The sequence below is a fragment of the Pleurodeles waltl genome, chromosome 3_1 (assembly GCF_031143425.1).
Source record: "Pleurodeles waltl isolate 20211129_DDA chromosome 3_1, aPleWal1.hap1.20221129, whole genome shotgun sequence".
NCBI lineage: Eukaryota > Metazoa > Chordata > Amphibia > Caudata > Salamandridae > Pleurodeles > Pleurodeles waltl.
In genome coordinates, this window is record NC_090440.1 from 581,551,207 (window position 1) to 581,623,295 (window position 72,089).

Sequence of the window (72,089 nt, forward strand, 5' to 3'; positions counted from 1 at the left end):
AAACCCCCTTATACAACTTTTTATGGGGATAAGGTGGTGTTGAGGACCAAGGCTGCTTTCCTCCCGAAGGTTGTTTCACCCTTCCATTTGGCTCAGGCAATTACTTTGTCCACGTTCTATCCTCCGCCTCATCCTTCCAAAGAGGAAGAAAGACTGCACCGTCTGGACCCAAAGAGAGCGTTGAGCTTCTTTATCGATAGAACAAAGGATTTCAGGCTGGAGGATCAGCTGTTTATTGGATACGTGGGCAAGAGGAGAGGAAAGGCAGTCCACAAGAGAACACTATCCAGGTGGGTTGTTCTTTGCATTAAAATATGTTACTCTTTGGCAAAGAAGGATCCTCCTGAGGGCATTAGAGCTCATTCCACCAGAGCTAAGTCGGCCACTTCGGCCTTAGCCAGAGGTGTTCCTGTGGTCGACATCTGCAAGGCCGCAACTTGGTCGTCCCTTCACACTTTTGCAAAACATTACTGTTTAGATTCTGAGGTTAGAAGGGACGGCCATTTTGCACGGTCAGTGCTGCAGGATTTCTTGGTTTGACCATTTAGGCACCCACCGCCGGGCGTGGTACTGCTTTGGGACTCTATTCATGAGGTGAGGAATCCACAGGTAGTTGTATCCATCAGAAGAACGAGTTACTTACCTTCGGTAACGACTTTTCTGGTGGATACATTAGCTACCTGTGGATTCCTCACGGTCCCACCCGCCTCCCCGTTGCCTTTATGGTCTTGCCAAGTAATCCTTGAGTGTGCTCCTCTTGGTCTTTGAGGGTGCAATAGATGTATATATATAATATATTTATATATATGTAGGTATATGTCTATATATCTTTTATGTATATACTTGGTGTGTGTATATATTTTAAAAGAGAGAGAGTTTTATATATATATATATATATATATGTACATAAAAAGATTTACAGTTATTCATACAATGTGGTGTATTTTTACATTATAATGGATGTTGCTTTGTTCTTTCATTGCATTGCCTGGTTGTTCTCATGCACGTAAAAAATGATTGGTACTGACGTCCGCACGTCGTCGAGGACCTCTTATTGCCTGTATGACGTCAGACGGCGTCGCGTGCGAGACAGTGACGTCCTCGTCGACGTGCAGAGACTAGTAAGAAGATTTCCGTAGAATGCTGGCGCCATGGGAGTATTCATGAGGTGAGGAATACTTCATGAGGTGAGGAATCCACAGGTAGCTAATGTATCCACCAGAAAAGTCGTTACCGAAGGTAAGTAACTCGTTCGTCTGGTCCCTCAGACACACTGCTGATCTGCACTTAGGCAGTCAGGTGTGAGTAGAGAAGTTTGACATCATACAAAAGCAGAGTCCCAGTTTCATTTTCTGTAGGACTTGAGAAAGATAGTTCCAATACACCATGTCAAATTCTTTCTCAAAGCTTATTAACAACAACGCAGTGGGAGTGTCAAGAGGTGTCAGCGGGCCAATGTGTCATGAAGTTGCCGGAGGCAGAGCCTCATGCCATTAGCTGGCATAAAGCCACATTGATCCGGTTGTATGAGGGTCTGAAAATTCATTTTCAGAAGTGTGGCCAATATTGTGGTAAATAAATGTCCACATGCCTACTTAAAGTGAAACAAGAAGAATCTCAGCCCGAACAAGCTCAGGTGATTGGGAGGCCTCCCCCTGGGTCACTTGCTGGAGTTAGTTCCTCTTTCTCATCCTAAAAAGCTTCTGGCACTTCCCCTGATTGTGGCTTTGCAGGCTGCCCACACAGTATCAGCGGACTTAGCCGGCCCTTGATTATCCGGGAAATATGCTTGGAGCTCGTCCGCTAGGGCTTGGGAATATGTCTTGTCATTAAAGTTTAATGCATTAAACCTACATAAATGTCAGAGAGTGGTCAGCCTGGTCCCCAAGCAAAGAAGGACAGGGGTGTGATCAGAGATTCCTCTAGGGAGGATCTGTACCTCGGAGCAGTTGGGGGCTGGCATAAGTATGAGATCTATGTATGTGTGGGACTAGTGGACTGTAGACGCATGAGCATGATGTCACTGTTTAGGACTTCACAGTCGCCAAGAGTCACAGTGGCCCAGGGCGTTTAACCAATTGGAGAGCTATTGGGCTCTTGTGCATCTGTCTGTGGAGGGGACACCTGTTGAGCTCACATCTGGATCTATAACTGTATTAAAGTCCTCCCACCCCCCTCCACCACTGTGGCACCCACGAGGAGCACCAGAAGCACGTTCATAAGAGAATGCAGAAAGGAATCAAAGGCTGAAGGGGGGCATATACACATAACAGGTTCAAACTGTGACCCTCTAACTCACCCTCCACAAGAAGATATCAGCCCTGTGGGTCAGGGGAAACATGAATAATCATCATGGGGAAGGAGCGATGGAAAAGGACTGTTACTCCTCTGGAACCTCTGACATATCCAGCATGGAGGGCTCTACTGTTCCCTTTTTAGGTCGAGCATAGCAGTGTGCATGCGCTACTTTTCCGACGTGTTTGTATGTATCTGGACTTTTAACTATGCCCACCGCAGGCCCATCACTATCACTCATTCGTGGGCCTGCCTTTTAAAAAAAATCCATTGTTTCTTTTAGTAAATGCTTCACATTTGTCCCTCCTTGGGGCGGTTTTGTTACTGCCTTGGCTATTGCCCCTATTACATGGATAATTGCATGTTTGCCGATAACTTTTACTGCGAGCAAACTTCTTTTTCCTTTTGTCTCTCTCTTCGCGCAAACGGCGGCGCTTTGAATCGGCTCACCTATGTCAACTGTCTTACTTTTTATTTTCAGTCTGTTTGGCAAGTAAGTTCCAGTTAGAAATGTACAACTATAATAGCTCTAACTCGAGCAATCGCTTGTCATTATCGTTTTTGTGCTGTAATACGAACAAGCAGACATCTGATAAAATCTGCTTCAATAACTGCTGCTGCCGGCCCCACATACCACTGCTCACAGTCGCTCTTCAGCTTTCACCATTTACTTGTTTGTTCGACTTTTATGGCTGGATGGCACAGTGTGTAGCAAGTGAGAACAGACTTTGCTTTTATCTGTTACTTGAAAATGTACATTTCACTTTGTAGGCAAAAAATTGCTACTAGATTTTTTCCTCAATGCAGATCAGTGTGTAAAATGTAATTCCTTTAGATCTTTTATAGTTGCCACTATTTTTTGTAAATCTTCGTGTTCAAGTAAGAGTCATTGTTGATTTGTCACCATTTACCAAGGCGTTATTCATAGGAAATAGAGATGTTTGTCTTGCTTTAACAAGATATAATTGTGTAGCCAATTAGGCTGTGGAGTTATCATCCCAGCATATGCTTATTTTTATTCTGCTATTTTAAGTACTGAGCTTCAAAACAAGACTATCACACAAATAACCATTATTTTGTGCCCTCTTCTATGGAACAGGGGTGTCTCTGGTTGCAGCTAGTGTTACTAGTGATGTGATAGGGAGACAATGTATGCGATTTACGTGGTAGATGGGCTGAGGTATTAGGGTGTATATTTGGTCATGTTTTAATTTTTATTGGGCACCATGTCTGTTCATGTTCAGCAGTAAGTATGTTAATATACTTTGTTCCTACATTAACAATTAGCCTCAAAACTTAATTTGAGGGGTATTATGAAAAAACACAAAATATTAATATAAAAAATGTAATAAATACTGGTAATATTTCCATTTTTTGCTGCAGATAGAAGAAGAAAGTAAATTGAAGTGCTTTTATTTTAAATGCAAGGCCACTGGAATTATGTGGCAGGGAGGCCCACATTATGCAACATGATTGACTAATTTATGTGGCAAGAAAAGTCCAGTTATGCTTTTACAACACCAATAGCTCTAACTCAAGGAAATGCAAGACCTACTTCATTGCAAATGCTCGTTTAACTCTAATGGTAGGAAAACAGCTTTTCCTTTCAGTGTGTGAACTAATTTATTTGACTGAAATTTTCCAGACCTTGGTTGAATTCTAACAATGGTCTGAAAAGGATTAACTGTTTAAATTAAAATTATTTCATATAAATTAAATTGCTGTAGTTCAGATGGTATTGTATATATTTCCAAATTGTTAGGCATTCCATGTGAAGGCATGTAGTTATGGTCTAATTTTCCAAAACAATAATTGCAGAAGATATGGCATTCATAGACATTGTATCTATCCTCCAAAAATAGAAAGATAGTAAAATTTCTCTATGCCACATTAAGTTAATTTTATGTTTTTTCAAGGAGACCAATCACTTTAACGTGCTTTGCATAATGTGTTCTTCGCCAGCTAATGCAAATTTGATTAAGCATTTCTGAAATACTTTCTTCAAAATCAACAATATTCTTTTTGTAAATGGCCAAGTCCATTAATACTGTAGATTTTTAGTTTCATTTTGAGTGCAGACAACCTCTGAACTATTTATGTTGTCAGAGAGTGCATCAAACTATTTATTGGATGTACTCCATAATATTGTGGACTTCTGCTGGATTAGAATGAAGTAAAACATACTTTAGTTGTTCCAATTTCAGTGACAGTGTTTTCACAAAGCAAAATTCCAGCACACGGTTTTCTTATAGTAAAATGATGTGTGAAGACCATTTATATATGATGAAATGTGGTATCAGACATGTCATTTCTAAAGCAACCAATAGAATGTCCTTGGAGGTTAGTAATGGGCCCGAAACATGCAGACATCCAAGTTTTGTAGTAGTTTGATTTTTGTGTTGATAACCTTTGAAATGTTTTTAGAAATGTCCTTAGCTTCTGAATGGATGTATCTCTAACTTCACAAACAAAAGTGCAATTCCATTCATATACATGATTTTTTTTAGTTCCTGCAAATCGTCAGGAGATGTATTTTCTTTCACCATTTTTTTCTTTCATTTCCTACTACATTTTTATGTAAGACTTCATAACAACAACCCTCACAGTTCACTAAAACCACACAATTATTGTGTTGATGGTATCTCTCTTTATGAAACTATGGTTCAGTACTTGACGTATGTCTCCACATTCCCTGCAATATGTTGCAGACGTTAAGCCTTGTTAGTTGTTTCTTCTGTTGTTTTATATATTTTGTAGGTTTAAATTAAGTGGTCCAGGGATTTCACGCAATTCATAATGAAATTTTTTTTAAAAAATCCTTTTCACCCGAAATGCTTTCACAATGGTGAACATACTGTTTGTGAGTTGTTCCTTTTTTCCTTCTGAAAGGAAGTTTTAAAGCAGATTGTTTAGGACACAAGTTTTGTAATGCTTTGCAGTTATGTTCCTAATCTTGTCTCTTCTTGTCAAGTGTATGTTTTTGCAGAACACTTTTGTTTTTTCCAATGGCTAACTGTTAATTCTACTGTATTTTGCAATTGTTTCGTATTAACATTTCGACTACTAAGTTTAGGACATGTAGAATCCTTAGAAACATTTTGATTTGTCTTACCATAAAAATCAACAGAAGGGAGTAAGAAGCAAAAGAAGTAAAGGGTTCACTCAGCTTCCTGTTATACCATAGAAACTATCAATAGGACTGAGACCATATAATTTTCAAGGCTGGAGTCTCTTGAAAAATTATATTGGGACCCTCATCAGCTATTTTCCATCGGTGGTATATTGTTCCCACTGCTGTACTAGTAGACAATAGCAACCTCATCGGGTCCTCCCTCCTCCAGGCGGGCAAGTCTCCAGATAGAGAGACATGGTGGGATCTGTGAAACTGTGCAGTGAGTCAAACTTACATCTTTTTCCTAATTGATACTGTTTATTAAAACTGGAATGAGGGAAAGGTTAAAAACAGTGAGATGTGAATTGGGATAAATTATATACCATACGCATTAAACAATACGATCAACGTTTTTCAGCCTACTTGCACCCAAAAGGGTGACTAGCTTTCTCAGGACCTCAAAATGCCACATCCCGATAGTGCCAGGTGGGGCAATACCCACAGGAACTCACAGGTAAGTGCAATGACACACCGTATCTGGGAAGAGGAAGGCCTTTCCCTTGTTAAGGGGTCTATTGTACCACATAGTATGCACGGAGGAGGTGGTAAAAGAGAATCCTTTTCTGGGCTGTCACCCATGCTCAAATGGAGGTCTCAACCGTGCCTGCAAGCGTCTTCACAGCACACATTTTTGTTGGAGATGTAGTCCTTCTCTCTGTTCATTTTGTCTCCTCTCTGTAGTACATTTTAAATTTCCGCTTCTCTAGGTATTGCTTTGTAGGCATTATCTTCAATGTGGGTAAACCTGTTGTAAGAAAGACATAGGGGGTTATTCTAACTTTGGAGGAGGTGTTAATCCGTCCCAAAAGTGACGGAAAAGTGACGGATTTACCACCAGCCGTTTTACAAGTCCATTATATCCTATGGAACTCGTAATACGGCTGGTGGTATATCCGTCACTTTACCGTCACTTTTGGGACGGATTAACACTCCTCCAAAGTTAGAATAACCCCCATAATGAACAATTGGTTAATACAGTTATTTTCCTAATGGTACATGTAATTGTTTAAATTAATCTGCTTGTATTATTTTTCAAACAGTAATCCATAAAGCATATACCTTTTTTATGTCCAAATGCATAGATGGAGGCGGTGAAGTATAATTTTCAAGTTCTCTGTATTATCTTTGTAAAATAAATAGAGCTCTACTGTTTTATTTGTATGTGTACCTATCTATTAGTTTTCAGTGACATATAACCAGCAGTGTGTGTTTCAATTGCCTATTAGTTGTGAAACTGCATTGCGGCAGACTAGTTTATTTTTGTACTCCATTTTGTTTTTGGTAGCATTGTGCTACATTAGTAGCCAACCATTGTCCTCCTTTTATAATGAAGGTGTTCATAAACTGTAGTTTCCTAATGACCAATCATCAAACTCTGTCTATAGGTCTTTGTCTGGCTGCGTGTTCCTCATTGCTGTATAGCATTGCATGTGCAAGATGGTTCGTCTGTGGCTAATTGAGAACAGTTTCCTTTTGTGGGGCAGACAGCATGCCAAGAAAGCAGTTTTAGAATCAGATTAAGTTTGAAAGGTAATAGAATTAACATGGATTGGTGAAAGAGGTGGAACCAGCTACTCCCTCTACTTCCCTCTATTAGTGGATTGGATGTGATCATCCCCATTTTGTGGTTATCCCCTGTGGTGGCAATGTTATTGGTCACTTCACTGGAGTGAAAATGGAAATTTAGATGAACCAGACATTTTCAATCTTAATGTCTATTTTCCAATTACACATTTTGTGCTATCCAACATTTGTCAGAGACAAAAATGGAAATGGTTTAGTGAAAATGCTGCAAAGTTTGAAAAGGCTAGATGACACATGAACAAAACTGTGTCAGCATTCCTTGGAGATCATGGAATGCCTTTCATTTTCCATTTGGATTTCAAATGCAACCATCTATCGTCCTGATGGTGTTCATTTTACAGCATATGGAAAGCTTTGTTCTTTTATAAACATCAAAACTTGGCTTCACTACAATATTTAAATATGTTTACTTAGTAAAACAAGCACAGGCTCTTTAAAGAGCCACCCTATTTTGGTTGTCATTTGTTTTATTTTATAATATTTATTATAAAATTATGTTGGTACCGCAGTCCTTTCTACATACTTTTGCAAAATACTGCAGTATTCCGTAAAGGTTTTTAAAAATATATAAAGCTATAAAACTATATTTCTCTATCTTTACAGATTGTATTAAACTGTGTCAATCCTTCCATGTGAAATAGCCCTTTAGTAACAGATATTTAAGAAGTAAACTCAAAACACAGGCAAACTATGGTCAAAAAATATGGCTGCCTTTTCAGTTTGCAAAGGCGTTGAATTAATTAATAATTTTGTGTTTGGTCATTGGCATCTACTGGGATAGCACCATAGTATTATTGTGGTATGCCGCAGACTAAGATATCATTACGATTTCTGTCTTTTAACCACACAACTACTGATTTCATAAAAATCTGATTACCTATTTTGCTGCTGCGTCCCTATAAAAAGTAAATAGTAGGGGTGTGGCCAACCAACAAGGCCGACTGGGTGTGATCTCCTGAGACTCTGCTCGAGCCCATCACAGAGACATCGGTGGGCATGAAACGCTGAGCTTGGCCGCTGCGTGTTCGGTAGCAGCCCAAAGCACAGATCAAGGTACAACACCAGAGGTAAGTTGCCGGGACCCTTGGGCCGCCGAGATCCCCGATAAGGGAGCGGGACGCCTAGAGATAGTCCCAGCGAAGCTACTGACTGGGCTAGACCGAGGCAGGCCCAGAATCTGAAGCGGTCATGGTATGGAGATGAAGAGAGGTGGCCAGTAATACGCCAGGTGAGCACTGGGGAGAAGTGAGTTGAGCAATCCAACCTGCCTGAACAGCAATGCGACCTGAAGCTTAGCGGCGTCCCCGGGAGAGAAATTATAGAGGCCGGCAGCCCCGATTGCCTGACCCTAAAATGGCACCCACCCAACAAAGTGCAGAGCGAAGCAAAAAATGAATGAAGTGGCTGGCCGAAACACAACATAACACCCATGCCAGATAGGTGCCAAAGATCACAAAACAGTGCAGAGAGGCAAAGAGCACGACTGGAATGGGCACCCTACCAACACTGAGGACTGACAAGCGACTATAAAGCAAGGTGCCCCAGGCCAACCACTTGTGACACAAAGAAGCAAATAAGGGGAACGGCCAAAGGTGGCGGTAGCAGGGTTGCTGATTGGGGAGCAGCATTTATGTCATGAAGGAAGCTGAAATCCAACAGGGTCTCTTAATACTTTGGGCCTGCCGTGCACAGGTTGGACGGACACAAGCAAGCAGAAAACATGGCACTGACAAAGGGAGACCTCCTGACAAGGCTCCATGACTTAAAATCGGAACTACACAAAGAACTGACAGCAGATTTAAAATCCACGCTTGAATAATTCAAATTGGACATTAAATCTCGTCTGACCTCTCTTCAATCCCACGTGGACTCAGTGGGGAGCCATGCCCTGGACCTTAAGACAAACGTACAAGAGATGGAATAATAAATAGCTCCTCTAGAAAGCAATCTCACCCAACGGAAGTTACAACTGGCTTTAACGTTCCTTAAATGTGTAGATTTAGAAAACCACTCATGAAAAGACAACATCCGAGTGAAGAGGCTGGAAGAAGGAAGCAAAGGCCAAGATCTCAAAGCATTTGTGGTGGGCCTCTTCTCTACCATCCTAGGCGACAAACACCCAGCGGTCCAACTGGAGAGAGTGCACAGGGTAGGGGTCTGCAACGAGAATGAAGAGAGGAGACTCAGAGACATCCTGGCAAAGGTGATCTCCTTCAAGCTGAAGGAGCTGATTCTCCTGCAGGCGAGAAATCGAGACACCTTCTACTTTCAAGGTGTAGAATGCGCATTGTAGCAGGATGTGGCACCAGCAGCGTTATCCCGCAGGCTGCAATTTTGACCAATCACAGAAGATTTGAGGGCCAGAACTATCAGGTACAGATGGACATACCCCTTCGACATTGCCTTTGATCTCGGTAACAAACCACACCACCTTACGGACATTGAGGATGCTTTGGCCCTCCTGGACCTGCAGGAGAAGAGTACAACAGAGACTGAAGGTCACTCAGAGGGACCACAAAGGAGGGGGAGACAGCCACCTCCACAGACTCTTGGAAGCAAAAGAGAAAGGGGAAAAGGAGCCACAGGAACAAAGGCCTACAACCAGTGTGACAAGCGGGATGGACGATATGAGACATTTGGAATCCTCAGATCTACTCCGACATGAAGTTGGAGACCTAAGGAATGTTTTTGAGAAAGGCCTGGGAGACTCTCCAGACTTCAGCCACGGTCAGGCTTTGCAAACCACAAGAAGATAACAAGTAAACAGATGACACTTATAAGGTTTCAATAGGCAGTTTCTGCGAGGGATAAGGGTGGCTGAACATTCACTCCCCACCACGACGTCCTTACGATGGGTAGACATGAAGCAACAACATGTCTAATCGTTAGCAGTTACAATGTTGTTTTATTTTTTTTATCTTGTTCAGAGCTGGGATAAGCGTGTATAGACGGGATTATGGGATACAGGGCGAGGAAGGGAAGAAGTGGGCCATCGGGTTACTCACACCGATGGGAAAGGCAAAATTTTACATAAACTCTTAAACTGCATTTATCCATTACACACTCTGCTATAGTGTGTTGCTTAACCAATAAATGTGTTAACAGTGACATCTGCAGGACTAAAGCAGAAGCAGATGCAAGGTCATTGTATGATGTAATTAATGAAATGTTTCAACTGTTATTCCCTGTCTTAATATTCTCATTGTTAGAGAAAAGTTACTAACGTGTGTGTCGAGGGTAGAAATGACCAAACTATTGTTAATCGTTGTACCTGGGTACGTGTCCTTCTTCAAGAGGAAACAAAGGATCCACAGAAGAGATGGAAGAGAAGGAAGTCTAGGATATAAAATGTATTAGTTTACGGATTCGACAACCAATGGGAAACGTGAATGCTGACTAAATGTGTGATTTCTAGATATCTGTTGTTATTCTAATTGGTCATACTTTGCTCACCTTATGTCTCTTCCAATCATTTTCATTTGTCGAGTCTGATTTAACGTTCTGTCACCACTTCTTTGGGTCAGTCTTTCTTGGGTGATCATCAGTCATTTTTGGGGAGTATTGAGCAGTCTTTAGGCAGTGACCTCTTGGTTCATTGCATAGGCGTTTTCTTTGTTCTTTGTTTGTTCTTAATGCTTTAATGGTTTGGTGTAGCTTATATTCCAAAGTCTAAACCATTACCTTGTCCCATCCTGTATCCTGATGCTGGTTGCTGATAGCGTCCCTCTGATGAAATAAATGAACTTTCTGATTCTGTAATGCGCTGGGTAAAGTATGAGATGTATTTATTATGTGCTTTTGTTTTCGGGTACCAGCTGCAACTCACTAATTAACTGCTGTTAATGATTTTTGATATAACCCGAGGTAGATGTTTTTCTAAATTTGTGTTACTGAAACTTTTACATGAAGCCCAACATGTTAATGCTAATTAGTGGTTAGAATGGGAAATTATTTTCTTCACATGCTCATGAAATGTGACTGATGCCTCTATTATTTTTCTGAATGTACTCAATCTCGTTCACAGAGATTTTGGTGTTATGGTTTTGTGTTATAACCCTGGAGTTGATTTGTTTGCTTGTTTTAATTAAACTCAGATATACAAGGCGTTCAAATCAGTCTTTGTTAACTCTCTATATGTATCATTTGTGTTTAAGAGTTACTTTTATGACCTTAGCGTTGTTAATATAGGGAAATAAAATTGTTAACCTTTATTACTAAATTTGGTGTGGTTACTGAAGTGTTATGAGATTGTGTTGATTCTCTTATGCTGTTGATGATTATGACATTATTCAATTGACATCCCCTCTACAAAATGTCGGTTTGGTCAATCTGCCTGATGCGTGAAACCCACTATCTGGTCTAAAGGTGATAGCTGGGGTTTCTCTGTGCTTTAAGACTTGTGACAGCCATTGACTCTCTGCCTCTAAACAAATCACCGGTCCCAGAAGGGTTTAACACCCAATTCTACAAAACATTTGGAGCAGAGCTGACACCACATCTCCCAGAACTGTTCAACCAGATCGAGACGGGACACTTTATGTCCCTCACCATGGGCGAAGCTCTAATCACACTTATTCCCAAGACTGGAAAGGCCCCTCACGTGTGTGCATCCTACCGGCCTATTGCCCTCCTAAATCTTGACGCGAAATTGTTCACAAAAATTCTAGCTAAGTGACTAGAGGATGTGATACCCGACTTGATACATCCTCACCAGTCAGGATTTATTAAAGGTCACCAAACGCACAATAACCTACACTGCATAGTCCACCTGATAGAAAAGGCAACCTACCTGCTACGCTATTGCCACTGGATGCCGAAAAGGCATTTGACCAAGTAGAGTGGTCTTTCTTGGTGGCTACTTTACAGCTATTCAGATTTACTGACCAATTCATAGCTATAATAATGAGCAACTATACTTGCCCTCGCCTGTGAATTATGGTGAATGGGGTGGCCTCAGCATTTTTTAACCTGACAAGGGGAACGAGGCAGGGGTGCCCTCTCTCCCCCCCTTGTTGTTCGCTCTTAGTGTGGAGCCTTTGGCAGCCAGAATCCAGGCACAGCCAGAGATTCAGGGTATTCAGTTCGGCCATGAGCAACACAAGATCTCACTGTTTGCAGATGGCATCCTTCTCTTTGTTACTAATGCCCAAACGACCCTGCCTGCAATCTAAAATTAACTTGTGGTATATGAACGAGTAGTGGGTTTCAAGATCAACAAGGGGAAATCCCATATGCTTAATGTAACGATACCACCAACCGTGATGGAAGAGATAGCCGCTGAAACACCCTTCCTATGAGCTAAGAAAGAAATCACCTATCTAGGCATCAAAATTACCCCTAAAGTCATCGATTTACACAAAGTAAAGCCCCCCCCCATTCTCATAAGGACTTTAAGCAATGGTCCCTCTCTTCCTCTCTTGGCTGGGACATATTAACGTCATCAAGATGACGGTGCTTCCCTGGATTTTATATCTATTCCAGGGCCTACCCATCGATGTCCCCAAAGACTTCTTTACAGAAGCCTGTACAATGATTACGAGGTTTATATGGCAGAGAGGTTGGGCCAGACTATCAAATAAATTGCTCTCACAAGACCAAAGGAAACAGGGGGCTTGGCTCTCCTGGACCTTCACCCCTTGCTACAAAGCAACCTAGCTTCGCATCATCACTGAATGGTCCCTGCGGGCATCAGACAAACTATGGCTCCATATGGACCGTGCCGTGGTGGGACGGACCATTCGGGACATACTCTGGAAACTTAGTAACAACCGGCCTGGAAATGCCTACCTGAGCATACGCACAGCCACCACACTCAAACTTTGGGACACAGTGACAAAGACCTATGGAGTGACGACCTTCCCCTTCCCATACACTCCCATTCACTATAATGGGGCTTTTCCCCAGGCCTTGATTCCAGACCCATTTGACGAGTGGCGGGAGGGAGGGAGGGTGTCTGCGGATTTCAGACCTATACCACGGGACAACATTCTAACATTTAAGAACTGCTGCAGAGACTTTCAGTTGCCTCCATCAGAGCAATTACAGCACTGGGTAATTCACCCTTATGTGCTTTTGGCAGCCACTGGGGAACTGCTTCCGATCTAACAATTTGTACTACTTGGAGGGTGGCGGGGGAGGCTGCACAGCACATCTCCACTCCCCCATATCACATTTTGCGCTCAGGTCCAGGACTCAAGACCAGAAGAGAAGCAATGGAATGTTCTCTTTCGAGACATCTCTAAATACAACAGCTCCATGGGGGTGAGAGAAACACACTATAAATTACTCTACAACTGGTACCTGTACCATACAAAGATTTTAAAAAAGTATGCGGGACCCAGCTGTGAAACACCAAACAACAGGAGACCACTCCATTATGTGGTTGGCTCTCTGTGCTGCCATGATGACTTTTGGCTTTATAGTCGAAGAAACCTGGTACCCCACCCATAGCACTGTGGCATGCTAAATTGTGGCAGTTCCTCTCCATGGAGCAGATGGCAGACAAACTGACAGACTCGAGAAAGGGATTTGATTATATCTGTGATCCCCTGGTGCAGTTCCTATCAAGGGGTCTTCCACTGGTATCCTGCCACCCACTTCTTAGAGCATTGCATCTATTCCATGTATAATGGGGCTCCAACTCTGGGAGGAGTGCCATCTGACTGTATGCTCCTTCGAAGTGAAGCAATAAGTCTCTGTTACCTCTACATCCATTGTCCCACTTGCAACGCCTGCCTAGTTTGGTTATATTTTGTTGATGTTTTGTTCACATGAATCAATAATGTGGTACTCAAGTGAGTACGATACAGTATGGGCTGGAGGGGAGAAGTTCACCTACTAACTTTGTCTTTTCTTTCCTATGGGTCATGTACTGTTGATGACGATACAAATTGTTGCTTAACACTGGAAAGGATAAACCATGAACCTCTCAAATGATAATTGTATTTGTACCACTAAAACTTTAATAAAGAAAGTTTAAAAAAAAAAAAAGTAAACAGTAAATGCATTTATGTCAAAAGAGATTTTGGGACCTCCCTTTGTCTGTGCACCCCCTTAGCAAATCACCGCAAAACTTTGTATCTTCTGCCAATGTAAAAAAAGAGATCACAAAGTTATGTGGTGATTCGCCAAACAAAGACAAAGTTATTACAAAGCAAAAATCTGAGAAAGTCCTATCTCTGGGAATCCTAACTATCACTTGCGTATATGCGTCTGTGTGAGTGTGTGTGAGTATGTGTTTGTGTATATGTGCATATATATATAAATGTGCGTGTGTGCATACAAAACTAAGGTTACAGGGATATTACAGTTAGGATCAGAATTTACACCCACAAAATAACAGAAGTTCAGCTGTTACAGTTAAAGTTATTTAAAGTAACTATAACTTGTGCCCTATGGTAACTATACCATAGAAGTTAAACCACAAAATTCTTTGTCTCCTGTAAAAATCTAAATGAAAAGTCAATGAACAGAAGAAACAAAATACTGTTAAAACAGTGTGTTAATTTTCACACAGGGAACATATGTATACCTGCATATATATACATATATATATGAAAATATATACATAGGTATATACATATTCACCTGCTACAGTTAGAGTTATCTCAAGTAACTATAATTCATGCGATTAGGTAACTGTAACTCGCGCCCTCGCCATGCACAGTTTTTCTGTCAAAAATGTTACTGCAAATATTACATTGATATTATCAATAATGTTATCAAAGATAACATGAGTGCCGTAATTTGTGGGGTAATTAGCAGTGCACAGCGAGGGCATGATTTTTAGTTACCTTAGGGAACAAGTCATAGTTACTCGAAACAACTATAACTATAACAGGTGCATTTCTATGGTTTTGTACATTTAAAATGTGAGCCTAACTATAACATCTCTGTAACCTTTGGTGTTTTCAGTGAATTTCTATGGCTTTTTAAATTCTATTTCCTAACTATAACGTCCCTTTAACCTTTGGTTGTTTTCAGTGACTTTCAATTTTTTTTTAACGTATAGTAATTTTCATTAGTATATGTTAATCCAACCACAGCAGCGCAAGGCCTTTGGTCGTGCGCAGCAACGGTTGGCCACAGAGCCTGGCCGGCACCCAGACCCTAATGCCAACCCCTTTAAGCACCTAAACTTGCACTGTGCACAGCATTTGCTCGTGCACAGCAGGGGATGCTTTCAAGGCCTGGCCTGCAGCCATTCCCTGCTGCAACCCCTCTAACCACCCAACCCTACTCTGCACACAACCTTTTGGCTGTCCGTGTCAGGAGTTGGCCGCAGCCGATCTCTCTGCGTGTGAGAATAGGTGTAAGAGGTGGTATCTGGGTGTGACAGTGGCTGTGAGAGTCTCTGTCGTCTGGGTGTGAGAATGAGTCCATACGTTTCTTTGTGATTGCATCAGTGTCTGCACTGGTCTGTGAGTGAGTGCATGAGGGTTTCAGTGGGTCTGTGAGTGGGTGTAAGAGAGGCTGACTGGGTCTGTGAGTGGGTCCGTGAGTGTCTGAGTGGGTGTGTAAAGGCCTGAGTGAGGCTGTAAATGGGTGCACTAGGGTCTTCGTGGGTCTGTGATTGGGTGCATGAGTGTCTGAGTGAGTGTGTGAGAGGGTGAGTAAGGGTCTGAGTGGGTGTGTGAGAGGGAGAAAGATTGAACAAGAGAAATTGAGAGAAAGAAAGGGAGAGCGATAGAAAGTTTTTTAGGCTTTGATGAATGAAACACAATGAGGTAAAACTGTTTTTGTCAATTACAAAAGAGTGAAAGCAACTTTTATTATGAAGCTTAAACTTTTAAAGTTAAAAACAAATTAAAGTAGGGAAATAACCACAGGCACACCTGGACTGGAACCCTCAACTCTCTGTGGGAGGGTCTGAGGCTTTAACCATTAGGCCATTTCTTTTTCTTATTAGCTTTTTTTCATTTGGTGCCCTTTATGGGCTAATTGGGACCATGACGGTAGACTCAAGGCCTCCACCGCGGTCCCTGATGATTTTTATTTATTTTATTTTGTGCCTTTTATGGGCTATCTGGGACCACGGAGGGAGCATAAAGGCCTCCCCCGCGGTCCGAGCTGGCTCCTGCCTCCTGCATGAGCCGGCATTGCTCCAGCAAGCAAGGGGCTGCTTTTAATAGCAGCTCCCTGCTTGGTAGAGCAATGTTTCCATCTGTCTTCCATGCACGCATAGCTGCGTTCAGGGAAGACAGATAAAGATGCCGCTTTCTGACAGCGGAACCTGTTTGACTGGTCCCACTGTCAGAAGGTGGAGTTATGTTTGCTGTGACTTGGCTGCAACTGTCAAAGCTGCTGCCAAGCCACAGCAAACAGCTATGTCCTGAGCATGGGCACCCGGGGACATAGCAGGAGCCGGTCATCAGTGGCTTATCAAGGGGGGCTGCACTGGCCACCTCCCACAAACAATGACCGGGGAGATGGTGGTCCCAGGGCTACAGGGGTCCCAAATGGAGCCCCTATCATTATTTTTAATATAGCCCTAGGGAGGTGGTGGTCCCTGCGGCTGTTGGAAAGGATTGTGTGCCCCTGCGTTTTATTTGTTTAAAGCCCCAGGGAGGTGGTGGTCCCCAGAGCTGTGCGGAGGCCACACGGCCTTCCCACATACAATTGAAATATAGCCTTGGGGAGGTGGTGCTCCCTGGGGCTGCAGGTGGGTGGCTGTTCTGTGCAACCCACTCACCTGAATTCCAGGCGTTCTGATGGGGCGGTGACAATTCCCCAATCCCGGTGGGGACTAACGTGACAGTGATGAAGAGTACATTGCCCTCTTGCAAGCCCTAAGGAGGAGGTGGTGTTGGGAAGAGAAAAAGATAAAATACCATTTTCAAAATACTAGGTCCTTGCTTTTTAGGATTCTGGGCTGCAATAGAATTACTTAATTAATACACTGAACTTGCATAAACTATTGTGGAATTATGCATTGCATAATGTCAGTTATTGTTTACACATTGTGCATATGTTTCCATAAGGCTGAACACGACTCTTCCTCTTTTTACAGTACTTTTAGAGTCTCTGAAGCAATGTCCAAATGCAAAAACAATCAACTTGACTAAAGGGGTTCTTTGTGTTCTGGCGTAATCTCTTTCCAATAACAGTTTTGATACACTTGCTCTATTTTCAACTTCCTAATTCTCATGGGAGCGCTTGTTACAGGTCTTGAGCACCTTGAGACCCTAACGGGTGAGTAGATGCTCTTTATAAACTCTGATTGATTGATTACAGGGGATATGTCCTTCCTTAATGTCTGTTTGGCGGTTTATTGGATTCCCACCCAAATGATAAATCACGTTAGTTCTTATTGTCATAAATTAGTTAAAAGACAGAGCTCTGTTTTGTTTCATTTAAATGATTAATCTTTCTTTACCTAGAAATGAAGTTACTTGCTTGCAAATTTCAGAAGAACCCAAACTGGGTTTTTTCACCTTTCTTATTTTCTCTCTTTTACAGGAAATATGGGATCATCGGCAGAAGATGGAAGAGTAGAGCCAGGATTCATCAGGAAGCCGACCGGAGGGTGAGGATCGTCGAAACTCGACAAGAGGCTGTCCAAAGGACGAGAAATGCTGGAGGTCGACTGGAAGCTGGTCGGAGAACAAGGAACACGTTAACAGGTTAAGGAAGTAATAGGTACAAAGCCAAGCAAGGCCTCAGACCCATAAGCATCCTTAAATAATCAAATGTGCACATGTGCCTTTTGGCAGTTGATTGCTTGTTATGGAAATGAGAAATGATCCTCCTGGTTATGGCACATGTTCAATACAGGTCACATTGTGAAGAACACATGTTTTGGCCGTTCAGTAAGAGTAGGTGGAAAGGCAGTTATTTGTTTGTGAAGGAAATAAGCACTTCTCCTTTTGATTGTGGCACATGTTCAATACAGATCACATTGTGAAGAGGACATGTTTTGGCAGTTACAGTTGGCATACGTTTAGCAGGTGGGATATAATGTGCATAATCAACAAGCATTGGTTATAATAAATGAGACATTTAGCAAGCATTGGTTATTTCAAACTTGATATTGAAGGATGTAATGAATATACCCAAATAAGTCTGAATGCAGCAAGCAACAGCACCTTACTATAATCGAGCTGTTGGATGTGCTAGTGTACCCAGAACAGCCGTGTCCCCTGTATTAATGTTGCTTAAAGCCCTGTGAGGTGGCAGTCTCTAGGGCTGTGGGGGAGGTGAACAGGCCTCCCCCACACAATTCAATATAGCCCCAGAGAGGTAGTGGTCCCCAGGGCTGTGAGGAGATTGTGTAGCCCCCCCACATTACTGTTGTTTAAAGCCCTGGGGAGGTGGTGGTCCTCAGGGCAGCTGGAGAGGTTGACAGGCCTCCCTTACACAAATAAAACATCTAGCCCTGGGGAGGTGGTGGCCCCTAGGGCATGGGGTGCACGGCCCCCTGCACATATTTTCTGCAGTGCCCCAGGGAGTTAGCGGTCCCCGGGCTATGGGAGGAGCTGGGTGCCCCTCTCCTGTCACAAATAAACAATGTCCCCAGGACCTGGCCCACCCAGGGCTTAAAAAAGATGAAGCACTTCATTTTAAAACAAATGTATGGCAGATCCGAGGATCCACTGTGACTCCCATCGTAAATTTAAAAAAATGCTTTACAGCCCTGGGACAGTCCCTCTGGGACCCCACCACCAGAACTAGGGAGTCAGAGGCGGTCATTACAACATTGGCGGTAAAAGTCGCTTACCGCCGTGCAGAAGACTGCCAACACACCGCCGCGGCCGCGGAATTCCGCCACAGATATTATGACCCACATTTCGGAATCCGCCAAAATTCAGACACCCACACAAGTCCGCCACACCAAAGGTCAGTGATCAACTGGCGAAAACAAAACCGACACCGTAACACCAACAGAAATACGCCTACACTATCACGACACACGAATCCACGCGGCGGTCTTTCAACTGCGGTATTCCAATGGCGGTATACACAGCCGCGCTCAAAATACACACACATTTCCAAAAAATTCTAAATACACACACCTGATACACATACACACACCACTCCCACACACCCATTACAATATAAAACACACACCCACATCACCCACAAACCCCCACGACCAGAATCAGTGAGAGAAGGCCAGAGAGAGACACCACCATCAACAAACTAGCATCCACAGGCACACAACACCATCACCCACACAACTTCCATGCACCTCACACAACACACGACTACATATCACCACACTTATCACCACACACTCCACCCCACACATCACCTACACCACCCCATGGCACGGCAAAGACACCCCAGGTTCTCGGAGGAGGAGCTCAGGGTCATGGTGGAGGAAATCGTCCGGGTAGAGCCACAGCTATTCGGAGCACAGGTGCAGCACACCTCAATTGTAAGGAAGATGGAGCTATTGTGAAGAATAGTGGACAGGGTCAACGCAGTGGGACAGCACCCAAGAAATCGGAAGGACATCAGGAAGAGGTGGAACGACCTACGGGGGAAGGTGCGTTCCGTGGTCTCAAGACACCACCTGGCGGTTCAGCGGACTGGTGGCGGACCCCCACCTCCTCCCCCACAACTAACAACATGGGAGGAGCAGGTCTTGGCAATTCTGCATCCTGAGGGCCTCGCAGGAGTAGGTGGAGGAATGGACTCTGGTAAGTCAAAGCCGTACTATTACATCCCCCACACTACCTGCATGCTATCACATACCCCCACCCTCACCCCCAGCACCCCAACTCCTCACATATGTCCCAACATCTCACAAACCACCCATCCCAACACCAAGCCCTGCATGCAACAACAAATGACACCCATCACCAAAGCATGCCCACTGCACATACCCATACACCCCCTTAAACCATCATCACACAAGGTCCCACACAGGAATGCTAGCACTGGGGTACACGGTCACCCACCCATTGCACACCATTACACACACAGATTTAATAAACATTCTTTTATACACCTGCAGGACCCCTACCCGACGTCACCAGAGAGGAGGGTCCACACATGTCCACACCACCAACAGAAGAGGCCCACAGTGATGACAGCACCTCTGTCCAACTGGGTCTAGATGACCAGCCCGGACCATCGGGGAACTCAGAACAGTCGGTTCCCCTGACACAATCACAGGCCACCACAGAGCGTCCCCCCTCTGGAAACACCAGCACAGCACCCACCCAGGGGGCCCATACCTCCGTCCCCAGGAAAAGTCAATCAGCAGTGTGTCCACCACTACAGGGAACCCACCACCCCAACAACAGGGACCTGGGGCAGTGGTAGTGGGCACACGGTCCAGGGGACAGAGGCCCAGGAACACAGGGGAACTGGGAAGGCTGCTGTGTGACAGGGGGCGGACAGGCCAAGGGAACCCACTCTCCACGAGGCCCTCTCCTCCATCATGGGAGCCTACCACCACTCCCAGGAGACGATGGCAACAGTACTGGCCAAGTATCAGGAGACCCAGCGCATGCAGGAGGAACAAATATGGGCTTCAGGGAGGAACTCAGAACCATCAGCTCTACCCTGGGCACCATCGTACGGGTGCTGAAGGAAGTACTCAACACCAGGAGGGACACTGTGGCACTACAAGGGGCCCCTGACACTAGCCTGGACGATGAACTGCCCACCACCTCCGCCGGCGCTAGTGGACAGGACGCCCCACCACAGGACCACCACACCAGCACCCCACCCCTTGCAGAGGGAGAACCACCCCGCAAACGGTCCCTGAGATCCAGGACAAAGACAGAGCACAATGCCAAGAACCCCGCCAAGAAATGAGACCACCCTGATTGTCATCCTACTGTCCCACTTTGTCACCCTGTCCATACTTAAACTGCCCCAGCTCCACTTCCTATGCCCATATGGGCAATGCACCTGTGAGACTAATAGACTAGACTCTGCCGTGGACACTCCTCCACCATCACCCCTCACCATTTCACTACCCCCTCCAATATTGAGCACTTAAATAAACACCCTTAAAGCACAAAACAATCTGGAGTCTGTCTGTGATTTCGAAATAGTGTATTAGCAATTGCAGTGTCAAAATGTTCTTTCAATTGTAATGCCAACATTCCTATGTCACACAGCTCTAGTCGATGAGGAATCTAAGCAGATGTCACACAGTGGGACCCACATCTGTGAAATCGTAAGGGAAAGTGACAACTCAGTGACCATACACTGGGTGAAAATGACAGACAGTAGAGAGGTAGTAGTGTTAAAGTACATGTAGTAGGCAGGTTTGTATTCTTACCTGTGTCTCATTGGAAATATTGCAGGATCACTGAGTCCCTGTTGTGCATGTCTTCTTCCTCTGCTTCCTCCTCTTCACTGTCCACAGGCTCAACAGCTACCACAACACCGCCATCTGGACCATCCTCCTGCAGAAAAGGCACCTGTCGTTGCAAAGCCAAGTTGTGAAGCGTACAGCAGGCCACAATGATCTGGCACACCTTCTTTTGTGAGTAGAATAGGGATCTACCTGTCATATGGAGGCACCTGAACCTGGCCTTCAGGAGCCCGAAGGTCCGCTCGATCACCCTCCTAGTTCGCCCATGGCCCTCATTGTAGCGTTCCTCTGCCCTTGTCCTGGGATTCCTCACTGGGGTCAGTAGCCATGACAGGTTGGGGTAACCAGAGTCACCTGCAAATGGCGAGGGACAACTGTTAGACACACACTAACCTGTAGGAATAACCCCAGACCCAGACAACCATTCCCAATGACTTGCTTCCAGGTGCCTCACCTAATAGCCACACACAGTGCCTCTGGAGTTAACCCATCACATAAGGGATGCTGCTATTCAGCAGGATGTAGGCGTCATGCACTGAGCCAGGGAACATGGCATTCACATGGGAGATGTACTGGTCTGCCAAACATACCATCTGTACATTCATCGAATGATAACTCTTCCTGTTTCTGTACACCTGTTCACTCCTGTGGGGGGGGGGGGGCAAAGCCACATGTATCCCATCAATGGCACCTATGATGTTGGGGATATGTCCCAGGGCATAGAAGTCACCTTTCACTGTGGGCAAATACTCCACCTGAGGGAAAACGATGTAGTTCTGCATGTGTTTCAGAAGGGCAAACAACACTCTGGACAATACGTTGGAAAACATAGGCTGGGACATCCCTGATGCCATGGCCACAGTTGTTTGAAATGAGCCACTTGCAAGGAAATGGAGCACTGACAGCACCTGCACTTGAGGGGGGATTCCTGTGGGATGGCGGATTGCTGACATCAGGTCTGGCTCCAACTGGGTACACAGTTCCTGGATTGTGGCACGGTCAAGCCTGTTGGTGATAATCAAATGTCGCTCCTCCATTGTCGACAGGTCCATCAACGGTCGGTACACTGGAGGATGCCGCCATCTCTTCACATGTCCCAGCGGACGGTGCCTATGAAGGACAACAGCGAGCACAGAGTCAACCAACTCAGAGGTACGTACCCACAGTTTACACAGAACACCATTCATACACAAAAGGTGGCCTGTATGTGTGTTGAGTCTAGGCCTAGGTCTGTGTGACGCAGTTGAAAATGAAGCCATGTGGGCCTCTGAAATGGCGGCTGCCTGACCTCTAAAGTGGGACAATGGGATGTGAGGTAACTGCGCTGGCATTGTACACCGTCGCGGTAGGCGGTCGAAGACCGCGGCGCAATACTGCATTGGTTAACATTGGACCATGTGGGTCCCAGGAGCCAATGACGATGAAGGCCGGTGGTGACAGTACGCACCGCCGCGGACGTGACCGCCATTTTCTATCTGTTCAATCACTCGATACCTGATCTTCGACAGGAGAAGACCTACACTGCAAGTGCTGCTGTGACCTCGGTCTGGAAGAGACAATGGCTCGAGTGTCTGGGGAAAGGGCCCCTGCCTTCACATCGGAGGAGTTGGAGAAACTCGTTGATGGGGTCCTCCCCCAGTACACACTACTCTACGGTCCTACAGACAAACAGGTAAGAACACAGGGAGCATGTTGTATGGTCTATGCCTGTGTGGAGAGGGCTGGATGTAAGAAGGAAGGGGACAGAGTGCTGCATGCATGAAAGACGGTGAATGCATGTGCCACATGGCAAGGGTAGGGATGGGGGCCAATTACTTTGACGGTGCAGTTGGTAATGACTTCTCTTTTTCCCCTGTACATTTCATGTAGGTCAGCGCACACCAGAAGAAAGATATTTGGCGTGCCATCGCCAAGGACGTCTGGACCCTGGGGGTCTACCACAGACGGAGCACCCATTGCCGGAAAAGATGGGAGGACATTCGCTGCTGGAGCAAGAAGACGGCGGCGGCTCAGCTGGGGATGGCCTCCCAACGTGGGAGGGGTGCCCGTCGCACCATGACCCCCCTGATGTTCAGGATCCTGGCGGTGACCTACCCAGAGTTGTATGGGCGCTTGAGGGCATCACAGCAGACACAAGGGGGTGAGTACACTCTCATTCATCCGACTTTGCGCGCATTACGAGGTGTCTGGGTGGGGGATGTGGGCTGTGGGTTTCCCTAGGCCAGGGCGAGTTCCGTAGGCAAGGCCCCTCCGTAAGGCAGGCCATGTGGCACCCCACCCCACCTCTGTAGAGTGCCAAGTACAGCTATTCATGCCCCTGTGTCATCTATGTGTGCAGATGTCGTCCATAGCCTTGTATGCCATTTCCCAGGAATTGAATAGTGGAGCCCAAGTGAGCGGCGTAGTGCAGGGGGCTTCTGTGTCTGTCGTGTCCGCCAGCGGTAGCGGTAATGCATGCACTCAACATGTCTTTCTTCTGTTTCCCCCCCCTTTTTGTGGTCTCCTTGTTCTTGTGTGCATTAGCATCATCAGGCGGAGGAGCAGTGGCACCGGAGCACGAGGGAGCTGCATCCCACATGGCCCTGGAGGGCGACACTACGAAGTCTGAATTCACCAGTGGGACGGAGGGCGAGGGGAGCTCCACGGCGGGGGCAGGAGCTGAGACCAGCGATACGGACTCGTCCTCTGATGGGAGCTCCTTTGTGGTAGTGGCAACATCTGTGCCCCCCGCATCTACAGGTACAGCCGCCACCCCCCCCTACCAGCACCGCCCTCCCAGCAGCCTCTCACCCTTTGCCCCATGCCCACTCACCAAGGAGGGTGAGCATCACCTTCACCCTAGGCACCTCAGGCCCTGCCCCAGTCACCCCTGCTGCCCTCAGTGAGGAGGCCATTGACCTCCTCAGGTCCCTCACTGTTGGGCAGTCTACCATTTTGAATGCCATCCAGGGTGTAGAGAGGCAGTTGCAACAAACCAATGCATTCCTGGAGGGCATTCATTATGGTCAGGCGGCCCTTCACAGAGCTTTTCAGATTCTGGCCTCAGCACTGATGGCAGCCATTGTCCCTGTCTCTAGTCTCCCCCCTCCAACTTCCTCCACCTCAACCCAATCCCCTGTACCTCTGCCTATCCCAAGCACACCATCAGACCAGCCTGCACACACGTCAGCACACAAGGGAAGCTCAGGCAAACATAAGCACCACACATTTTCTTTGGTCTTTGCATTCTTCCGGGGGGGTTGTTGGGCGGTGTAACTGTGATGTATTGATATGCATTAGTGTGTGTGTTGTGGTGGTTGAGGGTGGGGGTGTTGCGTGTGTGTGTCCCTGTTTTTTGCCTCCCCCCTCCCCTGTGTCGTAGGTGCTGTACTCACCGTGGTCTTCGCCGCCGGCGTTCGTGCTTCTGGTAGAGGAGCAGGAAGACTATCGCAGGGAGAATTTGGAGTTTCGGTTCCATGGTGTCCTCGTTCCTCGTGGAGTGTGTAGAGGTGAGCTTTTTCCCTTAGAAATTCCTGTTTCCGCCGTGTTTTGATCCGCGGTGAATCCGCCCCGGAAAAGGTGGCGGATTGGTAGGTTGTGATACTGTGAGCGGTACATTGTCTCCCACCTGTCTGTTGGCGGTGACCGCCGCGCTGTTTGTTTGTACCGCCATGGCGGTCTGAGTGTTAAAGTGGCTGTCTTTGTTGGCGGTTTCCTCCACTGTCGTAATTGCAATGTTTTTACTGCTGGCCTGTTGGCGGTCTTACTGCCGCTTTAACACCGTCTGCCAGGGTTGTAATGACCACCAGAGTGTCTGTACCCTGGCCCCTTTTCTTTTTTTTAACACTTTGTCTGGGGCTTGTCTCAAGCGTAGTCCTAGCATGGCTGCCAACACTTCCTTGTATTGACAGTTAATCAGATCTCAGCACAAGATCGGGAGAGGTTGCAAATCCTTTCCATCACTATATATACAAGTTTGGATTTTCTTTAATTTCTCAAATACTACTTAACGAATTTACACTAAATAACAAAAAGGGTTCTTTCTGGACCAAGTCCAGTGGTTTTGGCACTATCACTGGTCAATTTTTCCTATAGGAATTAACATTGGAAATGCTCTAAATTTCACCCTCACTTTATCTCAGCTCCCGCTTGACGGATCACCCGGAAACTTTCCAAACAGCAGCTCACGTGACTGTCGATTTTTTGGGGAAATTTTCAGGTAAAAAAACTGCTTTTTCTATAGAAACTAGGTCCTAACTATAACTATCTAGTGGGACCGCCACTAGGTAATATATATATATATATATATATATATATATATATATATATAAAAATATATTTATATGTCTATATACATATGTATATATATGTGTGTGTATATATGTATATATATATATACACATATATATATACATATATATATATGTTTATATATATATATCTTTATATATACATATGTATACATATATATGTGTGTGTATATATGTATATATATATATATATATATATATCTTACTGACAATAGCAAGTATGTAGTTATAGTTAATGCGTTTTTTGTTTTGCTATTTCTTTTTTTGCCTTTTTTTGCCTTTTGACAGATCCTCACAAAATTTTCAAAACTAGTATGCAAGTTACTTCAGTTGCTGTCTGTAAAGTTTTGAGGTGACTCGTTAAACAGGGGCTTTGAAAAAGGGAGGTCCCAAAACACTTTTTCCCCATGTAAAGTCTGTGGTGTTTGTTCAAGTTTTAGACACGGCTAGAGCCCCAACTGTTGAATTACACCAAATGTGGCAAAAAGACAGATTTTGGTCCATTGGTTGTGGTTTTTGAGATTTGGGGCAGATCTGCTCAGTAGTTTCTGAGTTTTTAAGGAAAAAATAATACTGATATCTAGGCTTGCTGATCCTTTGTGGATCCAGGAGTACCCGCGGATCCACGCAAAAGCAAGGACCAAATTAGCTGGCCGTAATTTGATAGGAAAGTTGCAGCCACCATTTTGTTTCTTGGCTGGGCCTCCGGGGAAAAAATATAGATAAAAACACACATAAGGGATCAGGATAGAGGGTCTGCAGGCAATCTCTGCAGCGCGCGGCCAAAGGCCGTGAGTGGCAATATATATAGGCCCTCATTACAAATCTGGTGGTAAATGCCGCCTACCACTGCGCTAACAGCCGCCAACATACCGTGACCGTGGCGGTATTACACTATGGGTATTATGACCCACGAAGAGAAATCCGCCACTATATAGACACCCACACAAGTCCGCCACACCAAAGGTCAGTGATAAACTGGCGATAGTAAAACCCACACCGTTACGCCAACAGGAATACGCCCACAGTAGCACGACGAACGAATCACCGCGGCAGTCTTTCAATTGTGGTAAACTATTGGCGGTACACACCGCCGCGCTCAAAATACACACACACTTACAAGACACTACCACATTGGACAATTCAAACTACACACAACTGACACACATACACACACCACACCCACACACCCACACCACTATAAAACACACACTCACATTACTCACAACCCCTTACAGCAAAAAAAAAGATGGGAAGCAAAGAGAGACAAGCCAGGAGCACCCACTCAATCAGAGGCACAATACAACATTTCCCATACACCATCCACGCACCACACAACACAACACCCCACACATCACCCCACACATCCTCACACACACTACTCACACCACATCCATGGCACCCCAACAACACCCCAGGTTTTCAGAGGAGGAGCTAAGGGTCATGGTGGAGGAAATCATCCGGGTAGAGCCACAGCTATTCGGATCACAGGTGCAGCAGACGCCCATTGCAAGGAAGATAGAGCTATGGCGGAGAATAGTGGACAGGGTCAATGCCGTGGGACACCACCCGAGAACAAGAGATTACATAAGAAAGAGGTGGAACAACCTACGGGGGAAGGTGCGTTCAGTGGTTGCAAGACACCAGGTAGCTGTACAGAGGACTGGCGGTGGACCCCCACCTCCTCCCCCACAACTAACAACATGGAGGAGCAAGTCTTGGCAATGATGCATTCTGAGGGCCTCGCAGGAGTAGCAAGAGGACTGGAATCTGGTAAGTCAAATCTTTACTACTATATCCTCCACCGTACCTGCATGCCATCACAAACAACAACCCCTACCCTCACCCCCATCACTCCACCACCTCACATATACCCCAATATCACAACCCACCCATCCCACAACCAAGCCCTGCATGTAACACCAATCCATGGGCACCCATAACAGACCTGCATGGACACCCATCACCACAGCATGCACATTAGGGAGAATCACCAAGCCCACAAAATCACCACGCACACAAGGCAAAGCTGACAGGGCAATCACAACCACACAGGGAAAAAACACCCAAGCACAAGATGACACACGCAGATACAATACCATTGCATTGTTATCCCCACAGGACCCCTACTCAACATCACCGGAGAGGAGGTGCCATCATCATCCAACCCCCCCCCCCAGAGGAGGCCCACAGTGATGACAGCAGCTCTGTACGCCTGGATCACAATGACCAACCTGGCCCATCAGGGACCTCTGGACAGTCGGTTACCCTGCCACACTCCCATACCACCACATAGCCTCCCCCTCAGGAAACACCAGCACAGCACCCACCCAGTGGGCCCATGCCACTATCCCCAGGACACGTCAATCAGCAGTGTGTCCACCAATACAGGGACCCCAGGCAACCCCACAAACACAGGATGATCAGGGGCCTGGGGTGAGTGGCAGTGGGTACACGGTTCAGGGGACAGAGGCAAAGGACAATAGGGAAACTGGGGGGACTGCTGTGCGACAGGGGGAGGACAGGCCCAGGGAACCGACTCTCCAGGAGGCCCTCACCAACATCCTAGGAGCATACAACCATTCCCAGGAGACCATGGGCCAGTTAATGTACAAGTTGCAGGAGACCCAGCAGCTGCAGGAGGGACAGTACCTGGGGATCAGGGAGGACCTCAAAAAACATCGACACCATCCTGGTCACCATTGCAGGGGTGCTGGCTGACATGGGCAAGACCATGAGGGAGACAGTGGCATAACAACAGGCCCCTGACACTAGCCACACAGAAGAACAGCCTTCCACCTCCGCCGGCGCTAGTGGACAGGAGGCCCCGCCACAGGACCAACAGGCCACCAGCACCCCACCCCCTGCAAAAGGAGAACCACCCTTCAAACAGTCCCTGCGATCCAGGTGGAAGCCAGAGTACATTGCCAAGACCCCCACCAAGAAATAGGACTCTCCTGAATGTCACCCTTCTGTCCCACTCTGTTACCCTGTCCACCTTGAACTGCCATTACTCCCCTTCCTATGCCCCATTGGACAATGCACCTGTGATACCAAGAGACTGGACTCTACCCTGGACTTTCCTCCACCATCACCCCAGCCCATTGCACATCCCCCTATACGTATGAACACTTAAATAAACACTCTTGGAACAAATACAAATCTGGAGTCTGTCCAATGATTCAAATATTTATTAGTTCTACATTATCAAAGCACTGCAAGTCATATGTATAGTAAAATATATTTTGGAATGACCTTTGGTGGGCAGCAGTACACATAGCAGGAGGCAGAGTGGGGCACAGATATCTGAAAATAGAGATGCCAGTAAGTGGCCATAGACATAGGGAAATCAGGCTGACATGTACAATATCCAACATAAAACTGGAAAGTAAATTGAAGTTACAGTGTCTTACCTGTGTGTCACTGAAAGTACTGCTGAATTATATTACTACTGTTGTCAACATCTTCTTCCTCTGCCTCCACTTCCTCACTGTCCACAGTCTCTACCGCTGCCACAAGACCATCTCCAGGCTCATCTTCCTGCAGAAAAGGCACCTGGGGTCTCAAGGTCAAGTGGTGCAACATGCAACATGTAACGATGATCGGGCGCACCTTCTCGGGTGAGTAGTACAGGGATCCACCTGTCAGATGGAGGCACTGGAACCTGGCCTTCAGGAGGCCAAAGGTCCTTTCAATGATCCTCCTTGTATGCCCATGTGCCTCATTGTAACGTTCCTCTGCCCCTGTCCTGGCATTCCTCACTGGGGTCAGTAGCCATGAGAGGTTGGGGTAATCAGAGTCACCTGCAAATATCAAGGGACAACTGTTAGACACACACTAACCCTTAGGGACAACCCCTTACCCAGACACCTACTTATACTGGGTGGGGACCTTGGGCTCACCTATTAGCTACACCCGGTGCCTCTGGAGTTGGCCCATCACATATGGGATGCTGCTATTCCTCAAGATAAAGGCGTCATGCACAGAGCCAGGATATTTGGCATTCACATGGGAGATGTACTGGTCCGCCAAACACACCATCTGCACATTCATAGAGTGATAGCTTTTTCTATTCCTGAAAACTTGTTCATTTCATCCGGGGGGGGACAATTGCCACATGTGTACCATCAATGGCACCAATGATGTTGGGGATATGTCGCAGGACATAAAAGTCAGCTTTCACTGTGGCCAAATCCTCCACCTGGGGGAATAAGATGTAGCTGCGCATGTGTTTCAGCAGGGCTGACAAAACTCTGTTCAACATGTCGGAGAACATTAGCTGAGACATCCCTGATGCCATGGCCACTGTCGTTTGGAAGGAACAACTTGCCAGGAAATGGAGCACTGACAGAACCTGCACTAGAGGGGGGATACCTGTGGGGTGGAAGATAGCTGACATCAGGTCTGGCTCCATTTGGGCACACAGTTCTTGGATTGTGGCCCGATCAAGTCTGTATGATATGATAATGTGTCTGTCCTCCATTGTCGCAAGGTCCACCAGGGGTCTGTCCACCGGAGGATGTCGCCATCTCATATTCAGCCTCTGCGGTTGAAGCCTATGGAAGAAAACGGTGAGCAGAGGGTCATATTCACACATCTATTGCACTAATGATGATTTTGTTCCTTTACAGAACCAGTATGTGAATCCGATAGTCAGTTGCTGTGCCAGTGTCGGCTGTGACGCAGTTAGGTACCATGCCTCGTACCCCCCTGAAATGGCTACTGCCTGATCTGTGAGAAGGGACAAGTGGAAATCGAAGACCGCCGCGCAAATTCACATTGGTTATCATTGGGCCCTATGGGTTCCAGGAGCCAATGGCAATGTACACCGGCGGTGCCAGTACGCACCGCCAAGGACGTGACCGCCATTTTCTATCTGTTCACTCACTTGCTACCTGACCTTCAACAGGAGAGGACCTACACTGAAAGTGCTGCTGTGACCTGTGTCTGGAAGCGACAATGGCTCATGTGTCTGGGGAAAGGGCCCCTGCCTTCACTACGGAGGAGATGGAGAACCTGGTGGATGGGGTCCTACCCCAGTACACGTTACTCTACAGTACTCCAGACAAACAGGTGAGTACACTGTGAGCATGATGCGTGGGCCATGAATGTATGGAGTGCTGTGTGTGTAAGCCACATGTAGGGGGGCAGAGGGATCCTAGCCAGAGTGCTGCATGTATGGTGGCCAATGTATGTGCGTAAGGAGATGGGAGGGATATGGTGGGCCATGAGTATGACAGTCCGGACGGTATGCCTAATCCTTTATCTGATGTATTTTCCCTGCAGGTCAGCGCTCACCAGAAAAAGGGTATTTGGCTTGCCTTCGCCAAGGAGGTGCGGACCCTGGGGGACTTTGACAGGCAGAGCACCTACTGCCACAAAAGGTGGGAGGACCTGCGACGCTGGGCAAAGAAGACGGCGGAGGCCCAGCTGGGGCTGGCATCCCAACGAGGAAGGGGTGCCCATCGCACCATGACCCCCCTGATGTTCCGCATTCTGGCGGTGGCCTATCTGGAGTTGGATGGGCACTTGAAGGCATCACAGCGGCCACAAGGGGGTGAGTACACAATCAGAATCCTGACTTTGCACGTGTAACGAGTTACCTGGGTGGGGGATGTGGGCTATGGGTGCCTCTAGGTCAGGGCGAAGATGGCAGGGTAGGTCCCTTGTTGGGCAGGCTCAGAATCACTCCTACCCCAATAGTGTTAGTGGGTATCTACTACTGGGCAGGGTCATGTGGGTTTCAGGTGTGCAGCTAATGGCGGTAGGCATTGTACCCCATGGGCTGGTGACTATCTTAGTAACTGGTAGTAACTGGTAGTGCATGGCCTAGTGCATAGGGCTACTCCCTGTGTGTTGTGTACGCCAACAGTAGTGGTGTTGCTCGCATTGACTAAGTGTATCCTCTGTCTCTCCCCCCCTTTTATTTTGTCACCCTGTCCTTGTGTGCATTAGCATCATCTGGCGGAGGAGCAGAGGCACCAGCGACAGAGGGAGCTGCATCCCACATGGGCCTGGAGGCCGAATCCACTGATGGTAAGGGCACCAGTGGGATTGAGGACGAGGGGATCATCACGACGGGGACAGGAGGGGAGACCACAGACAGCGACTCCTCCTCCGATGGAAGCTCCCTGGCGGTGGCGGACACCTCTGTGCCCACCCCAACAACAGGTACAGCCACCACCCCCCCCTACCAGCACAGCCCTCCCAGCAGCCCCTCAGCGTGTTTCCTGTGCCCGCTCACCCAGGAGGGTGGGCATCTCCTTCGCCCCAGGCACCTCAGGCCCTGCCCCAGTCAGCTCTCCTGCCACAGTTAGGAGGCTATTTACCTCCTGAGATCCCTCACTGTTGGGCAGTCAACCATACTGAAGCCATCCAGGGTGTCGAGAGGCATTTGCAACAAACAAATGCATACCTGGAGGGCATTCAGTCAGGCGTGGCGGTGCAACAGAGAGCATTTCAGGCTCTGGCCAACACCCTGATGGCAGCCCTTGTACCTGTCTCTATCCTCCCCCCTCCAACCTCCTCTACCCGAACCCAATCCCCTCAACCCCAGCCTATCCCAAGCACACCTTCAGACCACCATTCACCCAAATCATCACACAAAAGTGGCTCAGGCAAACACAAGCACCGCACTTCATCTCACAAGCACTCATACAAGCACCATCCCCATGCAGACACACCAACATCCACTGCCTCCACTGTGTCCCCTCCTCCTCGTTGCACACCTCCCTCCCAGTAGCGTCGCCAATCACACCTGCATGCACTACATCTTCATCCACTACCTCCGTCACCAGCATGCCCATCACAACACACCCCTCACGGGCAGTCACCACACCCATATCCATGCACACATCCCCTGTGTCCTCTCTCACTGTGTCTGTAACCCCTCCTTCCAAAGTACACAAACACAAGCAAGCACCCACCCACCCAACAGCCATCCACCTCCCAACAGCATCCAGCCCATGCACCTGCACCCAAACACAGCAGACAGACAGCTCCTACAACCATTCCCTCTTCCTCCATTCCCAAACCCTCTCACTCTTCCCGCCCCAGTGTGTCTAAGAAGCTTTTCCTGGCAAACATTGACCTCTTCCCTACCCCTACCCGCCCCCACCCATTCTTTGGCCCGGGCCTGGGTGTCCAGAACCCAGGCCAGCACCTCAGCCACCATGACGACATCCACTGTGGTACCTGCAACTCACAGAAGCTCAAAGGGGGCACCCGTCAGTTCAGCCAGTGTGCCACCAACCCCTGCAAAGGACAAAACCATTCCGCCACCTGCCAAGGTGAAGCATGCAGCAAGGCCAAGGAGCATGAACCACCCAGAAAGGCCTCCTCAAAACTCCAGCTGCCAGAGCCAAGATCACACCACGGAGGCTGCAGGTGAAGGTCCTGCACCACCACTAGCACTGCCGCAAGCCCCGCCACCTGCACCACTGACAGTAGGACCACTGCCAGCAGCAGCAGCCCCAGTGGGCAGCCGTCCGAGGCTGCAGAAGGGCTGGAGCCTCCCTCCACCACTGGCAGTACTGCCACCTGCACCGGAACTAGCACCGTGCAGGCCCGCCGCAAGCACTGCCACCTGCACTGCTGACAGTAGGACCTCTACCAGCAGCAGCAGCCCCAGTGGGCAGCCGTCAGAGGCTGCGGGAGAAGGGCTGGAGCCTTCAACCACCACTGGCAGCCCCCCCACCAGCATAGGCACTACCACCAGTTTGCAGCCTTAGCCACCGCAGAATGAAGTCTAGCCCTGCCTGCATGGACTGTCATGCAACTTGTTCCCTGCAAATCTCATGCCTCAGACACCCAGGTGAGGGACTCTGAACTGCCACACCCCAAGTGTTGCATCACTGGGCACAAGGCCCCCTCCAGAACCAGTGGAGAAAGGCATCCACTCACCCTATCCTTGGCAGGATGAAGCACACTGGGCACAAGACCCCCTCCAGAACCAGTAGAGAAAGGAATCCAATCACCCTATCCTTGGCAGTATGAAGTACACTGGGCACAAGGCCCCCTCCAGGACCAGTGAAAGAACCCATCCACTTGAGAGACTGTGGCTTTGCACTCCCCAGGAGCAAGCAGTGGGCAAACCACCCACTTGAGAGACTTGTGAGACTGTGGCTTTGCACTCCCCAGGAGCAAGTAGTGGGCAAACCACCCACTTGAGAGACTTGTGAGACTGTGGCTTTGCACTCCCCAGGCCCAAGCAGTGGGCAACCCACCCACTTGAGAGACATGTGATACTGTGGCCTTGCACTCCCCAGGACCAAGCAGTGGGCATGGAGCCCCCTCGAGTGGCAGTGGTGTTATTCCATCTTCCGGCTGAAGTGCCCCCCTTCCACATCCACCTGAGGTGCCTGTGTGTTTTCGACCTGATGCCCCTGCACAGTTCTCTTCGTCTTGAGGCAGGAGTCAAGTATGGGCTTGGCCCATGATTTTTGGCCCAGTGGCCCACAGACGTTTTGAATGGACAATGTACCATCTTATGTACATATTGTATATTTTTGTATATACTGTTTTTCAATTTATTACGTATATCTGCCTATTTCTAAAATATCACTGTTTAATTCAATTCCTTTTGTCCTTGCGTTCTTCCAGGGGTTTACGGGGTGTTCATGTAATGTTGCTGCATGTGTTTGTGTGTATGGTGTTGTGGGTGAGGGTGGGGGTGTTGCGTGTTGCGTGTGTGCGTCACTCTCTTTTTCCTCCCCCCTCCACTGTATACTAGGTGCAGTACTCACCGTGGTCGTTGCCACCACGCCTTTCGTATTCCTGGTAGATGAGGAGGTAGACCAGCATGGCAGGACCTGCAACTCGGGATCCATGGCGTCCTGGTTCTTCATTGAGTGTCGAGAGGTGAGTGGTTTCCCTTCTGTGTCCTGTTTCCGCCGTGCTTTTGGTGGCATTAGTACTGCCCCAGAAAAGCTGGCGTATTGGCGAGTTGTGATAGGGTGGGCGTTAAAGTTTTCTTCTGCCTGTCTGTTGGCGGTTACCGGCGCAGTGTTTGTTGCTACCGCCGTGGCGGTTGGAGTGTTAAAGTGGCTGTCTGTGTTGGCGGTTTCCGCTGTGGTCGTTTTACCGCTGGCCTGTTGGTATTATTACCGCCGCTTTAACACCGACAGCCAGGGTTGTAATGAGGACCATAATTATTAATATGACTGTAGTATCTGAAATGACATCATTGATGACAAGAATGTGCATGGCAAAGGTGCAAGTTATAGTTACCTAAAATATTGGATATTAAACCTAAAATCAGGAGGGGGATTGTGCATCTTTCTAATGCCTAGTCATAATGTTAGCAGTGGAGCCTTACTGCAGGAATAGGGAGAACACATTCTGAAATCCTTGATGGAATTAGTGGACATTTTAATTAAACATACAAGCACAACTTTAAAAGATATAGAGGAACAAATGAAAGTATTAAAACATGAGTTGGAGACTTTGGGACTAAATGCATTACCAATAAAACTGAAAGCAAATGAAAGATATGAGGAATAAGTACAAACAAGTAAGTAAAACAAATTTCAAAGAGACAAGAGGATTATGAGGAAGGAAAAATATTTAATTTTGCGAGAAGAAAAAAGAAACATTGCATTCAACAACATTAGAGACACTCAACAGTGACTCTGCCCAATTGGAGATGGATTCACGTGAAGAAAAGGGACCTCAAAAGTGAAAAAGCCACAAATACAGACAACTAAATTGTCTTTTTAGATGATATGCGCCTAGTTTATCAACAGTAGCATTGGTAATAGGGGAGAGGGATTCCGGGAGGAAATAGGCGATAGAAAAGGAAGAGCAAGAGGTTGTGACAAGGAACAACAAGAATACAAGAAGAGGACAAAAAAGCAAAAGAATCCGGGCCAAAAGGAGTACAAACAAGGAAGGACAAACAGAAAAAAAGTAATGCAGGAATTGATAATTTATCACACAGAGATCTAATAAAACAGTAATTGGCTGCTTTGAAGAAGGGACTGGATTTTTGGCGGCCACATATAATGACAGCACTCACACAAGGATTGACTGCTATAAATTTATTTGAAAAATCAATTGGCAAAACAAATTGAGGAAGAAGAGGAGAAACCACAAACTTTCAAGAATTGGGGAAATGGAGCAGACAAACTTGCATGCAGGAGCACTCACCTTACTAATCAAGTGAATAAATTGGCATGAAAATTATGATAACATGAAAGAAATCAGTAAATAATAAACATTTGAGCGGTTAAAAATCTCCAACCTAGGAACAGGTTTATGTGGTAAAAAACAAAATCGTATTTCTTTCAAAATGTACCAACCGGCAACACAGTAAATTTATTTTATGGGTTGGAAATCAAATCCCTCAACAAAATGAAAGATTGACATAAGAGGGATTGTGACGGTAGATCAAACTGCTATTCAAGAAACGCACTGCAGACTCAAGGGAGCTAAAGAGCTACAGACCCATCTCTCTGCTCTCTTTCCCATCCAAAGTAATGGAAAGGGCTGTCAACCAGCAACTCACCAAATTCAGCAAGACACATCAAATCCTAGACCCTTCCCAGTCCAGATTCTGGAGCAACCACAGCACTGAAACAGCACTGCTAGCAACCACCAATGACATACGTGCCATACTAGACCACATAGGCACAGCCGCACTCATCTTCCTCTACCTCTCTGCTGCATTATAAACCGTATCCCACCCCACCCTCTGCGCCAGACTTCACGACATCGGCATCTGGGATAATGCACTGAAATGGATCAAGTTCTTCCTCACCAGAAGAACATGGAGTGTCAGACTACCACCATTCACATCAGAACCCAATGATACATGCTGCGAAGTACCCCAAGGATCATCACTCAGCTCAATACTTTTCAGCATCTACATGGCCCTGCTAGCCAAGATCGCGAAACAACATGGGCTAAATATTGTCTCCTACGTCGACCCAACTGATCCTCTCCCTGTCCGACGACCCTGTGAAGGCCAAGAGAAGTTTCCACAATGGGATGAGAGCAGTCACCACCTGGATGGAAGCCAGCTGCCTCAAACTCAACTCGGACAAGACAGAGATGCTCATAATTGGCTCCACCCCTTCTGCCTGGAACAACTCCTGGTGGCCCACCGCACTGGGAAATGCCCTTGCCCCCACGGACCACACATGCAATCTAGGAATCACCCTCGACTCCTCACTATCCATGACCCGCCAAGTCAATGCCATCTCTTTGTCATGCTTCCACAACCTCCGAATCCTTCAAAAAATCTTCAAGTGGATCCCTTCGACACAAGGAAGACAATCACCCATGCACTCGTCACTAGCAAACTGGACTATGGAAACGCACTCTATGCCGGCATCACCAAGAAACTGCAATCAAGGCTGCAAAGAATCCAGAATGCAGCAGCCAGACTCATCCCCGACACAGCCACATCTCCTTCCACCTCAGAGACCTACACTGGCTCCCAGTCAACAAGTGCATCACATCCAAACTCCTGATCCATACCTACAATACACTACACAACATAGGACCGGCATACCTCAACCACTGCCTAGCCTTCTACGTACCCAACAAACAACTCTGTTCGTCCCAGCTCACCCTTGCAGCCGTTCCCAAGATTCAGAAAAGCACAGCAGGAGGAAGATCCTTCTCCTGCCTCGCAGCCCGGACATGGAGCATGCTACCTCTCAAATTCAGACAGACAGCATCACTCAAGCAATTCAGGAAGGATCTCAAGACCTGGCTCTTCGATTGACCAGCACATCCACAAACAGCACCCTGAGACCTTATGGGTGATTAGCCGCACTTTAGAAATGACTGATTGATTGACTAAACAGAAGCCTTAACATCCCTGCAGACTCACAATGCAATTGAGATCAAAAGTGCTGACAAAGGCAGCAACATTGTAATCATGAACAAAAGTGATTACATTCAAGAAGCACATCGCCAATTACATGATGAAAATCAATATTTAAGATGAGAAGCTAATTCACATAACACTTGCTGGAAGATTTAAAAGAAAAATTGGAACTTGGAGTCAACAATCTTATTGATGTGGAAGAACAAAAATACATCATAGTGGCAAATCCTATAACCCGAGCATATATTTCTTGCCGAGGATTCATAAAAATCAGAAACAACCCCCAAAAGACCACTAGTCTCCACAAGAAGATAATTATAGGAATACACATCAAACTATATTGATCATATTTTACAACTGGTAGTAAGATATTTAAGTTCATATTTAAGAGACACTGGGTATCTCTTTCAACACTCATAAAACATACAATGACAACAAAATTACTACCTCTCAACAATGGATGTTATTTTGTTGATCACTATGCTGAATGATCACGGTGTGGGAGTGAAAGCTTGCAAGTTTTTTCTTGGGCATAAGGAACATTCAGTTCTACCAACACAATATGATGCTAATGGAGATAACTAAAATGTGCCTTCTTATTCCACTAAGTAGTATAAAAGCAAATCAGTGGCACTGTGATGGTATTTTCTTTTTCATTGAGCTACGCCAAGCTGATGATGAGTTGGTGGGAACCAGTAGTTTGGTTATTGGACAATGAGCAATATGCAAATCAGATCATCAAATGGCTGCGGTTTATTGCCGATTTATTTAGGGAACAATACAAGATTTTGAGATATAGTTCCAAATCATCAATAACAACAATGTAAATTTGAGATTTACACATTAAATATCAACACAAGTGCACTATGGGGGTCATTCTGACCTTGGCGGTCCATGACCGCCATGGCGGAGTGCGGCGGAAGCACCGCCAACAGGCTGGCGGTGCTTCCTGGGCGATTCTGACCGCAGCGGTAAAGCCGCGGTCGGAAAACGGGAGCCGGCGGTTTCCCGCCAGTTTCCCGCTGGCCCAGGGAACCCGCCATGGCGGCGCTGCTTGCAGCACCGCCATGGGGATTCCGACCCCCTTCCCGCCAGGCTGTTTCTGGTGTCCACCGCCAGAACCAGGATGGCAGGAACGGGTGTCGTGGGGCCCCTGGGGGCCCCTGCACTGCCCATGCCACTGGCATGGGCAGTGCAGGGGCCCCCTAACAGGGCCCCACAAAGATTTTCACTGTCTGCTGTGCAGACAGTGAAAATCGCGACGGGTGCCACTGCACCCGTCATACCACTTCATGGTTGGTGTAGAGTGGATTCACATGCAGTGCAACAGTATACAGTGGAATGGTATACAGTGGAGTGGCACTAAGTGGAATAGCGTAGAGTAGCATACGGTGGAGTGGTGTAGACTGGAGTGGCACAGAGTGGTGTAGAGTGGAGTGGTGTACAGTAGAATTGCATTTAGTGAAGTGGCATAGAGTGGAATGGTGTAAACTGGAGAGACATACAGTAGGATGCCTACCCTAGAGTGGAGCAACGTAGAATGGAATAGCAGACAGGAGAGTGGCGTATATTGGAGTGGTGTAGAGTGGAGTGGTGTAGAGTGGTGTGAGGTGCAGTGTAGAGCTGTACAGTGGAATAGCGTAGAGTGAAGTGGCATAGAGAGGAATGGCATACAGTGAAGGAGATTACAGTAGAATAGCATACACTGGAGTGGGACAGAGTGGAGTAGTGTAGAGTGGTGTGGTGTAGAGTGAAGTGGCAAAGAGTGGAGTGGTTTACACTGAAGTGGCGTAGAGTGGAGTGAGGTCCAGTGCAGTGTCGTTGTGAGCCCTAAAATTATTACTAATAAATATTTCATGTACTTTGTATTTTGAAACTGCATAGAAAATGAATTAACAGAAAATAATGTGTAATTCGAATATATGCCAACTTGAATGGCCGTCACCTACTATGTAATGTTTTACTAGAAGCATATTCATGTCTATTCAGAACATATATGAATGTGAAATTTGTAGTAGTATGTTATACTTACGACTGAATGCTATGTTTTTGTTTAAATTAACTGTAGGCCTCAAGTTAGCGAGGTTTAGGCCTTATTAATGCACAGCCTCTTATTAAAAATGCCATGTCAGAATAAAATATGATCTCATGTTTTGTAAATAATAAAGATATATTGCTCTAATGGAAGGTTGACCAAATCATAGCAGAAGCAAAATGTTTTCTTGCAAGGAAATGTGTGTAGAAACCTGAATGTTCTAAACTGTTACAAATGTGTGAGAAAGCGATGTTCCCAGGAACAAACAATGGATGTACTGAAGGAAAAACGGAAGGATATTAAAATTGTTTCTTGACGAGTCGAACAATGTGCACAGAAGAAGAGAAGCCAATCATCAATGTCTGAAAGACTGTTTAGTTATATCTTAGATTTGAAATACGAATTTTAATGGACTAATTGCTACCGCATGGTTTTTGATCAATGGCAATATGGGACAATTTTAACTTAACCGGACCGCACTGAGGGATTTTTTTCACTTTCTTCTGGTGCTCAGTGCTCAATGCTGGTGCTCACCTTTGCGCTCAATGCTCAGATCTCTTTGCACCTTTGATTCCCTTACTTAGAGAATTTTGATCTTTAACTTTATTTTGCTTAGACTTTCTAATGTGAAATACTGCTTACCCTAGACATTTCTTTCTAATGGTTCAGAGAGCTTAGATTCCCCAATTCTGAACCATTACCACTTCACATGTCCTGTTGCCGATGCTGATCGAACTGATGTCAGCCTGACAAAGATTATCACAGCTTGCTGATTAATAAGGATAGGTATATCAAATTGTTAATGTCTTTATTGTTGATTTGTCTTTTGTTTCTAGGTACCGACTGCTGCTTTTGATAGAGCCATAGTCATATGGCTGCGGTTTATTGCCGATTTATTTAGGGAACAATACAAGATTTTGAGATATAGTTCCAAATCATCAATAACAACAATGTAAATTTGAGATTTACACATTAAATATCAACACAAGTGCACTATGGGGGTCATTCTGACCTTGGCGGTCCATGACCGCCATGGCGGAGTGCGGCGGAAGCACCGGCAACAGGCTGGCGGTGCTTCCTGGGCGATTCTGACCGCGGCGGTAAAGCCGCGGTCGGAAAACGGGAGCCGGCGGTTTCCCGACAGTTTCCCGCTGGCCCAGGGAACCCGCCATGGCGGCGCTGCTTGCAGCACCGCCATGGGGATTCCGACCCCCTTCCCGCCAGGCTGTTTCTGGCGGTGTCCACCGCCAGAACCAGGATGGCAGGAACGGGTGTCATGGGGCCCCTGGGGGCCCCTGCACTGCCCATGCCACTGGCATGGGGAGTGCAGGGGCCCCCTAACAGGGCCCCACAAAGATTTTCACTGTCTGCTGTGCAGACAGTGAAAATCGTGACGGGTGCCACTGCACCCGTCACACCACTTCAACTCCGCCGGCTCAATTCCGAGCCGGCTTCATTGTTGAAGGGGCTGTCCCGCTGGGCCGGCCGGCGGTCTTCTGGCGGTCGCCCACCGGGAAAGCCGGAATGGCCGCTGCGTTCTTTCGGCGGGAACCGCTTGGCGGGCGCCGACCGCCGCGGTCAGAATGACCGCCTATATATGGATTCTAAAATATTTATACAAGGAAACATGATAAAAACCAATTTACATCGGAAACTGACTGCAACCAATGCCCTAGTTCATATAGAAAGTTTCCATCCATCAAATCTAAAATGGAGAATTTACAATGGGGAATATCTGTGAATACAAAGAAACTGCTCACAAGAAGAAGATTTAAGAAAACAGTGAGGAAGCTGTTCTGAGGTTGAAAATACAGGAACCCCCGAGGAAAGTAATTGAAGCACGACTTGAAAAAGTAAGCAAAAGAAACAGAAATTAAATATTACAAACAAAAGCCACAAGCCCAGAATCAAATAAAACAAGAATGATGACTAATCACTCTGCAGAATCCTTCTAAATTAAGCTGTTTCAAAAACATTGGCACACCATACAGACTAAAACCAGGGATGTAGCTTGGGGGGGGCAAGAGGTAAGGGAATGGGTTATGGGGTCTTACACCGTCCCCCTGTAATAAATACATTTTCTGATAAATAGTTGGGTACAGGTGTTTTCAGTCGGGTATGGTGAGGAGTCTGTTGGATTTCACCAATAACTTGTACACGCACACTGACAAAAACACACACACACTCTCTCCCTCTCTGGTTTGAAAGTCCTCAAAAATGCTGGTTATTTTACAAATTACTGTGCTTTCTCTTGCTTAGTACTCCTACCAGTCCACATTCCTCTCCCTTTTCACTCTCCCCTTAGACCCCTCTCATGCACCTTGCCTGTGGAATACAGTGGAGTACCAAAGGCTGGTCCCTCAGCACAACACCTGGCCTGAGTGAGTCCGAGAGGAGCCCCCTCCAGTTTTGTTACGCGTCTGGTCTAATAATGTATTTTAATATTTTACGCCAGCATGATTGTTGGAAAATCTGAAGTTCCCATACCTCCAATCTTACCCACCAAGCTACGCCCCGGATGAAACCTTCCATTGTGAGTCATTTTAGGGAGCATCCCACTGTAACCTAGAAAAGAGCAAAACATGTGAAAGACAGATTGGTGCATGTTCATTTTACCAGCACCAAAATGGATGAGAACAATTGCTTGCTCCAAAAGGGGTTCTAGAAGTGTGCAGGATGCAAAGCGTGCAAAACTGGGGGTGGGAGTATTGTACAGTGGAGTGCTGTGTCATATAATGGAGTGGCCTGTCATAGTGAAGAGTGGAGCGACATTTCCTATAGTGTTGTACAGGGTAGTACAGTGGTGTAGAGTGGATAGGCACAGTGTTTAGTACAGTGGCATAGAGTGGCATACAGTGTAGTAAAGTTTTGTAGAGTGGAGCTGCATAGAGTAGAGGAGGATATCATGCAGTGGAGCAGAGTGGAGTGGAATATCGTCCAGTGGTATAGAGTGAGGTAAAGCGTTGTGCAATGGTGTAGACAGAAGAGGAGTTGAGTGGAGTGGCATAAAAAAGTATGTAGTGAAGTGGATTTGCCTGTCATACAGTAGAGTGGTGGGGAGTGGGGTTGAGTTGAGTTGTGTCCTGTAGAGTTGAGTTAAGTGTCATAAATTGGAGAGGTGTCTCTTATAGTAGAGTGGAGTACTTTGTGATAGACTGGTAGAAAGTCTTGCAGAGTGTTGTACAGTGGAGTGTACGGCACAGTGCAGAGTATGGAGTTGTACAGTGGAGTGCTTAGGGATACAGTATAGTAGATTGTCGTAGAGTGGCATACAGTGTAGTAGAGATTTGGAGAGTGGAGTTATATACAGTGGAAGAGAGTGCTGTAGAGTGGAGCGGCATAGAGCAAAGTATCAAACAGTGGCATAGAGAGGGGTAAAACATTGTACAGTGGACTGGAGAGGAGTTCAGTGGAGTTGAATAGGATAAGGTGGAGTAAAGTGTAAAATCAATCAATCAAAAAGCATTTGTAAAGTGCACATCTGCTCTGACCGAAGAGTCCCAATGCTCAAAGCAAAAAAACTGATACCACACAGAGCCACATTGAGTATTAATCTGAGTTTAGTTTCTGGTTTTTAAATCTCTCTTAAAAATTGGTGACAGATTCGGCACGGTGGAGATAAGGTGACAGAGCGTTCCATAGATTGGTTGCAAATACCATAAAGGAGCTGCATCCTGTTCTGTTGTAAAGTGGCGTGGAGTGAAATAGAGTGGCTTAGATATCAGACAGTAGAATAATGTCTCAAAAAGTGGAGTGCTGTGCTGTACAGTGAAATGGACTGGCACCTCGTAAAATGTTGGAAAGTGTCATAGAGCACAGTGGAGTTCCACTGAGTGGATTGGAGTGGATTAGAGTGTTCTACATTGGAGTGGCATTGAGTAGAGTGTGTTATAGTGTGGTAGAGTGGACTGGCATAGAGTCTTGTACAGTTGAGTGACACAGAGAAGTGTAGAGTGTAGTGGTGTAGAGTGGAATACTGAAGTAGATTAGAGTAGAGTTGTGTCATACTCATGGAGTGGTGTAGAAGGAGTTGCATAGAGCAGAGCAGAGTGTCGCACACTGGCATATAGTAAACAAGAGTGGCACAGACTCAGATAGACTAGAGTACAGTGTGGTATAGTGGAGTGCTATATACAGTGAAGGATTGTATGGCAGAGTGGAGGGGTGTGGAGTGTCACTGAGTGGAGTAGAGTGGAGTGTCCTGGAGTGGAGTTGGGTTAACTGGAGTGGTGTACAGTGGAGTAGCCTATAGTGGAATAGTATACAGTGGAGTGACTTAGAATGGAGTGGCATGTCCCAGAGTGTTTGAAAGTGTCATAGACTGGAGAACAGTGGAGTGACATGGAGTGTTGTACAGTGAAGTGGCGCACAGTATAGTGGTTGTAGATGGGCATAGAGTGTTGTAAAGTCAAGTGGTACAGAGTGGCGGAGAGTCTAGTGACATACACTGGAGTAGTGGAGTACAATTGACTAGCATCAGAATATAGTGGAGGGAAGAGGGGTGGAGTGGCACAGAGGGAGTTGTGTAGTGTGTCAGGGTGGAGTAGAGTCCTCACAGTGTTAAGAGTTGAGTAGAGAGTCGTACAGTGGCACAGAGTAGAGTGCTGTATAGTCAAGTGTAGGGGCACTTGAACCAGACAAGATAATTGGTGTAGTCCAGTCATTCCTAGATGAAGTACAATCTGAATACACAACACTTTCAGAACAAGAACTAAAGGATCTGCTTCCCAAGATACGCAAACATAAAGAATACTACTATTACAAGGACACTTTATTTCTACCTTCTAAAAAAGTGCAAGAAAAGGCACTTCAGATGTGTCATGATTCCCCAGTAGCTGGTCATCGGGGTAATAAAGCCACGCAGGAATCACTTCTCCGCTCTTTTTGGTTGGACCTACGTTGAAACAAGACGCCAAAAGATACATGGGATCTTGTCCCATTTGTGCCCAAGTGAAAGTACCCCGTTCTAGGCCCACAGGACTACTTCAACCGTTGCCAGTTCCACCAGCCCCTTGGCATACGAAATCAACCGACTTTATGTGCTCATTACCTCCATCAGCAGGAAACCGAGTTATAATGGTGACGATAGATTAATTTACTAAAATGGCTCATTTTACTGCTTTGAAGAAATTACCCACCTCATAGGAGAACATTCGGCTCGGGGTGCGGACGCGTCGTACGGCGGTAGGACACGCCGCGCCCCTGCAATTTCTTATCTTTCTTGAGGCCCAAAATTGGGCATGGGACCTTGCTACAGTTATAGCGCGACGCGCCCCCGCTAGTTTCTTGCCTCTCCCCACACTTTTTTTTTCCCCCACTTGCCTTCTGCTTTTTTTTTTCTTCTTTTCTGTCTTCCTCGTTTTTTCCTGACTTTATGGCTTTCCTTCATGTCCATGATTCTTTTCTCTTTCCCAGCATGCCTTCCTTCTCCCTGCATGCCTTTGGAACCTTACTTAACATGATGACTTTACTATGAATTTCTATGTTATGTTCCCAATCCAATATGGTGTCTTTTACTTTCTGCCGGTCACTTCCTGTTCTTTGGGTGTATAAGGTGTGTGATTCCTGTTCTCTTTGCGCTGCAACACTTCCTTTGGGTGGTGATCTTCGCTCCTGTTCTTCTGCGTCAGATATTTGATTTCTGAGCCTGTTCCAGCTTTTTTCTTTTGTCATTTTTGCCTTTTTGTTCAGATTTATTTTTACCTTTTGTTTTTGTTCTAGGAGTTCCTATTTGAGGTTTTTTTTTCCCCTTTGGGTTTTTTTCCCTCGGGGATTCCCTCTGGAGGGCATGGACTGCCTTTGGCGTTCCCTCCGTCAGCAGCATCGTGGCTTCCAGAAAGGGTCGCCCCTACTTGGTCCAAGGCAGAACCTATAAGAACAAAGACCTCGCCACATTTCCAGTGGGCCACAGACACAAACAACGAGTAAGTCGTGACAGTATCAAAGAGTTTCAATTTGTACAGTACAGTGCTGTGGAGTAGAGTGGATTAGCGTATCATATACTGGAATAAAGAGTTATAGATTGGAGTTGTGTCTCATACAGTGGAGTGCTAAGGCAGGTCTCAGAGTGTGAGAAACATAGATTGGAGAACAATTTTGTAGAGTGGAGTGAGTTAGTGTACAGTTGAGTGTGGTACGGTGGAGTGGCATAGAGTGTTGTAGATTCCTGTGGCATACAGTGGCATTGATTAGAGTAGCACAGAGTGGACTATAATAGACTAGTGTGTTACTGAGTAGAGTGGAGTAAATGGTGGTGGAGTGTCATATGGAGAGTTGCACAGATAATTATGGAGTGGAGTACAGTGGAATAGTGTTGTAGAGTGACATAGACTGCAGTACAGTGTGGTACAGTGGAGTAGCATAGAGTGGATTAAAGTTTGGTACGGTGAAGGGATGTAGAGTGTTATAAAGTGGAATAGAGGGTTGGTGAGCATAGTGTACTCGATTAGCATAGACTGGAGTGGTGTAGGGTACAGTGTTGTACAGAGCCATGCATAGAGTGTCTTACCATAGAGAATCATGAAGTAGAGTGTAATGGCGTAGAGTATTGTAGCATAGAGTGGAGAGGAGAACAATGCAGTAGTGTAGAGTAGCGTAGTGTGGAGCAGCATACAGTTGAGTACCATACAATGGAGTTGCCTAAACTGGAGTGGCATACAGTGGAGTGATCAGAGTGGAATAGCATACAATGGAATGGAGTACAGTGGAGTGGGAAATAGTGATATAGCATAGAGTGGGGTAAGATACAATCAAACAGCGTAGTGTGGAGCGGCATACAGTGCAGTGGAGTAGAGTGGAACAGCATAGAGGGAGTACCATGCTATGAAGTGGTGAACAGTGCAGTGACGTACAGTGCAGTGGGGTACAGTGGAAAAGCATAGAATGGATTAGCCTACAGTAGAGTTGCATACAGTGGAATAGCATCAAGTGGACTGGTGTAGAGTGGAGTATCATACAGTGGAATAGCATGTAGTGCAATAGCGAAGAGTGGAGTGGTGCTAAGTGGAGTGGTGTAGAGTGGAGCATACAGTGCAACAGAGTAGAGTGGGTTACACTGGAGTAGCATAGAGTGGAATAGCATACAGTGGAGTAGAGTACAGTGGAGAGGTATACAGTGGAGTGGCGTAGACTGGAATGGCACAGAGTGGAGTGACGTAGAGTGGAGAGCTGTACAGTAGAATGGTGTATAGTGGAGTGGCGTAGACTGGTGTGGCTTAGGAAGAAGTGGCGTAGAGGGGAGTGGTGTACACTGTAGTGCCGTTGGGTGGAATAACATACAGTAGAATGGCATATATTGGAGTGGTGTAGAGTGGACGGAGGTACAGTGTAGAGTCATACAGTGGAATAGTATTAAGTGGAGTAGTGCAGAGTGGCCTAGTGTAGAGTGGAGCGGCATAGAGTGGAACAGCACAGAGTGGAGTGGCATACTGGGATGGTGTTGAGTGGAGTGAGGTACAGTTCAGTGGGTTACAGTGGAATAGCATACAGTGGATTAGCGCAGAATGGAGTTGCATGCAGTGGAATAGCATAGAGTGGAGTGGCAAACAGTGGTATAGTGAGAGTGGAGAGGTGGAGAGTGGAATGATGTACAGTTGAGTGGCATAGAGCAGCATACAGTGGAGTGGCATACAGTGGAATAGTGTAGAGTAGAGTGGGATGGTGTAGAGTGGATTCACATGCAGTGCAACAGTATACAGTGGAATGGTATACAGTGGAGTGGCACTAAGTGGAATAGCGTAGAGTAGCATACGGTGGAGTGGTGTAGACTGGAGTGGCACGGAGTGGTGTAGAGTGGAGTGGTGTACAGTAGAATTGCATTTAGTGAAGTGGCATAGAGTGGAATGGTGTAAACTGGAGAGACATACAGTAGGATACCTACCCTAGAGTGGAGCAACGTAGAATGGAATAGCAGACAGGAGAGTGGCGTATATTGGAGTGGTGTAGAGTGGAGTGGTGTAGAGTGGTGTGAGGTGCAGTGTAGAGCTGTACAGTGGAATAGCGTAGAGTGAAGTGGCATAGAGAGGAATGGCATACAGTGAAGGAGATTACAGTAGAATAGCATACACTGGAGTGGGACAGAGTGGAGTAGTGTAGAGTGGTGTGGTGTAGAGTGAAGTGGCAAAGAGTGGAGTGGTTTACACTGAAGTGGCGTAGAGTGGAGTGAGGTCCAGTGCAGTGTCGTTGTGAGCCCTAAAATTATTACTAATAAATATTTCATGTACTTTGTATTTTGAAACTGCATAGAAAATGAATTAACAGAAAATAATGTGTAATTCGAATATATGCCAACTTGAATGGCCGTCACCTACTATGTAATGTTTTACTAGAAGCATATTCATGTCTATTCAGAACATATATGAATGTGAAATTTGTAGTAGTATGTTATACTTACGACTGAATGCTATGTTTTTGTTTAAATTAACTGTAGGCCTCAAGTTAGCGAGGTTTAGGCCTTATTAATGCACAGCCTCTTATTAAAAATGCCATGTCAGAATAAAATATGATCTCATGTTTTGTGAATAATAAAGATATATTGCTCTAATGGAAGGTTGACCAAATCATAGCAGAAGCAAAATGTTTTCTTGCAAAGAAATGTGTGTAGAAACCTGAATGTTCTAAACTGTTACAAATGTGTGAGAAAGCGATGTTCCCAGGAACAAACAATGGATGTACTGAAGGAAAAACGGAAGGATATTAAAATTGTTTCTTGACGAGTCGAACAATGTGCGCAGAAGAAGAGAAGCCAATCATCAATGTCTGAAAGACTGTTTAGTTATATCTTAGATTTGAAATACTAATTTTAATGGACTAATTGCTACCGCATGGTTTTTGATCAATGGCAATATGGGACAATTTTAACTTAACCGGACCGCACTGAGGGATTTTTTTCACTTTCTTCTGGTGCTCAGTGCTCAATGCTGGTGCTCACCTTTGCGCTCAATGCTCAGATCTCTTTGCACCTTTGATTCCCTTACTTAGAGAATTTTGATCTTTAACTTTATTTTGCTTAGACTTTCTAATGTGAAATACTGCTTACCCTAGACATTTCTTTCTAATGGTTCAGAGAGCTTAGATTCCCCAATTCTGAACCATTACCACTTCACATGTCCTGTTGCCGATGCTGATCGAACTGATGTCAGCCTGACAAAGATTATCACAGCTTGCTGATTAATAAGGATAGGTATATCAAATTGCTAATGTCTTTATTGTTGATTTGTCTTTTGTTTCTAGGTACCGACTGCTGCTTTTGATAGAGCAATAGTTAGATGTTTTCCAAATTCATGTTGGTTAAATCTTTTTGCATGAAGCCCAAACATGCTGAGGCTAATCTAGAGTTAGTGAGGTTTCCTACATCCAACTAAATTGCTATTTGATGTTACTCAATTGCTGAATTCAAATGTATGTTATTTCCATTGCACAGTTACTCTTATTGTTGGTTTGTACTTTGGCTTCAGAGGGATTAGTTTTAAATGTTTTAGTCAAGTTGAGATTCTTTAGAATATTCGGTCAACCAGTGTTGTTTTTATACTTATATCATGTGGTTTGGGGATTAATTTATGTGATACTAGCATTGCTAATCCAGGGAAATAAACATTCTTACTAATATGAAAGGTGTGGTTATTCGTGACCAAATGGGTCATGGTCTGTGAAAATTACTGACTCCATAAATGTTCGATTGTCTTTTTGATGATATTTATGACATGCATGGACGTGGGTGTGAAAATCTTAAACAAGTCAAAAGGTCCATTGAACCCATTATCAACTAGCATTAACAAGCCAAATAAGGTCAGACGTGCTAACACCGTACAGTGGAATAGCGTACGCTTGAGTGGCGTTGAGTGGAATGGCGTACATTGGAGTGGTGAAGAGTGGAATAGCATACAGTGGAGTGGCATAGTGTAGAGTGTCACACATTGGAGTGGCATAGAGTAGATTGAGGTCCAGTACAGTGGCATACAGTGGAACAGCGTACACTGGAGTGACAAGTGGAGTGCTGTACAGTGGAGAGGTAAGGAGTGGAATAGCATACAGTGGAGTGGTGTGCAGTGGATTATCACTGTGTAGAGTGACCTAGGGGAGTGATGTATAGTGGAGTGGCACAGAATGTAATTGTATATTGTGGAGTGGTGAAGAGTAGAGTAGTAAAGAGTGGAGTGTGGAGTGAAGTGGAGTGTGGTACTTGAAAAAGAGGTTGAGTGAAAGTATATAGATTATGAGGTGTAAATGATAATTGTTGGTAGTAGGTGTAAATAGTGTTAGTGGTGTAAAAGTAATGTGTTAAAATACTTAGCCGTATCTTGTGCTGCTGTGTACAGAAGCATCTTTGCAGTATATATGGTACATGAGAATGAGTAGTATCTGATTTGTTAATGGCTGTCTTTACAAAACGTAGAAGGCAAACATGTAATTTTCAGCATGCTTACACTGTGTTCTGGGTTCAGGCCTTGGATACAGGTAAGTAGTAGGCTTTATTGTTGTATTTATACATTTCATCTATTTTACAGCACTTTATGGAGAACTGCACAAAAAAAAAGGAAGTGGGTCAATTTATAGGTATTAGCACAGTAATCCGTAAACCTTTTTGTAAACAAATGCATTTAAAAATAAAAGTACACTGTAGTATGCTATATTGGTAAAGTATAGTATATGAAAGTGAGTTTTTGTTTTTTTAACTTTTTTCTTACATTTTTCTAAGTGGTGCAGAACTTCCTAGGAATTACGGTGGTTCTCCATACAGTTTTTTTAAGAGAAACTTAATTTTCCCTACCTGTTAACTCTTTTATTTAGTGGTAATAGTTAGGGAAATTATAAAACCGAATACTCAGCTATATCTAAGTCCCTAATCCAAAACATAAGGAAAGTGGCCTTAAAATAACATTGCTGCCTTCAACTTTTCTAATGCAGTCACTAGCCTATCACATAATGCCTTGTCATCACTATGTACTACAGTAGTCTTGTGAAATACTGCAAATGTTTGCAAAACGATTACACCAACGGGTATCACTAAGTGTAAATGCTTTATAATGTAAACCATATTTACCCTACTTATGTGCAATGTCAAAAAAGGATCATCTGCACACCATAATCTACAATCCTGCCAAATTTCTTGGAAATTTGACTGGGCATTTCGCCACTACTGTATGCACGAGTAACAAGTATATGGAAAAATGCATTGGCCCCCAAATGCACTTTGGGACCCCTCCCACTTTTATCCTTGTACACTCTTAACCTATGCAACCAAACTTTTTATCTCCTGCCAATGTAGAAAAAGCAAAAATCCTAGGAATCACAAAAGTCAGTAAACAAACATGCTTAACGCTCTGGTAACTTGGCACAAAGCAGTCTGGATTAATTTAGAGGCAATGTCTAAAGTACTTACGCAGCACTTACACAGTAATAATGTGAAAACATAATATAAGAAAAATCCCAAACCAGCTTAGAAAAACTGAGTAAATTTGAGTAAATAGAATGAAACCATAACAACAAAATCCAATCATCAGAACTGGAAACACTTAATTTAAAAGTTTCAAGAGAAAAGAGCACCAAGATGCAGAAAGAGGCATGCACAGTTATCTGGTCATACTGGACCAGGGGAAAGCACATGGATGGTGCATGGGTTGGATACGGGGTTCAGGTTAGTCCCACTGAAAATGTACCTTCTCAAATCCTGGTGTGGAGAGTTCTGTTGTCGTTGGAGGAGGCCACAAGGAGGAGGCTTTCTGTGTGTAGAGTAGGTTGAGGGTTGCAGATGGTTATCTCTGTAGCGTGAAGAGTCGGTCGTTGCTGGAGCTTGGCATTGGTGGTTGCCCCGGGCTGCTGTTGATGTAGTGTGATGGGCAGGGCTCGCATTGCTGGTCATCACTGACAGTCTCCGTTGGTGATGAGAGCAGGTCTCACAAGAGCTTTATGTTGAAAGTCATCACAGGTGCAATGTTTTAGCACAAACCGGCTCATACACGGTCATGAGGAGCCGAAACCTCAGGATTTTCAACTTTTACTTCAGGAAGAGGTCTCACTGTTGTCAGCCAAGGATACAGGACCTTGGGGAAGTCTTAGGGATCAGGACCCACTCCAGCAGAGGCTGGAAGCAAGGATCAGGCAGGTCCAGGAAGGTCCAGTCTGTACTGGTTAGATGTTTAGCTGGGACATTGCAAGGAAGCCTCTGGTTTATTGTGTCTCTGTAGCTCATACAGGAGGTCACAGTATTCCCTCTGGGCAAGCGGATCGAATCTTCCTTCTTCAGAAAGCAAGGCAGACCTTCAAGCAGCAAGGCAGTCCTTCTTCTGAGTACACCACAGGTCCAGGAGCGTTCTGATGAGAGGTTTTGGAGGTCCAATTTCTATACCTGGTATGTGTGCTATGGGCAAGGTACTTTGAAATTTAATCATGGCATGCTAAAGCTTCTCCCCAGTCTTCCTGTCAGGAAGGCCCGCTTCCCTTATACTTAGACTTTCTTTGGCTCACTGTCTGGAAACAATGGACAACCAGCAACAGCACAGCCATTCAAAGTCAAGTGACCCAAAATTCTTGCAGAAAGCCACAGTTGGCTTGGGAAAGAAAATGCCAACTTACTAAAAGTGGCATGTTCAAAACTGTAACTTAAAGTCTGACTCACTGCCCCATTAAAGAGGATTTTAAATCACAATTTATTCAAGTGTAAGCAGCATATCTCTATCCACTCCACTCCCAATGTGAATCTAGCACTTATTAAGTGCCTTAAGAAAAGCCAGTATTAGCCTATGGGACCGATAGCCATACAGCGCTGAAAAACAACTTCAGGATTTTTTCACTGCTAGGACATGTAAAATTAAACACACACATTTTTTAATTACCATGCACCATTACCTATAAGCATTTACAGTCTACCTTGGGGATAACGTATGAGCATCAAAAAGGAAGACCTGGAAAAAGGGTTCTTTTGCAAGGGGAAACATCAGTTTAAAACTGCACTACAGAATGCAGTAGCAAGCCTGAGACATGTTTTAAAAGGCTACTTTAGTGGACGGCACAACAAATACTGCAGCCTACTAGTACCATTTAATTAAGTGGCCCTGGGCACAGGTAGTACCATATACTAGGTGTAGCTTCCTTCCCAGCCGGGGAGCATGTAGAGGACCACAGCAGACATGGAGCTCTGTAACAGATGTTTAACTTCCTCAGCACACAGTCACACACTCTACTCTGAACTACACGTTAACACCTCCCAGCAAAGTTACATAATTGAGTGAATAAGAAAAACTTTAAAATTGTGAGGTGTAGATTAATACATTCTCACAAGTTTGTAGCTGCTCGCAAAATCTTGTCAGGATCCTTCCCACCCTGCAAACAGACATGGATTTACTTATTTCAAGGGCAAAATGGAGTCCACTCAGAACTGCAATGGTCCTAGCGCATATTGGCCCTCATTACAACCCTGACGGTAAATCCCGCTTACCGCCTTGCTGAAGGCCGCCACAGGTATTACGACCCACATCTCGGAATCCGCCACAATACAGACACCCACACAAGTCCGCCACACCAAAGGTCAGTGATAAACTGCCGATACCAAAGCCTACACCGTCACTCCAACAAGAATACGCCCACACTATCTCGACCCACGAATCAACGCGGCGGTCTTTCAACCGTGGTAATCCATTGGCAGTACACACCACCGCGCTCAAAATACACACACATTTACAAAACACAACCACATTGGACAATTCGAAATACACACACCTGATACACATACTCACACCACTATAAAACACACACCCACGTTACCCACTAACCCTTACAACAACATTTTTTTGAAAAAGCTGAGAGAGAGAGAATAGCAAACACATCACCAGCATCCACAGGCACACAACACCATCACTCATACAACATCCATGCACCTCAAACAACACACCCCATCAAAAGACATCACACAGCACAACAAACAGCACCTCACAGATCATCCACACCACATTATGGTACCTCAACGATATCCCAGGTTTTCTGAGGAGGAGCTCAGGGTCATGGTGGAGGAAATCATCCAGGTAGAGCCACAGCTATTCGGATCACAAGTGCAGCACACCCCCATTGCTAGGAAGATGGGGCTATGGCGGAGAATTGTCGACAGGGTCAATGCAGTGGGACAGCATCCAAGAACACCAGATAACATCAGGAAGAGGTGGAACGACCTACGGGGGAAGGTGCGTTCCGTGGTCTCAAGACACCAGATTGCTGTACAGAGGACTGGCGGTGGACCCCCAACTCCTCCCCCACAACTAACAACTTGGGAGGAGCAGGTCTTGGCTATTCTGCATCCTGAGGGCCTCGCAGGAGTAGCTGGAGATATGGACTCTGATAAGTCAACTCTTTCATTACTTCATCTCCCACCCACCTGCATGCTATCACATACCCCCACCCTCGCCCTCACCCCATCACTCCTACTGCTCACACATGTCCCAATATCACAAACCACCCATCCCAACACCAAGCCCTGCATGTAACACCAAAGCATGGACACCCATCACCAAAGCATGGCCACTGCACATATCGATACACCCCCCTAAACCATCATCACACAAGGTCCTACACAGGAATGCAAGCACTGGGGTACACGGTCACCCACCCATTGCACACAATGGCACACACAGATGCAATAATCATGCTTTTACACCCCTGCAGGACCCCTACCCAACATCACCGGACAGGAAAGTCCGGACATGTCCACTCCACCCACAGAAGAGGCCCACAGTGATGACAGCAGCTCTGTCCAACTGGATCTAGAGACCAGCCCGGCCCATCTGGGACCTCAGGACAGTCAGTTCCCCTCACACTGGCACAGGCCACTACAGAGGTTCCCCCCTCTGGAAACACCAGCACAGCACCCACCCAGTGGGCCCATACCTCTGTCCCCAGGACACATCAAGCAGCAGTGTGTCCACCACTACAGGGAACCCAGGCTAACCCACCACCCCAACAACACCCGGGACCTGGGGGCAGTGGTAGTGGGCACACGGTTCAGGGGACAGAGGCCCAGGAACACAGGGGAACCGGGAGGGCTGCTGTGCGACAGGGGGAGGACAGGCCCAGGGAACCCACTCTCCACGAGGCCCTCTCCAACATCATGGGAGCATACCACCATTCCCTGGAGATGATGGCAACAGTACTAGCGAAGTTTCAGGAGACCCAGCGGCTGCAGGAGGAACAGTATTTGGGCTTCAGGGAGGAACTCAAATCCATCAATTCCACCCCAGACACCATTGACACTGTGGCACAATAAGGGGCCCCTGACACTAGCCTAGACGAAGAACTGCCTACCACCTCCGCCGGCGCTAGTGGACAGGAGGCACCGCCACAGGACCACCACACCAGAACTCCACCCCCTGCAGAGGGAGAACCACCCCGCAAACGGTCCCTGGGATCCAGGACAAAGACAGAGAACGATGCCAAGACCCCCGCCAAGAAATGAGACCACCCTGATTGTCATCCATGTGCCCCACCTTGTCACCCTGTCCATACTTAAACTGCCCCATCTCCACTTCCTATGCCCCTTTGGACAATGCATTTTACAACCCCCTCCAATATTGAGCACTTAAATAAACTCCCTTAAAGCACAAAACAATTTGGAGTCTGTCTGTGATTTCGAAATAGTGTATTAGCAATTACAGTGCCAAAATGCTCTTTCAAATGTAATGTCAACATACCTATGTCACACAGCTCTAGTCCATGAGGAAACAAAGCAGATGTCACACAGTGCGACCCACATCTGTGAAATCGTACGGGAAAGTGTCAACTCAGTGACCATACACTGGGTGAAAGTGACAGACAGTAGAGAGGTAGTCGATTTAAATTAGATGTAGCAGGCAGGTTTGTCTCCTTTCCTGTGTCTCACTGGAAGTATTGCAGGATCACCGTGTTCCTGTTGTCGATGTCCTCTTCTTCTGCTTCCTCGTCTTCACTGTCCACAGGCTTCACAGCTGCCACAACACCTCCATCTGGACCATCCTCCTGCAGAAAAGGCACCTGTCGTCGCAAAGCCAAGTTGTGAAGCATACAGCAGGCCACGATGATCTGGCACACCTTCTTTGGTGTGTAGAATAGGGAACCACCTGTCATATGGAGGCACCTGAACCTGGCCTTCAGGAGGCCGAAGGTCCGCTCTATAATCCTCCGAGTTCGCCCATGGGCCTCATTGTAGCGTACCTCTGCCCTTGTCCTGGGATTCCTCACTGGGGTCAGTAGCCATGAGAGGTTGGGGTAACCAGAGTCACCTGCAAATGGCGAGGAACAACTGTTAGACACACACTAACTCATAGCGACATCCACAGACCCAGACAACTATTCCCACTGATTTGGGTCCAGGTGCTCACCTAATAGCCACACCCGGTGCCTCTGTGGTTGCCCCATCACATAAGGGATGCTGCTATTCTGCAGGATGTAAGTGTCATGCACTGAGCCAGGGAATTTTGCATTAACATGGGAGATGTACTGGTCTGCCAAACACACCATCTGCACATTCATCGAATGGTAACACTTCCGGTTTCTGTACACCTGTTTACTCCTGCGGGGAAGTACCAAGGCCACATGTGTCCCATCAATTGCACCTATGATGTTGGGGATATGTCCCTGGGCACAGAAGTCACCTTTCACTGAAGGCAATTCCTCCACCTGAGGGAAAACGATGTAGCTCTGCATGTGTTTCAGACAACACTCTGGACAATACGTTGGAAAACATAGGCTGTGACATCCCTGATGCTATGGCCACTGTTGTTTGAAAAGACCGACTTGCTAGGAAATGGAGTACTGACAGCACCTGCACTTGAGGGGGGATTCCTGTGGGATGGCGGATACCTGACATCAGGTCTGGCTCCAACTGGGCAAACAGTTCCTGGATTGTGGCACGATCAAGCCTGTAGGTGATGATCACATGTCTTTCCTCCATTGTCGATAGGGCCACCAGCAGTCTGTACACCGGAGGATGCCGCCATCTCCTCACATGCCCCAGCGGACAGTGCCTATGGAGGAGAACAGCGAGCACAGAGTCAACCAACTCTGAGGTACGTAAACACAGCTTACTCTGAAAATATTCATAAATTGAAATTTGCCTGCATGAGTGGTTAGGCAAGGCCTAGGTATGTGTGATGCAGTCAAAAATAAAGCCATGTGGGCCCCTGAAATGGCGGCTGCCTGACCTGTAAGGTGGGACAAGGGGATATGAGGTAACTGCGCTGGCATTGTACACCGTTGCAGTAGGCGGTCGAAGACCGCAGCGCAATTCTGCATTGGTTAACGTTGGACCCTATGGGTCTCAGGAGCCAATGACGATGTACGCCGGCGGTGACCGTACGCACCGCCGCAGACGTGACCGCCATTTTCTCTCTGTTCAATCACTCAATACCTGATCTTCGACAGGAGAGGACCTACACTGCAAGTCCTGCTGTGAATTCAGTCTGGAAGAGACAATGGCTCATGTGTCTGGGGAAAGGGCCCCTGCTTTCAGCACAGAGGAGTGGAGAAACTCATGGATGGGGTCCTCCCCCAGTACACGCTACTCTACGGTCCTCCAGACAAACAGGTAAGTACACTGTGAGCATGCTGTATGGGCAATGCCTGTGTGGAGTGGGGTGGATGAAAGATAGGGGGGGGGGAGAATGAGGCATGCATGAAACAACGGTGACTGCATGTGTGTCATGGCAAGGGTAGGGATGCGGGCCAATGACTGTGACGGTGCAGTTGGTAATTACTTCTCTTTTCCCCTGTACAATTCCTGTAGGTCAGCGCCCACCAGAAGAAGGACATCTGGCATGCCATCGCCAAGGAAGTCCGGACCCTGGGGGTCTACCACAGACAGAGCACCCACTGCCGGAAAGGATGGCAGAACATTCGCCGCTGGAGCAAGAAGACGGCGGAGGCCCAGCTGGGGATGGCCTCCCAACGTGGGAGGGGTGCCCGTCGCACCATGACCCCCCTGATGTTCAGGATCCTGAAGGTGGCGTATCCGGACTTGGATGGGCACTTGAGGGCATCACAGCAGCCACAAGGGGTTGAGTGCATTATCATTCTGTTGATTCAGTGCGCATTTTAGCTGTCTGGGTGGGGGAGGTGGGCTGTGGGTTCCCCTAGGCCAGGGTGAGTTTGCTAGTTAAGTTCCCTTCTTCAGGCAGGCCCTGTGGCACCCCACCCCACCTGTGTACTGTGCCAACTACACCTAGTCAGGCTACTGTGACATCCATGTGTGCAGAAATCGGCCATAGCCTTGTAAGCCATGTCCCTGGGATAGAATAGTGGACCCCAAGTGCGAAGCGTAGTGCAGGGGGCTTCTGTGTCTGTAGTGTCCGCCAACGGTAGCGGTATTGCATGCACTCAACATGTATTTCTTCTGTCTCCCTCCCCTTTTTGTGGTCTTCCTGTACTTGTGTGCATTAGCATCATCAGGCGGAGGAGCAGTGGCACGGGAGCAGGAGGGAGCTGCATCCCACATGGCCCTGGAGGGAGACACTACGGACTCCGAATTCACCAGTGGGACGGAGGGCGAGGGGAGCTCCACGGCGGGGACAGGAGCTGACACCAGCGATATGGACTCCTCCTCTGATGGGAGCTCCCTTGCGGTGGCGGCCCCATCTGTGCCCCCCGCATCTCCAGGTACAGCCGTCATCCCCCCTACCAGCACCGCCCTCCCAGCAGCCCCTCAGCCTTTGCCCCGTGCCCGCTCACCCAGGAAGGTGGGCATTACCGTCGCCCCAGGCACCTCAGCCCCTGCCCCTGTCACCCCTGCTGCCCTCAGTGAGGAGGCCGTTGACCTCCTCAGGTCCCTCACTGTTGGGCAGTCTACCATTTTGAATGCCATCCAGGGTGTAGAGAGGCAGTTGCAACAGACAAATGCATTCCTGGAGGGCATTCATTCTGGTCAGGCAGCCCTTCAGCGAGCTTTTAAGACTCTGGCCTCAGCAAAGATGGCAGCCATTGTCCCTGTCTCTAGCCTCCCTCCTCCAACTTCCTCCACCCAGACCCACACCTCTGTACCTCAGCCTATCCCAAGCACACCATCAGACCAGCATACACACACCTCAACACACAAGGGAAGCTCTGGCAAACATAAGCACCACACATCCCACAGGCACTCACGCAAGCATCAGACACATGCAGACACACCAACATCCACTGCCTCCACTGTGTCCCCCTCCTCCTCGTCTCCCTCCTCCCTCCCAGTCTCGTCTCCACTCACACCTGCATGCACTACATCCTCAGCCACTACGTCCATCACCAGCACACCCACCACCACACCCCGCTCACGTGCAGTCACCACCCCCACTAGAGGACTACACTACAGAAAGCGCCCTGGCCTAATGTCACCCCCAACCCTCCTCCCCCACCCAGACGCCTCCACTGCGCAGAAAGATAGCTGAATGTGCTGATACTCACCCCCTTGTGTCTGCTGTGATGCTCTCAAGCGCCCATCCAAATCAGGGTAGGCCACCGCCAGGATCCGGGACATCAGGGGGGTCAGGGTACGACTGGCACCCCTCCTAGGTTGGGAGGCCATCCCCAGCAGTGACTCGGCGGTCTTCCTGGTTCCGCGGCGGATGTCCTCCCACCTCTTGCGGCAGTGGGTGCCCCGTCTGACGTGGACCCCCAGGGCCCGGACTTCCTTGGCGATGGCACGCCAAATCCCGACTTTCTGATGGGCGCTGACCTATGTGACATGTACAGGGTGGGAAGGAAACAATCATCAACTTACTGCATGTTAGATGTGATTGGCCCCCCCTCCCCAACCTTGCAATATAGCACATGCTCTCATCTGTCGTGCGTTGCACTCCTCATTCGCCCCCCACCCCACCAACTTACATCCACCCCACTCCACACAGGCATCGCCCATTCCATGTGCACCCGGTGTACTCACCTGTTGGTCTGGAGGACCGTAGAGTAACGCATACTGGGGGAGGACCCCATCCACGAGCTTCTCCAACTCTTCAGACGTGAAGGCAGGGGCCCTTTCCCCAGTCGCAGCAGCCATTGTCACTTCCAGACCGAGTTCACAGCAGCACTTGCAGTATAGGTCCTCTCCTGTGGATGATCAGGTCTCGAGTGATTAAGCAGATAGAAAATGGCGGTCACGCCCGCGGCGGTGCGTACCGCGACCGCCGGCGCACATCGTCATTGGCTCCTGAAACCCATAGGCTTCAATGTTATCCAATGCGGCTCCGTATAGCGGTCTTCGACCGCCTACCGCCACGGTGTGCTCCGCCAGCGCAGTGACCTCACATCCCATTGTCCCACTTCACAGGTCAGGCAGGCGCCATTTCAAGGGCCCACATGGCATAATCTCTACTGCGACACACAGGCCTAGGCCTGGCATTGCCACACATACACGCCTTTCAATACCTAGATAACCGTGTGCCATGCAAGCAGTGGTGAACGTACCAGTGATTATCTTGACTCTGTGCTCCATGTTGTCCTTCCTAGGCACCGTCCGCTGGGATTTGCGAGGAGAAGGATGAATCCTCGCGTGTACCGACCGCTGGTGGACCTGTCGACAATGGAAGAACGCCACATCATACTACGATACCGACTTGACCGTGCCACCATCCATGAACTGTGTGCCCAGCTGGAGCCAGCCCTGATGTCCCCCATCCGCCAACCCACAGGAATTCCCCCTCTGGTGCAGGTGCTGTCAGTCCTCCATTTTCTTGCAAGTGGCTCATTCCAGACAACAGTGGCCATGTCATCTGGAATGTCTCAGCCAATGTTTTCAAAGGTTTTGTCTAGAGTGTTGTCTGCCCTGACGAAACACATGCGGAGTTACATTATATTCCCAGAGGAGGTTGATTTGCCCACTGTGAAGGGTGATTTTTATGCCCTTGGACATATTCCCAACATAATTGGTGCCATTGATGGGACCCATGTAGCCTTAGTCCCCCCAAAAGACGATGAGCAGGTGTACAGAAACAGGAAGAGTTACCATTCTATGAACGTCCAGGGGGTCTGTTTGGCTGACCAGTACATCTCCCATGTGAATGCAATGTTCCCTGGTTCAGTGCATGACGCGTATGTGATGCGTAATAGCAGCATCCCTTTTGTGATGGAACAGCTACAGAGACAACGTGTGTGGCTAATAGGTGACTCTGGTTACCCCAACCTGCCTTGGCTATTGACCCCAGTGAGGAATCCCCGGACCAGGGCTGAGGAACGGTACAATGAGGCCCATGGGCGAACTAGGAGGATCATAGAAAGGACCTTTGGGGTTCTGAAGGCCAGGTTTAGGTGTCTGCATATGACAGGGGGATCCCTGATGTACTCACCAAAGAAGGTGTGCCAGATCATCGTGGCCTGCTGTATGCTTCACAATCTGGCATTGCGACGTCAGGTGCCTTTCCTGCAGGAGGATGGTCCAGATGGTGGTGTTGAAGCAGCTGTAGAGCCTGTGGAGAGTGAAGAGGAGGAAGACTCAGAGGACGACCCAGACAACAGGGACAGAGTTATCCAACAGTATTTTCAGTAGCACACAGGTAAGAATCACACACGCCATTTTAATTTTCCTGACTGCCTCGTTTTTCTCAACTTTGTCTATGACCCCCCAGTTATTTGAAACTGATGTTTGATTCTCCCTTCCCTTTTCAGTGCTGTATGACCCACTGCGTGACTTCTGCTTGGTTAGCCCATGGACTAATGCTTATTGATCTCGGTATGTGTTCAGCACAAAGTTTACAGAACATAATTGATCGGTAATGTGTTTTACATTTGTAAATAATACAGCCTGACTCCAGCATGATTTCAGCGCATTGAGTGATTTATTTTTGGTGCTAGATAATGGTACATGATATTCACAAGGTGATGGGTGGGGGTGGAGTAATGTCCATGGCAGAGTCCAGTTCTCAGTCTCACAGGTGCATTGTCCATATGCCTGTGGAAGGATGGAGCAGGGGCAGTTCAAGGTTGGACAGGGTGGCAATGTGGGACAGAGGGATGACTTCAGGGGGTATCTCATGCTGGCGGGGGTCTTGACATCCTACTCTGTCTTTTTTTTGGATCTCAGGCTCCTCTTGCGGGGTTGTTGTTCTTCAGCAGGAGGTGGGGTTCTGGTGGCCTGTTGTTGTGGTGGGGCCTCCTGTCCACTAGCGCCGGCGGAGGTGGTAGGCTGTTCCTGGTCCGGGCTAGTGACAGGGGCCCTGTGTGGTGCCACATGGTCCCGCAAAGTGTCTTCTATCCGGTGGAGGGCCTGGACTAGGCTCCCCATGGCGGTAGAGATGTGGGTGAGATGATTGTTGAACCCCATGTAGCGTTCCTCCTGCTGTGCCTGGATCTCCTGGAACCTGGCCAGTACCGTCGCTATCGTCTCTTGTGAGCGGTGGTAGGCTGCCATGAAGGTGGAGAGGGCCTCTTGGAGAGTCGGTTCCCTGGGCCTCTCCTCCCCCCCCGTCGCACAGCAGCCCTCCGAGTTGCCCTGTTTCCCCCGGACTCTGTCCCCTGGACGGTGTGCCCACTACCACTGCCCCCAGGTCCCTGTTGTTGTGGGGGTGGTGGGTTAGCCTGGGGGCCCTGTAGTGGCAGACACACCGCTGATTGACCTGTCCTAGAGACAGAGCCATGGGCCCGCTGGGTGGGAGCTGTGCTGTTGTTCCCAGAGGGGGTTGGGTCTGCTGTGGCCTGTGTGTGGGGAACCGACTGTCCAGAGGTCCCCGATGGTCCGGGCTGGTCGTCAGGTTCCAGGTCGACAGAGCTGCTGTCATCACTGGGTGCCTCTTCCGGGGGGGGGATGGACATTTCTGGACCCTCCTGGTCGGTGTGTTGGCGTTCGGGTCCTGCATGGGGTAAGAGAGTATGGTTATTGTTTCTGTGTGTGCTATTGTGTGCGATTTATGGGTGCCCTTGTCCCCCAGTGCTGTCATTCCCTTGGGGGAGGTGTTGTGGGGGTGTTGGGGGGGGGATATGTGCAGTGGTCATGCTTAGGTGATGGGTGTCCATAGTTTGTGGTGGCATGCAGGGGTTGGTTTTGGGTGGGTTGTGCTGGGGAGACATTCTCAGGGAGGATGTGTGATGGGGGGTTGGGGGTGAGGGTGGTGGTGGGGGTTGGCATGCTGGGGGGGGTGAAGTAGTTGAGATTGTACTTACCAGAGTCCATTCCTCCGTGTACTCCAGCGAGGCCATCAGGATGCAGGATGTTTAGTACCTCTTGCTCCCATGCTGTGAATTTGGGTGGTGTGGGTGGGGGTCCCCCGCCAGTCTTCTGCACTGCGATGTTGTGTCACGAGACCATCGAGCGCACCTTTCCCCGTAAGTCGTTCCAACGTTTGCGGATGTCCTCTCGATTTCTGGGATGCTGTCCCACCGCGTTGACCCTGTCCACGATCCGCTGCCATAGCTCCGCCTTCCTGGCTATAGTGGTGTGCTGCACCTGTGAGCCGAAGAGCTGGGGTTCGACTCTTATGATCTCCTCCACCATGACCCGGAGTTCTTGGTCCGAAAAGCGTGGGTGCCTTTGGGGTGCCATGGGGTGGTGTGGATGAGGTGTGGGGTGGTGTATATGGTGAAGAGTGTATTGGTGTGTGGTGCTTTGTGCTTCTATGTGGTGTGTGTGATGGTGTAGTGTGCCTCTGTGTGATGTAGCTCTCTATTCTGTGATGTGTCTCTCTCTCTCCTTCGTCTATGATCTTCGGTCGTAGGGGTTTGTGGGTGATGTGGGTGTGTGTTTTATAGTTGGTTGGATGTGTGGGAGTGTTGTTTGTATGTGTGTCAGGTGTGTGTATTTCAAATTGTCCAATGTGGCTGGGTTTTGGAGCTGTGTGTGTATTTTGACCGCGGCGGTGTGTACCGCCAATGGAATACCGCGGTTGAAAGACCGCCGCGTGGATTTGTGGGTCAGAATGGCATGGGCGTGTTTGTGTTGGCGTGACGGTGGAGGTTTGGTCATCTCCAGTTTTCCGCGGCCCGCTGATGTGGCGGCCTTCCTTGGATGTCGGGATTTTGGCGGTCCCGCCGTTGTGGGTCAGAATGACCGTGGCGGTTTACCGCGGCCGCGGCGGTAGAATGGCGGACTTCTGACCGGCGGTAAGGGCCTTTTACCTCCGAGGTCAGAATGACCCCCTTAGTGTTTGCTTTGCATAGATGATAGCTCCGTATTATGGAGTGACACAGAATTTCTTCTTTCAGCCTTCCAGGGCCTTCAACTTCCACGAGGGCTGTATATTGGCGGGAGGGGGCTCGACTCCACACACGGCAACTTCAAATCGATTATCATCGATTTGGGTACATGTGGCACGCATGAGCAATTTGCTGTATCTTTGTAAACTCTCAGGGAGAGAAGTCTCATTTCTTTGGGGCACATATCCCTTTACTCATCACCAGTTGTATTGTCCTCCTCAGCCCGGAAGTATGCAAAGAACCACGCCACACACAAAGCTCTATAACAGATGTCTTTATTCCTCAGCCCACAATCACACACCCTACTCTGATTACATCATAACTGCTAATAACCACACCTTTACACCTCCCTGCAAATGATGTAATTCCTCTCTTGAGTCCACCCAGGACCACAATGGTCCTAGCGCACATAGGTCCTCATTATGTCCCTGGCGGCCTTATAACCGCCAGGGTTATTGTGGTGGTATTAGCAGCAACAGGCTGGCAGTACATACTGCCACATTATGAGTGTGGTGGGTTGGCACTTCTCCACTCATACCGCCATGGCAGTACGAGCCGCCAGGCCGGAGATGTCAGTCTCTGACCCGGTGGCCCACAGAGTACTGGCGGCGGCATTATGAGCAGGCCTACCGCCATGGTTTCTGTGGCATTAGCGATGCCATAAAAACCATGGCGGTAGGTGGCTCCCCCACCCACCAACACCCACCTGACACCCCCCTCATCCAAACAACCCCCTCACCCTGTGATTCAAGCACCTCCCACCCATCCAATACACGCATTCACCCACGGACCCCATAAATGCACACACACGCACACATCAACCCCCTCCCCTAACCCACTACATTCACAGTGCCCCACACCCCTTCCCCGCAAACATGAACACATACACCCACACGCACCAGGCATACACCCATTTATGTACACTGGCATACACGCATTCACTCATTCACTGGCATACACATACGTATTCGTCCGGACATACTCACACACATTCTTACACACTGACATGCAGACATGCACTCACTTCACCATTCTTACACGCATACAACCACGCATACAACACACACAGACGCATTCACACATGCACTCACACACTCAGACACACACACACAACACCCCCACCCTCCCAACCTTCTCCTCTGTTGACCTGCAAGGAGGTCATCCGGCAGGGAACGGGAAGGGGCACTGCTACCGCTAGCAGCACCACACCAGCAGAACACCGCCAGGCCGTACTTCTGCTTAAAATACAGCTGGCAGTGTTCTACTGGCAGGGCGATGCTGGTGTTAGCAGCGCCAGGTCACCACTGTCCACCAGTATGAACACTGACAAATTTCCGCCCTTATTGTGGCAGAAGTCAAGCAGTACTCATAGTCTGGCAGATGGATGGTCGCCGCCCCGGTGGTATGGTGAAGGCCGTCACCGCAGCAGTTATTACCGCCAAAGTTATAATTAGGACCAGTCTCACAACACTACACTAGTAACTTGCAAGTAAATTAACTGTGCTAATTAGGAGTAGTCTAGTTTTACCATGTGTGATGCTATTAATTGTGTTTGACCAATGACTTTGTGTTTCACCACTGCGCATATTAGTTGCTCAATGTTCACCAGTAGCACATTACATGTTGTGTTCAATTTAGATGCCTATTGGCTTTAACATGGAGTTAGCCATTACATTCTGTATTCAGTTTAGCTGCCTATTGGCTTTGACATGGCGTTAGCCATTACATTTTGTATTCAGTTCAGCTGCCTATTGGCTTTGACATGATATTAGACATTACATTTGATATTTAGGTTAGCTGCCTATTGGCTTTGGCATGGCATTAGCCATTACATTCTGTATTCAGCTTAGCTGCCTATTGGCTTTGACATGACATTAGACATTACATTTGATATTTAGGTTAGCTGCCTATTGGCTTTAACGTGCGGTTAGACATTGCAGTTGAGACATTGCAGATGAGCTGTGTTTTTCCAAGCTGTGTTTTTCCACAAGATGGACCAAGCTGTTTTCTTCACACCAGACCTTAGCTGATAAGAGCACATAGATGTTGTGTTTACCTCGCAATCCAGTCTGAGAACGGGGAGCTCAGGAGAATTGGCCCCTCTTCAAGGTTCTTCGGCTCTCACACTGAGTTTGCTTTTAAGGATGACTCTGGGCTACAGTGAGTTAGATTTAAATCTGCTTGACTTTAGACAGGAACTAGACGTCAGTTGCCTGCCTCCCGTTTGGGTAGAGAATCTCTTTCTCACAGTTGACCGGAGTCATCAACTTGCAGACCCCAGAAAGATGAAGCTGAGTATAGTCCCTACCGCCTTGCCCATATGGTGATGAATTTGACTTTTATGCTTTGCTTTGAAGTTATGATATGATACAATCACATCTATTTGCTGTGTACATTGCAACTGAGAAGTACTTTGATATAGTTTGCTTTCATTGCTGCGACTACTTTTGAACGTGTGCTTTCAATCTACTAATTTCGTCTCTCAGGAACTTGTGGGTGGGGAATTAATAACAATAAATGTCTTCTTTAAACTCAGAAGTGCATTCCAGAGAGGTTCTGTAAGCTCGGTTATGAGATAAGAGGGAAAGCAGAACACCATGTTTTATGGAGGGAGCACAAGTCCTTTAACACTGGTTAGCAGGGGTAAAATGCATAGAGTCCTAAAAGCCAAGAAAATTGAGTTCAGCAAAGAAATGCTGAGGAAGGCAAAAACCTGGCACGACTCTGCAGAAAGGTGCAGATTCAAGAGAGAATGCAAAAGAGAGAGTTATGTGTTGAGATATCTAGTTTTAACATATGTCTAGATGTTTTTGTTTTACAACATGCAGTGCTATAAAACCCCATATTTCACAGGGAACTGTGAAGTAGGAGAAAATATGTTATTGTTCTCTATGAAATAAAACTTTAATCATCATAATGACACCCTCAATACCACTTTACAAAGATATACCATTGCATGGCTTACTAGGATCATTTGGCCTGGAGGACTAAATAATGGGCAAGGTTATCTAAATGTTGTGCCACAAAATGCAAATTATGCAGCACATTCTCTGGCAGCATTAATTTCATCCATCTGAGCTAGAAACAACAGTTTTGGGAATGTGCAAGTAATAATGCTAACTATATGGAAAGTTATGTGGCATTTGCAAAAAATCCATAAATATGCAGTAAATATTGTGGCCACAGAATTGCATAAATTGACTGGTCTCCTCCCTCAGTGTCCAATATTATCAACAATTTATTTAGGAAAGGTAAACAAAACATAAAGCATTGTAATTTAATTCAATGCCCATTGTTAGCTGCACTTTGAACAAAACAGCTTTTTCAAACTAACTACCCCAACATAAACATGCAATAAAAAATACATACAGGTTACATGGATTATATGATCCAATGTTGCAATCTTGGGGTTTTGGTGACTGTGATGCAGTGACTCCGGAATGTAGTTTCTGTGATATAATAATTTCCTATATGCAGCTCTCAATGTGGTGGAAATATTTTCCTCTTCGATCACAACATTGTGGCTTTCTTGGGGTGGGTGGTTTAGTGAGGTACAAGAGAAGAATTGTTACTTCATTTTCAAGATTGTTTTGCATCATGGCATAGCCACATCTTCTATCAATTTTTACAGCCACTTGAGCCAGCCGGTAGACAGTACTCCAGATGGAAATGCAGTAGAAATCATAACACACTCATTGCCCAGTTCTTGAAACACTGAAGTGCAGGCCCTATAAATTAATCCAGACATCTTGGGAGCAAAGAGCAGTACACTAACACAAAGGCCCTCACTATGACACTGGCGGTCAGCTGACCACCACGCCAGCGATGGAGGTAGTACCGTCACCAGGCTGGCGGTGAAGACCGCCAAATTATGATATGGGCGGTGATCCCTCCCATGGACAGCCAATGTACCATCCGAACTGCCAGTGCGGTCCGGCCACTGACCAAGGCGGTAGGCACTATCAGACAGGCAGAAGACAATGACCCGCCCACCATATTATGACATAGCAGATCACCAGGATTTCTGGGGCGGGACCACCGCCATCAAAGGCCTGGCAGAAACACACCATATAAAAGGGGACACTCACCTCCAGGGACACGGAGCAGTCTGCGGCCGCCATGGAACCTGAACTGTAAGTCCTGCCGATGCTGTATCACGCGATGGCAGTCCAGGAGCACCAATGCAGACGAAGACGTCAATGGTGAGTACAGCCACATAACACACAAGGTAGGGAGGGAAAAGTGACACACACACATACAACACACACCAAACACACACATCACACTCCCAGAACAATCTGCAGAGTAAACCAACAGCAACATAACCCAGTAGCAAAGAAAGCTAGGACACATACCTCTGGTCCAACCACTGTATGTTGGAATATGAGCTCAATTTCAAATAAATAAATATATACATATGTACATATGTACAGCAAGGGCCATTGGCCAGTCTACAGTAAACAAATGGCCACAGGGCAACGTCCAAGGCCCAACTTGACTCCTGACAGCCTAGTCACTCCACTGGGCAGGGGCATCATGTTTTTAATATGCAGGCACCTCAGGGGGCAGAGGGGGTGGGGGAGTGGTGGGGCATTTCTTTTTGAGAGGGGTGTCCTTGGGTGTGGGTTTGGGAGGGGGGCGGGTCTTGACACTTCTGTTTAGGGGTTGGGGGAGTGGGTTTGGAGGGGGCCGAGTGCCACTCTTGTGCCCCTCAGTGGCAGTGGAAGTCTTAGGGTGAGGGACAGGAGTCAAATGGGAGGTGGAGGTACAGGGCTGGGGGGAGGGATCTTCCTCTTAAGGGCAGAACGGGGGGAGGGAAGCGGTCAAGGCAGGAAAGGAAAAGCTTCTTAGGATGAAGGGGGTGAGTTGTGGGAGGAGCATTGGGAGTTGAGCTATAGGGAGGGTTGAAGGAGGATTAGGTGTGCTGGACTTGGGTGCAGGTGCATGGGCAGAGTGCGTGTGTGAGGTGGATGGATGTGGGGTGTCTGAATGGGAGCGTTTATGTGTAATTGGAGGGGGGCAGACAGGGTGGGAGAGGACAAACAGGATGTGTGTATGTATGTTGTGGCGGTGTCCGCAAATGAGTTGGGTGTACTGCATGAGGTTGTGATGGTGGTGGTGGTGACCATGCACGTGGTGTGTGGGGTGCATGTCTGCATGTATGCATGTCTGCTGCTGTGGTGACTGTGGGCAAGGATGTACAGATGGCAGGATCTGGGACTGATGATGCAGTGCATGCAGGTTTGAGTGTTGATGTGACTGTGAGGGAGGAGGAGAGGGGTGTTGACTGTGTGTGCTTGTGGAGTGAGGTTTGGTGCCTGTGTTTGTCTGTGCGAGTCCTGTCTGTTGTTTTGAGTGCATGCTTGTCAGATTGTGTGCGTGGGATGGTTTGGGGAGAGGGCTTTGAGACTGAGAACAGGAAGTTGGAGGGGGGACGATAGAACCAGAGAGACTGGCTGCCATCAGAGAGGAGGCCAGAACCTGAAACGATCTCTGTAGGGCAGCCAAGCCACCGTGAATGACCTCCAGGTAGGCATTGCTGCATCTGGGATGCAAGCCCCTTGATGGCATTCACTACGGTTGACTGCCCTACAGAGATGGATCTTAGGAGGTCAATAGCCTCCTTACTGAGGGCAGCAGGGCTGACAGGGGCATGGCCTGAGGGGCCTGGGGCAAAGGAGACTCCCACCCTCCTGGGTGAGCAGGCATGGGCAACTGGGTGGGGGGGCTACTGGGAGGGCAGTGCTGGTACAGAGGGTGGCAGAAGATTTAGTAGCTGTGGTGGTCCCAGAGGGGTCTGCCACCGCCACGGAGCTTCCATCAGAAGAGGAATCTGAATTTGTAGTCTTGGCTCCTGTCTCCCCTGTAGTGCTCCCCTCGCCCTCCAACCCACTGGTCCCCTTGGAGTCTGTGCTCTCTTCCTCATGGGTCCAGTGGGCTGCAGCTCCCCCACTCTCTGGTGCCCTTGCTACTTCGCCTGATGATGCTAATGCACACAAGGACAGGATGAGAAAAGGAGAGAGGATAGGGGATGAAGAATGGGAGCACAGGGTCAATCACAGCACCAACAGCACATATGGCATTCACATTACAATCACTCACTGGTACTAGCACAGTGCAGTATGGAAAAAAAAATTAAAAACCATTATCTGGGTACAACATCAGTAAATAAGCCAAACACTACCATCTGCACACCTACTGGGACTCACTAAGCCCTATCTGCCATGGTATGCTAGCTACTTACCTATACCAAATATACATACCACCCTACATAGCTAAGCAGGACCACACTGGAAAAGCTAAAGCGGCCTTTTGGGAAACCCACTGACTGGAACCTTGCACCCACACCCCATGCCAGACAACAAACAATAAATACCACACACTCTGTACTCATACCCTTGTGGCTGCTGTGCTGCCCTCAAGCGCCCATCCAACTCAGGATTGGCCACCACCAGTATGCGGGCCCTCGTTGGGAGGCCGTCCCCAGCTGGGCCTCCGTGGTCTTCCGGGCCCAGCGTCTCAGGTCCTCCCACTGTTTCCTGCAGTGGGTGCTCCGCTGGCTACGGACCCCCAGGGTCCGCACATCCTTGGCGATGGTGCTGACCTGCAGAGGAGACACAGACAGAAGGACACCATGAACTCAACAATCCACTCTGTCACACAGATGGCTTACATTTTGCAGATGAACTACATTAAGCACACACATGACCTCTACCTCTGTATACACACTGAATGCTACCAAACCACCCCAAATGGCATGCTGCCAGCACACACACACATACATCTACATGCAGCCATGTCGCATCCAACGTACCCATGTTGTACTCACCTGTTGGTCTGGAGGCCCATACAACTACCCATACAGGGGTAGGACCCATCCACAAGCTTCTCTAGCTCCTCCGATGTGAAGGCTGGGTCCCTTTCCCCTGTAGCACGGGCCATCACAGGTTCCAGACACAGGTCACAGAAGCACACGCAGTGGAGATGTTCAACCGTAGAGAGTCAGGAATCAAGTGAAGTGGCACAGAGGAAATGGCGGTCATGTCCGCGGTGGTGCACACCGTCACCACCGGCGTTGATCAGCATTGGTTCCTGAACTCCATAGAGCTCCATGTTAGCCAATGAGGAGTTGCACGGCGGTGCAGACTGCCTTCCACCAGGACGCCAAACGCTGGCGGAGTGAGGTCACTTTCACCTGTCCATGCACACATGACTAGTACTCATGTTGGACTAATTTTATGTGCGTCATTGGTATAGATTGTACACACCTATAGAATTCTAGTCTTCTAAATACATGCATGCTTTTTGTACTGTGATATTGTGTGTCTTACTTCCTATAGTCACACACATTTTACTTTGGCTCACCTAGATGCCAACTACTGTGGAGGATGAGGAGGAGGAGGCAAGCACCTGTGTACAGACCCCTTGTGGACTTGGCTACATTGGAGGACCGGCACATCATACTCACCTATTGTCTGGACAGGGTCACAATCACTGAGCTGTGTGCACAATTGGAGCCTGATTTAATTCCTGCTATCCATAGCACTATAGCAATGCCCCCTGTAGTACAGGTACTCTCAGTGCTCCACTTCCTGGCAAGTGGTTCATTCCAGGTGACAGTGGACTTGGCTGCAGGAATGTCACAGCCAATGTTTTCGATTGTGCTTGGAAGGGTTTTGGCTGCCTTGCTCAAACACATGAGCAGCTACATCTCATTCCCCCACGTTGAAGATTTGCCCACTGTGAAGGCTGGATTCTACACCATAGGACACATACCACATGTGATTGGGGCCATTGACAGGACCCATATTGCCTTGGTCCCTCCCAGGGCAAATGAGAAGGTTTTCGAGAATAGGAAGAGTTACCACGCCATAAATCTCCAGATGGTGTGCCTTTCTGATCAATACATCTCCCACATCACTGCCACGTTTCCTGGATCTGTGCATGGTGCCTATGTATTGAGGAATAGCAGCGTCCAACAGGTGATGGCACGACTACAGAGGCATAGAGTGTGGCATATCAGTGAGCTTGAGTCTTCACACAATGTATGTCAGTGTGTGCCAACTGGAGTTGTACTCCATGCCATTGTACATGGGTAATGTATGTCCCTCACTTCTTCCAGGTGACTCCAGCTACCCAAACCTGTCCTGGCTTTTGACCCCTGTTAGGTATCCGGGAACTGGAGCTGAAAATTGGTACAATGAGGGATTTATTGAAGTGATGATGATGAAGGGATAGTGCATTGGAGTGAGGTGATGTTTGAGGAAAAGTTCAGTGCAGTGGCCCAGTTGGTTTGTAGCACAGGTCAAGTCTCCATGGGGCCATAGGAAGAGTAGCAATGGCAGTCCAAAGTGAACAAGGTGACTCAGTGGCACATAAGGGGGATATTCTGGAGGGGCTCATTTCCTGGCGTTGGTCTTGGTAACAGTCTCTGTTGTCTGTCTGGGTCGCAGGGAACATTTGCGGGGTGGTTCTTCTGCTGCAGAGGGAGGGGTGCT